At 35.9% G+C, this 72,089-nt stretch overlaps 2 protein-coding genes across 2 annotated transcripts; both read left to right on the forward strand.

Moving 5' to 3' along the window:
* The first annotated feature begins 33,104 nt into the window (after window positions 1-33,104).
* MMP12 (matrix metallopeptidase 12) lies at window positions 33,105-41,450 on the forward strand. The gene is made up of 10 exons (XM_016134026.2): window positions 33,105-33,251; window positions 34,203-34,420; window positions 34,736-34,884; window positions 34,973-35,098; window positions 37,560-37,721; window positions 38,230-38,353; window positions 38,782-38,915; window positions 39,273-39,432; window positions 40,178-40,281; window positions 40,869-41,450. The coding sequence occupies exons 1-10, from the start codon at window positions 33,147-33,149 to the stop codon at window positions 40,982-40,984; spliced, it is 1,398 nt and encodes a 465-aa protein (XP_015989512.2). The 5' UTR covers window positions 33,105-33,146; the 3' UTR covers window positions 40,985-41,450.
* Window positions 41,451-56,337: 14,887 nt separating this feature from the next.
* On the forward strand, window positions 56,338-64,245 carry LOC107504635 (stromelysin-1-like). The gene is made up of 10 exons (XM_016133988.2): window positions 56,338-56,496; window positions 57,275-57,519; window positions 57,614-57,762; window positions 57,899-58,024; window positions 59,510-59,674; window positions 59,861-59,999; window positions 60,891-61,024; window positions 61,426-61,585; window positions 62,694-62,797; window positions 63,835-64,245. Exons 1-10 carry the CDS (start codon window positions 56,398-56,400, stop codon window positions 63,933-63,935), a joined length of 1,422 nt encoding a protein of 473 aa, XP_015989474.2. The 5' UTR covers window positions 56,338-56,397; the 3' UTR covers window positions 63,936-64,245.
* Window positions 64,246-72,089: the final 7,844 nt, after the last annotated feature.

Genomic DNA, 72,089 nt, shown 5'->3' on the forward strand with positions numbered 1-72,089 from the left:
CCTATTACTGAACATGATATCATGATCATCAGAATTGAGTCAAGCTTGGTATATGCCCTTGAGACTAATTGTCATAGTTGAGTCTCTCAAAGAGACTAGCAAATTACCATTAATAAGATTGTCTTCCACATTTCTTAGAAAAAAATTTAACTCTGTCTGGGTTAAATTTACTAAATTTAACTTCCTCCTTTACTAAACATAGTAATTCAGTGTTTATAGCAGACTAATTCTGTTTACTGCGGTTGTTGGTATATTTCTCAAGGAGGAACTGAAATTAGCTTTAAGTGGAAAACTGGGCCAAGCCATCCAAGCAAAAAGTTTAAACAAAAAGTACCAGGACATATTTGGTTAATCTGCAGCTTAGAGTTACAAAATATCAGTTATTTGGTCTATGTAATCTTTCGAATAGGGAATAAACAACCTCGCATGGGAGAGTAGGTAAATACTTATAGTCCCTGGCCACTGGGATTATAATTCGTGGGTGAGGGCAGAGTAGGTTGGGAAATAATGGATCCCTGAAATCAATTTACCTCCCTTCTCACCCTCAATGAAAATGCAAAAGTTCCAGTGATTTTTTTAAGTAGCTGCTCTTTGGGGTGGTAGAGTTCTATTGTAATGTCCAGACAATCACTGAATTAAGAAAAGAAAGATGGGTGCTCATTTTGTCTCTGTGGCACTGAGAAGTCTCAACCTTTACCTGAAATAAGGGACAGAACTTCAGTGTTTCCTTTCATGGGTGGCAGTTCCTGTAGTCCTGCCTCTGGTGAGGAGGTGACTGAGTGACATCACTTTCAGGCCAGGAGTAGTTGTATGACCTTGAATAAATCTGGCAGTCATTCTGCTTCAGAGATGGTCATGTTGACTACAAAGCTTTTGAGGTTTATGATCTTGTTCTGGCTTAGAAACGCCCTGTGTATGAAGTACTACTTACCGACTGACCTAGAAGAGAGTTTGCCCAGCAGGATCTGGGAATTACAAAGGGCAAGGAGAATGAGAAGGGGAAATGGGAGGAAGTGAGGGTCCTTGGACAACAGAAAGACTATTTGCAGATATTTATCTTGCTATAAATTACTGTGCCCAAAGGACACTTGAGAAACATGTCTGCCCAAAACAGGGCACAATTTAAAAAGTATAGAAGTAGAATATGTTGTCTGGGTGTGTATATGTGTGTGCACTTGGCAGGGGAGATTCTGTAATCATCTAGTCCAATTTTCCTGCAGCATGGGCCAACAGGAAGAGTACAAACATTCCTACAATTTTCTGCAACCTTCAAGGGCTCAGCTCTGTGCAGAGGGGGTTCCTTTTCTATTACTGGGAATTGTTTGCATTATCTCACTCTGAACAGATACCTTATACTTCCCCACATTTAAACCCAAGGAGTCATCAAATAACAGACATCAATCAGTAAGAAAGAATGGATGTATGTACACCATGCATTTAGAGCTGATTTACCATATGGAAAAGTATCTTTCATATTTTTTATAGTGAGAAATATTTTGTCCACTTCTTTAATTTTCAGTTATCCTTCAACAGATAAAATTTTAAAGCCTATTGACTTTTTGGTTGGTATCCCTTAGGTAGAAAACTGGGCCAAACCATCCCAGAAATTTATTTTACCAATAAATTTAGAAGAGTTCTGTTATTACATGACAGCTAAACCAATACAAACTTGACAGAGAAAATATAGCCCTGAAACAAGATAGATCTTACAGTTCATACTATGGAGATTGTACTTTTCAGATGTCTAGACAGCTGTGATTTCTTAGCTCCCAAGCCCAAGAATCTTTATCCCTCATGTCTTTGATCTTTCTTTGAGAGGTAGCAGCATTCAACAACATTGACATGATCCCCAGTTTTGAAGGTCACGGCATCCGTGGCTTCTGTGAGATTGCACTTAACTGGCGTTTCTTTTAGCTCTATTAGTTCTATGAATTTTTGGCTTTTTTCTATAAGTGTTCCCTAAGTTTCTTTGATCATTCCTTTTCCTTTCTCCTTGCTCTCTTGCCTTTGGTTGCCTGATGCACTTCCCAGTTTCAAAAGGCTTTTCCCTAAGAAGATTAGCCTCTAAGACCTCTATCTCTGACCTGATCTTGATCCAAATTTCCAGTGTCGTTTGGACCTCTTCATTCAAACATCTTGCTGTCACACCAAATTTCACAAAGCAAGAGGGTGCATGATCGGCCCCAGTTTGCTTTTCTGACATTAGTCACCTTATATTATTTATCTCTTCATTTAGTCACGCTGGTACCTTTCTGTTCTTTAAATATATCAAGCTCACTTATGGCTCAGGGTCTTTGCAATTGCTATTCCTGAATCATACTTCCCCTGGTTCTTCACACAACTGGCTTCTGCTTACTTTTATCCCTAGCCAACTCTAGTCTAGCTACCCTCTCTCACAGCAGTCTGTTCTGTTGCCTCTGTAGAACTCATCACTCGGAATGTATCTCTTGTATGTTTAGAACATAGGTTCTGTAAAGACAGACTGACTCTATCTCTTTCACATTTTATCCTTAGCACCTAGCACCAGGCCAGGCTCACATTAAACATTCCATTGACTAATTGTGCACTAGGAAATCGGGGTTTTCATTCTAAATCTGTTTTTGACCAGTTGTGTGCCCTTGGGCAATTCATTTTGCCTCTTTGGAAAGAAATTTTCTCATTTGTAAAAGGAGCATTTTTTTTTCCAACCATTTTCCATGCACCATCTAAGAGGTCCCGTTAGGCATAAGTGTGAGGGACATTATAACAGGAAGCCTGAGTGGGAAGGCTCTGGGACCCTCCTACCCAATTCTCAACAAAAATAGTTTTATTTTTATTTGCTAGACGTTTTGGACTTTCACTTAATATTTCAAGTGAAGAAAGATATCTGTATTAAAACTAAAAACATAAAGTCTTGAAATCACTGTTTCTGATTATTGAAGGGCCCCTTCCATCTTGAATTGTGACTATGTCCAAAGCAGAATTTTCCCCTTCTGTCCTTCCACAGTTTGAATCTCCAATGACTATTTTTGATATTGTTAAACAAGTTCAAAACTTCAGAGTTATTTTTGACATTTCCTTCTTCTTCCCCTCCTGTACCCAACCAGTTGCCTAACTGTTCTAAATGTCTTCCTCGTCAATTTATTATTTCTGTTTCCCATGGATAGAAATAAGGTCTTGCCTAAGCCCTAGGTCAGGACCTGATAACTTCATACCTGGACACTTACACTAGCCTCCACATTTTCTCTCTATATCCTGTGCTTTCCCCACACAATTGCTAACTGATCTTTCCAAACAACACTGGTAGTTAGTCTTTGTTCAAAATCTTCAATGGCTTTTTGTTGCCTATGAAGTGAATCTAAATGACTTACCCTGGAGCCTATCTTTGACACTGCATTCTTTGTGTCTACTATGTCCATTGTCCTCTCCTAACCATTCCACATACAAGGGTCACCATGCTCTGTGACATAAGATCCCACTTTCCTGGCCAAAGCAACTTGCCAGACATCCTCAGTATGCCTCTAAGTTAATCTGGAAAAAAAATTTTTTGTCTAACAGGATTTCTATACTAGATGGCAGTTGATTGATCGATCAGATATTTTCTTCTGGGGAATTTAAATGCAAGATTTGGGGTAATCTGTCAACATTCAGGTAGAAAAGACTGAAGAGAAATATAGAAAAGAGGCACATGGCAGAAGCCATGAGGTAAGAAGAGTTGTGAGTGGCAGATACCATCTCTCAGAGAGCAGAGCTAAGGGAGTACTTTGATAGTAAGAGTAGAAGTGGGAATGGAGATAGAGAGTGACTGAATGGATGCCTATTGGATATACCATCTTCTCCACGAAGCTTCTGCTTATCACACTAGACAAACGTCATCTTCTGCCTTCTGAACCCAGTACTTAGTCCCTCTATTTTAGCTTTTATTCTACTTTATGTCTCTAGAGCTCTTTGAATACAAACAATGTAGAACTTGATTTTGCTAACGATTCTGGGTAGTTCACAGAAGTGAAAGAAAAGCTAAACTACTACGTATCAAAAAAGACAAATTTCAACATAGTTTTGATATCTCAGCAAGAGGAATTCAGAATTTTTCTGAGCAGTGCCCTTGAGATGCTTCTACTCAACTCTTTCCATCTTGTGTTACTTCATTCAAGAGTCATACTCTAAGAAGAGAGAGTTGAGTTCTCTCAGCTTAAGACCCTTGGCCACCCATGATGGTAGGAATGGCTGGCACTTGGCTTGAATTGAGCTGATTTTCACAGCACAATGATCCCAAGAGATATGGAAGAGAGAATTCCTTAAAGTAAAGGAAGAGTGCTTTTACTAAGAGAAAGAGGAGAGGACATTGTGCAGGCAAACAAACAGAGCAAAACAAAAATTTTCTCCTCTATTTAACAATTTGCAATGCCGACTTTGTCTCCAATTTAAAGGAGGCGAGTAATACATTTCCCCCTGGAAGGCAGAGTCTATTCATTAATTTTATTTGATCCTTTAATATTATTATTATTATTAAATATCATTATTCAGGCCTAACATATATTGAGCACACTATGCTAAGTGTCCTATGTCCATTATCTCACTTGATTTTCTCAGCAAGCATATGTAGTAGATCTATCTTTAAGCTCATTTTACAGATGAGAAAACCATGGTTTGAAAGGGTAAAAACTTTCCTAAAAACACAACCAGAAAGAAATAGAACCAGGACTTGAATCTTGTGTAACCCAATAGCTCAGGCTCTTAATCATTCTGATATGCTGACTCCGCAGTATATGAGATGATCGATGAATATTTTTAATAAAAGTATTTTTCTTTGTTGTACAAAATATATTTTAATAATTCATACAGTCTTGGACTCAACTAAGACTTGAAAGAGCTGGAAAAGACTTACAGAAAAATACTAAGAGGTGGCAAGATAGTAGAGAAATGGCCAAAAAAAGAAAGTTTGAAAAAAATGATAACCTTCATGTGAAAAAGCCCAAAGTACTTGGTCAGATGAACCCCAGTGTCACTGGACTAAGGGGCATCCTGGATTCTGAAAAATAAATGAGACTTTCTAAGGACTGTGTGTGGAATGTAAAGTTCTATGTAAAGGGAAAACATGGTTATTTTTACTCTGTCATGTAGAAAAGGTTGAAATGTAAGTAAAATCAACAAGTTTTAAATAAATTTATAGTTCACACAAAAGTTAAGGCACTCTGGGGCTGCCCCTACTCTTACAGCTTGAAGGTGATGGAACTCTCTACCACCCACACTTGATATGGCTGCTAGCACTAAAGGCAATTTGAACTTGCCTCACTTTGGCAATCCTCATATTTTTAAAATGTGACTTCTCCTTAGAGAAATGAAGCTATCAGGCTTTTTACGCTACGGCTGAACACGTCCACTGTAGGAACAAGTCTGCTTCAAGGAGATCTCGAGTGAGTCATTCATATTCCTAGAATGCAGGCCTGGGGAGGAGTAAGAATACATCATGTGCAAAACCGATCTTAAATGAATGGAATCCAAATACTTTTGGGGATCCAGGTAGCCACATCCTGTGACCTGGCCTTCATGACAGTCATGGTCTTACCCCTTTCTGTGTTGCATGGAAGGAATCTGAGCTGAGAGCATCCCCTGTGGCAGGGTTACCCACATCTAGAAAAGATGACAATCTGAGAGAAAGGAGATGTTTCCATGGAAGTCTGTGGTTTCCTCCACAGTGTGACTCATCCAGCTCACATCCTGACTGAACTTCCATGAGGTCTTCAGGCTCTTCTTTGAACAAAAGGAAAATAAAATCTTTATTCTTTCTCTTCATTCCCTGTGACAATTAGTGGCTTTCAAATTTTAGCATATGTCTTACATGGTATCCTTATTGAATATGCAGAATCTAGGTCACACTCCTGGAGATCCTGATTCAGTAGATGCCAGAGGACCACGCACTGAGACACATTAATTTCCATTCTCGGTTTGTTTGAGATGTTGTTTCTTACCTGCTGGAGTGTTGTTTTCATGGCATGAGCTTCTCTCCCATTTCATCTTGCACCTAATTAGATCTTAACCTGTGAGATCAGGAGATGCATCTTTTTTTTCTCCAGCACCACTAACGGTATACCTCACATGTTTACAATACAGATGGGAGTTGCTGATTGGCCAAAAGTTTACAGAAACTGTTCTTTTCCATGCCCGTCGAGTGTGTAAATGTCAGGGCTGGGTTCGAATGAGAAAGAATTATCTTCTAGGTTAAAAGAACCTATCAGATAAGATAGGTTTTCCAGTACAAGTTTATATAGGTGACTCAAAACACACTGAAATGAAAAACCAGAATGTGAAATTTTAAATCTTTTTGTTTTCTTGGAGGTATGTTTAATATGTTAACCTTACTTAGAATGTTATCTAAAGAGATTAAACTATTGCTTCTTTCTACTCTATACCTAGGATACATCTGTTATTTTCTTTTAGTAATAATTCATAGAAAAGCAATATTCCAAATTAGTCAAGAGTGCAAACATATACCGGAAACCAAAGTCATCTAGTAGTCATAGGCATTAGTTCAGGGAGGAAAGAAGGCTCTGGTCGCTTCCTCCTTATTTAGCAATGTGTCACTCCTTTGTTTAAAACCCATCGATGGTTCCAGTTAGCTACTAGGATATAATTCAAACTCTTCATTGTGGCTTACAAACATCACTTGATCTGTCCTTATGTCACCAGCTGCCACTCTAGCCTAGTTTCTCACTCTGTGGCCCTCCATTCCCACACCCTCTCCCCTTTCTATTGCACTCAATGCTTCAATCATCCTTCTTTTAGTTCCTCGAAGATGCCATTCTCTTTCTCTTTTCTGATCTTAGTATATGCCTTTCTTCCCATGTCAGGTAACTCTTTCTTGGACAGATCTCTCTTTAAATGTCACTTTATCTGGGAAGCCTTCCTTGACCCCAGGTCCGGATTAGGAGCATGACCCTCAGTTTTGCATTATAATTTCCTGTTTTCTATTCTGTATTCCCCTCTAAGACTGTAAGCTCAGTGTCTGGCAGGGAAATGAAAGCCTTATTCCTATGTATATGCATATATATATATATACATATATATGTATATATACATATACACATGCTTATACACACATATATTATATGTTGACAAACAGAAAAGGAAAGAGGTAAAGTGAACTGTCTCATTTTTCATGCTCTTATGCCCTATAGTTAGATTTTCGAGTACCGAGTGCAGGAAAACCCAAGGTTACCCCACAGTGGAAGTTCACAGTGATGATGACTGTAGACATGAGGAAGACAGGCTCTACAGGCACATAGCCAGTGCCACCCATTAAGCCGGGCAAAAAGGGCCCCTACTGGGCTTTATACTTCTGAGCTTCTTGCATATGCACAATACTGAAATATAAAACCTTTTTTTCCTATCTAATAAACTAAGTAGGTGTTTTGAACATTTGCTACCCCATTAAGTTAACAGTGCTATGAGAGAAGAATACACAAATTAAATTATCCAACTCAGCACAGTCAAGGCTGAGGGTGTAGCAGACCTATATGTGAGTGGTGGGGGTTGGGTGAGAAGGGGATATACCCCCAAATCACATGAAGTGGGCATCTTTGCTGACTAGACTCCGCAGATATCTTTTCTCCTTTGTTCTTCTGTATTGGTGTCATGTAGCTTGGGGAGTTGTTTAGAACTACCTGGAAATCTTGAGTGAGAAGTGAGGCACTGGGGAAGGTCTCCTATGCACAATAAGGCTCTTAGCCTGATTAGTCCTGATCCTAGGTTTGGGCAGAGCCTGTCATGCCAAGTAGTCCTGACCAGAGCCCAGCTTCCACCTACACAGCAGACCCACATACTATTCAGGCTTACAAGCTGCTGAGGATGGGATGGGGTGGAGGTGAGAGAAAGTGAGGGGAGAGGCAGGAGTCCACAGCTTCTTTAGCCTCCAGTCTGTAAAGGCCAGATCAGCTGCAGGTTGTAAGGTGGATATAAGAGCTAAGCCATGGGCATGAGTTGATTTATAACTTCTAAATATGTAGACATATATTATGTGGGTCTTCATTTGGATCCTTCCTCTTTACTCCTCCACCAATGTTCGGGGTAGTTCTGCACATAGTTTTGCTTCATAGTCAGAGACATCTGTGCTAACCGACTCCTTGGAAATGGGCATCATTACTCCTTACTTTAACTTTCTGTTCAAAAAGTGGCTCAACTTTTATTGTGTGCTTGTATTGATTCTACTTCTGCCTCTACTGACTAACCAAACTGCTCACATTCAAATTCCCTCTGAAAGATGATCCAGTTGGTTGGTCAGTCTACTCAGGATAGAACCCCTCTCTTGGGCAGAACTTTTATGTCCATGTCTAAGTAACCTTCTAACAGCCCATGAGGGCCTTGGGTGAGGCAATTCTCTCTGAGCTAATCATCTATGGCCACAATGGCAGGTCACATTCTCCACATAAGGATGGTGACTTTTGGCTGAGAAAACCACTATGGACATTGGCTCTGAAAAGGCCATGAACAGAGCAAGCATTCAGAGCTCCATGCCAGAACATATTCTTTCCCCTATGCCATACTGCTGCCCAGAATGTTGAATGCTACTTCTGTATAATTTTTTAAAAGTCATTTATGCAATTATTCTCATCCCCACCTAAACTATGCCAGCCAAGAAAAATGTGTGAGAATCTAAATTGAATCATTCTGACTCTTCTTCAAAGGAAGAAGAGAAAATAAGAACTCATCAAATTTCAATGCACGATTCAGAGCTTTTCAAATGATTTAGGAAGCTGTGTTCAGCAATTTCACTGTAAATTTATTCTGATTTCAGCAATGCCTCATGTTTCTGGGAACAGCCTCATCTCTTCCACTATGGTAGGTAATAGTCACCATAAAGTTAAGACAGTGGGAATAAAAAGCCACATTTACATGCAAACAACAAATCAATTCCTTTTTATTATACAATACTCTGAGGGCAATTTCAGTGATGAGTTCTGTATAATTTATGTATAAGGTGAGTTATAGAGGTTATACCATGTACTTAGTAAGCTAACCCAAACACTAGGCTGATCATTTTTTGGTCCAGCAATTTGCTCATATAGACCTTACCATCCCTCATAATAATATGTGAGTGTTGTATGACTTAAAAGTAAGCCAATAAGTTGCCCTCAGTTTTTCTTTGTGACTGACATTGGCTTCTTACTGGTCTTCCCTCTCATTGAATGCAATAGGGTTGAATAATGGGCTCCTAAGAACCCTTTAGAGTTGTGGTTCTTGGCTCTCTGCGCCCAGTCCTACAAAATGTGAATGTGGATACCACAGACTTCTCCACAGTTGACCTGTCTCAAAATCTTTGTCTTATCTTGGAAAAAGAGGAAGAAATAGATGAGAAAATGGGAAGTCTCTTCTACATTAGAGAATTCAAGTTCTGAGAATTAAGGAGAGCTTCGAACATGGGATTCTCAACTCTGGTTATCCACTGGAACCAATCGCCATGTTTTAAACGCTCACACTATAGCATCAACCTGAAGATTCTAAGGTCAAAGTCAGGGGTGGGGATTGGCATGCGACTTTGGATATTTACTTCAGTCCCAAACTGCTTGTGATTCAATACAGCTTCTATTTCTCAGGTGTTAAGTTTACTTTTGGGAAGTAGCAATATCAGATCCTTTTGGTAAACTATTGCAAGTGAGATTGCAATCAAATTCTTGAAAAAGTCAAAATAAATTGGAATACTACTCAGCAATTAAAAACCCACTGTTGATACATGTGACAAAATGGATAAATCTTTAAAACATACTAAGTGAAATAAGGCAGACATGAAAGGTTACATACTGCATAATTCATTTTATAACATTTTATAAAGGCAAAAGCAAAAAGACAAAAATCAGATCAATGGTTGCCAGGGATTGAGATTGGGACAAGGGATTGATGCAAAAGGGTAAAGGAATATTTCGAGGTAATAGAAATGATTTGTATCTTTTTTTTTTCTAGTATATATTTATTAGAGGACAAATATAGTCCAGACTTTTGAAGTGATGCTTGGCTGTCACATGAAGTTTCAATACTGGGGTTTGGGTTGTATTTTATACCAGGAGAGAGGGGTTGAAATACTCTGGATGGAATGGATAGATTTGTTCCCTAGGAAAATACAAAAAGTATTACATGGCAATTAATGTTTCTAAAGAAAAAAATGTGAGAGAAATTTCTCTTCCCCATTTTTATTACTCTAAAAAGCTATAACATTATTCTTATTAATGATAATTTATTACATATTTATGTATAATGTGTATTAAACATATTTGATATATATTACAATAATTTGTTATATTTAATATTTTAAAAATAATGGTGTTTATTTCTATAAGAAATATTTATTATAAAAAGAAAATATTACAGACATCTCTGAAGCTTCCCATTTTTTATGAATGTAAGTTTGTTTGTTTTTTTAAAGCTAAAATTGGCATATTGCTCCAGGGTACTGCATACTTGAATGAAAATTACTTGGTAAAATTTAAGTAGCTTCTAAAGAGTATGGTTTCTAGATCAACCTAGGAGTCCTACTCTTCTCTCTTCCTTTGAGGCAGATTTAGCAGAAGGCTTACCCTTTTGCTCCTTACTCACTCAATTCTGGAAGGCATTATGAAACTCAAATTTTACATAAATAAAGCTTCAGAATGCATTTCTGTTGCTATCCAACAAGACCTGAAGACTGATACCCACTTTTACATTATAAAAGCTGGCAGGTGATCTAAGGCTATTAAACCATAAACCTTTGGGACAGGAATGATTTCCTTCTTCTTTATTCTTTCCCCTTTGGGGAAGGCACCTTTTTTGTTTGTTTCATGGCATAGTATTATGTTGGTTCTGCCTTGAGATAAAGTCATTAGAAGGATCTGACATTTCATTTCCAGTAGAGTGGAAGAACTGTGTAGGAAATGATGGAGTAAGAAGGAGGGGAAGAGGAGAAAAATACCTAAGAATTGGAAGGGATCTGCTGTCTTCTCTTCTGAAGTAGATCTCATTCAGACAGAAAGTGACTGGATAAGAAAATGAAGACTATTTTGCTCCAATTAGTGGTTCTTAAACTTTACCCTGTATCAGAAGAACCCAGGGATTTGTTAAAACATAGATTTCTGGGCTCCGCCCCTAAAGTTTCTGAAGACTTAGGTCTAGGGTCACTAGAGTATTGTTAATATTCTTTTTTAAATTAAATTTATTGGAGTGACATTCATTAGTAAAATTATATAGTTTTCGACTGTACAATTTTATATTATATCATCTATATATTACATTGTGTGTTTATTACCAAAAGTCGGATCTCTTTCTGCCACCATAAATTTGACCCCCTTTACTCTTATTTACCTCTCCCCAGCCCCATTTCCCTCTGGTAACCGCTAAACTGTTGCCTGTGTCTATGAGTCAGTTTTTCTTGTTTGCTTGTTGCTTTTAGTTCTATATCCCATGTATGAAATTCTAACAAATTGTCATATGATGCTAGTGTTGGAAATCACTCTTTGAGAACACTGTTTTTCATTAATTGCAACACTCCAGGTCTATGCATAAGTGACCAGTATAAGACTTTCTTTTGAGTAATGAACTTAATCTCTGTGAGCTCCCAAATATTACTGCCGTAACTAAGAGGTTACACATTGTGGTCAGATCATTGTAATTCTCTTGAAATATTTTAATCTGTGCTCAAACACAAAATTCTTGGGATCTAATTTAAGCTGTCTGAGCCTGAGCTCCTTTTTATCACTAACCTTGGCTTGGATCACTTTCCAGACATTTTTAGACAGCAATAAAAAAAGGATAAAGATGAACAAGACTGAAATCTCATGAGTCGACTGATAGAGAATCAAACAGAAACTGAATACAGAAAACAAAATGGATTTCTTATTGATAGCATCTTGATCTTGCTGCATACTTCCTGCTTTTGTGTTCCCATTTTTAACTCAGAATTTCTGTCACCTTTTAAAATTATCCCATATGCTTGTAGACCAAATTTTATAAAGTTGAATTTAAATAAGGGACACTTCGTGTAACCTGGGCAGACATTTGTCCCCACAGTAGTAATAATGCCTTTCTATGTGTCAAGTACTGTGTGCTCCACAGATGTTAACTCATGTTCTCCTCACAACTCAGTGAAGAACAACCTACATTCTACGGAGGAGGAAACAGGCACTGAGAGGTTGAGGGATGTATTCAAGTTTACATAGCTGGTAAGTGGCAGAGTCAGGATTTGAACCCAGGCAGAGTCAGGATTGGAACCCAAGCAATCAGTATCCAATCTTTTAACCACTAAGATATATCATCCCTCATAGTTCCATGGGCTCAGATACTTTGTCTCTGGCTTTCTATCTTTAGTTTACTTTTCAAAGCTCTGCCCACTCCTTTGGGTGCTCCACTGCTCAATTTCAGCATTGAGATGGTACTGACATAGTCAGAATTTTCCAATTGTTCATAATGTGACTTTTCATAACATGAACCTAGTAGAAATTATAACTTTCATTCTACAATACTACAATTAGTTGGTCACATGGCCATATTCTCTTGTGAACTCTTTAAGGGCAGATATCTCAATATATACCCAAATACTTATGTGAGACCTAGCACACAGCAAATGCTGAAAAACTGAATATATTAAAATATATTTGAAAACTTCTCCCCATCCTCTTTATTCATCTTCACTTGCTTTATTTTTCTTCACAGTTTTTAGACCTCTAAAATACTATATTTTTTAAATTTAAAAAAAAATGTGTTTATTGCTCTGCTATAAGATGTGATTATATTTAGTTTAATAGATATGATCTATTTTCCAAAATAATTGTACCAATTTACACCACTACTAGCAATGTATGAGATTCCAAACTATTCCAAATCATTGCCAATCTTTGAAACTGTACACACACTTTAATATTTGTTATCCTGGAGCCTGGTGTAGTGGTATTTTACTGTGATTTTAATGTGCATTTCCTGATTGGTATCTTTTCATGTGCTTATTGACCTTTTGAATAGTCTCTATTTTGTATTGACTCAACAAATTCATTCCCGAGTTCAGAGAAATTAAATGAGTAATGTGAGCACCCATATGCATGTATAAGAATGTTCATGTTAACTTTATTCCCAATGTCTAAAAACTGGAAATAATGAAATATCTAGAAGAATGAATAAAAAATGGTGACATGTTTTATAGTACGTGATACCATACAACATCAAGAATAAATTTTAGTTACATGCCACAAACTGGTGAATCTCATAGATAAAATTTTGAGTGAAAGAAGTCAGACATGAGCTAGTATATACTGTGATTCTATTTAAATAAAGTTCAAACGCTGGCAAAACTCATATTTATTGATAGTAACTTTTACCTTCGAAGGGTTACTACCTTTGGAGGGAAGGACAACAAGGACGTCTGGGAAGCTGGAAATATTCTATCTTGACCTGGTGGCAGTTACACAGTATATACATGTGTAAAATCTTAAGCTGTATCCTTGAGATTTGTATGGTTTGCTATATGTGTTATGTCCCAATTAAAAACAAGTATTTAAGAAAAAAATTTAATTGTACATTACGCATCTACTCCAACTTGCCCCTTCAGGGTAAGGATTTTTGTCTGTTTTGTTAACTGTTTTATATGCAGTGTCTGGAATGTACCTGTCACATAGTAGGTGTTCAATGGTGAACCATATTGGCACTATCCTGAGAGGCAGCTGCACACCTGTGTAGCAGTTCCCAGAGCTTCAGGGAACACCACAGATTGTTTCCAGCAAACACGTCTAGACAGCTGTGAGTAGCTGAATCATATACACAGTTACAGGAACTGGAACAAACTTTGGCCTATAATCAAAGAGGAATATTTTTAAAAGAGTTTAGAAATTAATCTACAAAAAAAGAATGAAAGTTAAGAAGAAGAGCCAAATACATAAGGAAACTTGAAATATGACAAAAGTGGCATTTTAATTTCTGATGCAGAACAGAGCAAATACCCCTGAGTGGAGATTCAAGTCCTGCACTAAGAGACATGGGATGGGAAGGAGGGAGAGAAGGAGAGAGGGAGGGAGAGAGAGAGAGATAGGGAGAGAGAGATAGGGAGAGAGAGAATCTGTTATGGTACTAATGCAGGAAAGAATTCGAGTGCATCCCAGAGTTAGTCTAAAGTTTATTAGAGAAGGAATAACACTCCATAGACAGAGCATGGTCTCCTCTCAGAAGCAGGGAATGAAAAAGAACCCAAGCATCTAAGGATTTCAGTTTAAGTCTGTTTTCCTTCCTGGGAATGGGTTTGCAGTTTTAAGGGCATGGGGAAATAGTCATTAGTAATCTCAGCAAGAATTTTCCTGGAGGTTCCCTGTTGTCTGGCTGTATGAAGATCAGCAAGGTTTCATGTCTAGAGACACATAGCAGGCTCTGAATAGGACTTAGTTTATTATTTAGTTCTCATGCCTCTTTATTTTATTTTCACTGGGGACTTGATGGTTAATTTGAAAAATAGTACTGAGATGATTGACTATGAGAAGAAAAGTGTTAGCTTCTTTTTCACATTATTTATAATTAAATTCTGGATCAATTAATATAAGAAGGAAATATAAGAAGGAAAATATTAAAGATGTTAGAAGAAAATTTAAGAGAATATATATACCTATAACTTCAGGAGTAGGGGTGACATGCTTAAGCAACATAGAAAATCTAAAAGCCAAAAGAGAAAATATAAACAGATATTATTACATAACTTTTTTTGCAATGGTAGAGTAGTAAAAGTCACCAGAAACAAAGTTAAAATGACACCAGGGAGAAAATATGTGCAGTGAATATAATAGCAAAGGGTCAATTTCCTTTTTAAATATAAAAGAACTGTTCTAGATTGATAAGATAGAAAATAACTCAATAGAAAAATTGAAATAAAAAATAAAGATATGAACAGGAAACTCAAAGAAAAGCATGTATGTAAAGATGTTGCATCTCTCTAGTTGTCAAGAAAGTGTAAATCAAAGCAATAGCAAGATTATTTTTTTTATTGATAAGATCGGCAAAAATGAATTCACTTCCATTTCTTTGGTACTTTAGGGTTTTTGTTTTGTTATGTTTTGTTTTGAAACATCTCAAATTAAACATCTTTCAAATTATAAACTAAAACTTAATATTTCTATTGGAAACTGAAGAAATGCTCATTGAGTACTTCCAATAAATAATGTAGGTTACAAACCTGACAAAGAAGGGCAACTGCTTAAAAATACGAATGCCTCACTCTCCCCTCCACTCCTAGCTTGTAGGACAGAATGCAGGTATCTTTGGCTGATGCTTTTCAATGCTCTGTCTCCAAAACAGAACCATCAACCTATACATATTCTTGCTTCTGAGGGGGAGCAGAGTTTTGCCACCCTCAAAATGCCTTTTTTAGGTTACTTATTATTTCAAGCTGATTATTTTTGGAAACAAAAGACGCAGAAGAGGCTTTTAACTCTCTCTTACCTGCCTGAAGGAACTCAGATTTAAAAAAAAAAAATCTGCTCTAGGAAGGGAGATCACCTTAGCATAGTATGAACTAAGTATGGCATACAGGAAGGAACCTAACAAAATATGTTAGATTCTTCTCTGTGTTCCATTGTTGCTGGGTGGCCTGACAAGAATTTGTTTACCAAATGTTTTCTCTTTCTCATTTACCTTTCCTTTGAAGTCCAAATTACTATCTCTCCCCACCCCTCTCCTTAGCTCAAGATGGCTTATAAATCTCAACTGTGCAATTTGTCTTAGGACCCCATATTCTTAAGGAATCCTCATACGTACATACATAATAAATTTGGTTATTTTCTCTTGTTATTCTGTCTCATGTCAATTTGATTGTTGACCAGCAAAAAGAACTACAAGGGAAAAGAGGAGAAATTTTCTCCTCCCCCACACCTCTCAACATTTTTGGGGAATAAAATCTTAAAAGGGATACTCTCCTTTACTTCTTGTTAAGAAAGTAGACAAAACTTGTAATTAAGGCAAAGAGGGGACAGCATGTCTTTTCAATGCCCTAGCAGAGCATTGTTTAACTGGTCCACGCAAGGATTTAATCATATAGGAAAATGTATTTTTATTTGACTAGTTATTCACTATTGATTACAAGTCTAGAGTTAGTGAAGCTACAAGTTAATTTATAATTTTTTGCCTATCAGCAATATCAATGATTTCTGTCCAATAGAAAAGATAACTCCAATGGTTATGATTTCATTACTTTATAGGATATTATCCAGTTTTGTACCTAACCTAAACTCATTCTAACTTTTTTTCTTCTTCGAATGCCTATACACTTTCAGTTTCTCAAATATTCTTTGAACTAGCTTTACTATCTTTCTGATTCTCTTATTAATGAATTGAATAAATCCTTCTATGAGTCATATTTTTAATGTTTTGAAAACTTTACTTTGATATTCTCCTTTCTTAATTTTACCCAATTTTCACAGCCCATCTCAATGCTCATTTTTTCCAAGAAAACCCCCTTAACTGCCTAGAAGATCTCTACATGCTCTCAACTACTATAGTAATGTTTTGCAACTTGGAGCCTAGAGTTTCTTAAAGGTAACTAGAAAGCTTGGAAAGGGAGAAAGATGAAAAGTCAGGGGAGAATGGGGGTGATGATTGACCAAATAGGGTCTACTTTTCTGTTTTATGTATTGTTTTTCTTGTAAACTAATTCAGAAATTCCTGTCCTACAGCACAGGTCAGAAAACTTTATCTGTAAAGGACTGAATAATAAATTTGTTAGACTTTGTTAACTGTATGGTCTTTGTCACAACCACGTACTTAATTGTACCATTTTAGCAAGAACTCAGCTGTAGACAAAATATAATTGAATGAATATTATTGTGTTCCAATAAAACTTTATTTATAAACACTGAAATTTAAATTTCATGTAATTTTCACGTGTCTTGATGTATTATTTTCCTTTTGATTTATTTGATCATTTTAAAATGGAAAAACATTCTTAACTTGTAGTCTGTACAATAACAGGCAGCAGGCTGAATTCGACTTAGCCCACAGCTTATTGATCCCTGTCCTCCTACAGCTTTTATGGATTATACAGTTCTTTGATAAGTCATTGGCAGACTATATTGTTATTTTTTCAAAGTTTTATGTCCTTAGCTAGGCTGTAAGTTATCTGAAGGCAGATGTCTCGTACACCTGTGGAAAACTCTTAATGACTAATTCAGTGGAGAAAAGCAAGCACAGTTAATGCTGACTTGGAGAAACAGTTTTGCCTAAGATTAGCTTGGCCTGAGAAAACTGTGAGTGGTGGAGGAATCAGTCCTTTAAGTGAGTAAGAGATTCAGGAAGACCCAGAGGAAACAGCAGCTTCTGGGAAATCCTTAAAAGACAGCCAGAGAATGAAGCTGAATGTAGTGTTGCACTTGGATTAAAATAAAGAGCAACTAGGAGTCAGGTGTCCTTTTTTCATCAAAGTTGTGAAATCAAAGTGAAGTAAAGCAAAAAAAAAAAAAAAAAAGAGGCAAAGTCCTCCCCAGGCTGACTCCTGCAATGTTCTACTGCTTCTTTAAGGATCAAGCTATTGATAAGGAAATCTTTGTGCCTTTCTGCAAGCTGATCCTTCTCGCTTTTTGACGTAGCCTCCGAACTGACTCATCATTTCCAAAAAGGTTTGATCACTTTGCACTACACTCACATTTCCCGCTGAAGGGAACAAAAGTTTTGCCACTCTGAACCTACCATTTGGGATATTGATTTTTAAGCTCTTTATTAAGGAACAAGACTCAGAGGGAAACTTCGACCCTTCCCCATTTTTTGCCCAAGAAATTCAGATTAAAAAACCTACTTCAGTAAGGAAGTCTTAGGATGTAAGCCTTTGCCTAATTTAAATTTAGCATGGTAAATAGGAGGGTTTCAGGCAGGAGCCTGTTAGCTAGATAACTTTTGTGACCCATAGTTTCTGAGTTACCTAACAAGAATTTGCCTGTCATGTGTTTTCAGCTGTTTCTCAACTACCTGTAAATCATCTATTCTCACTTCTGAAATCTAAGACCCTATTTTCCCATTGTCTTCTTTGTCTAAAATGTCACATATACCCAATGTTGTCTCCCTGTTTTTGGAATTTTCATGCTTATGTGAATTCCTGATGTGCACCTATTAAAATTATATTTTTCTCCTTTTAATCTATATCTGTTGATTTATTAGCCTAGCTAGAATTTAGAAGGTGAGAGCAAAAGTATTAATTTTTCAGCCTACACTCAATACAGACAGACACACACACACAGAGGCACACACAAAGACATAGATACACTGTCATGTACAGGTCTCCTCCAGGGCAGGAATAGTCACTCATCTTTGTATTTACTATGCCTTACACAGTGGCTGAGAACCATAGATATCCAATAACATATTTTTTGACTGGGGGTTTTAAATAAAATCTTCTTTAATCAAGCCATTTAAATGTCTCGGAAATGTCTGTTTTTTATCTGTTTTTATCTTTGTTGCCAGGGAGCACAGAAAGGGGGAACTAAACTCAGATTTTACTGTAAACTCTTTGTAGATCCTCCCTTTAAACTTTAGAGCAGTAGTCCTCAAATATTGTTGCTGTACCCCATCCTAGAGTGTCTGAATTGAGTAGATCTGAGGGAGGAGCCAAAATTCTACATGTCTAACAAATTGTCAAGAGAGCCTGCTGTGGCTGGTCTGTGACCATACTGTGACAACCAGTGCTCTAGAAGATTCACTCTACTACTGCCTTCTACCACCAAGAAGTTTTGGAAGATTGTCTTCTGACTTGGTGGCTTCCATTCTTATTATCAACCTTCCCCCTTCAATCCAAGACCTTTGATTTTTCTTTGCAGCCCCACATCATCATGGTCTTCTAGCTAAGACAAAAAGAATCAAATCACTAAAAAAGGTCAGAGATCATTTCAAATTGAAATAAAAATAAATGATAAAAGCTTTGTGTTACATTAAGGAATTAGCCTTTAAGACAGAGTACAATTATGTAAGCTAATAGATTGACATCCTAGAAAGAATTTTGGGATTTATCTAGGTGGAAAAGAAGCTTCTCCCACAGAAAAGTACACAATCCCTGACACACCCAACACTTCTGGATACATCCATCTCAGGGAGGGTATTAAGGTATTAAAACCTGTCGAGGTCATATATTTAAATTACCATCAATTGAAATAAACACATCTTGAGTTCTGATTTGTGTGTACAGCTCTGTGGTGGTATCTGAGACTACAAGAGGACACAAAGCAAAGTCACAATATCCAGGAGTGGTGTACAAGGGGAGGAAGGGAGATGAAACAATAGCTCATCCTATCCATCCAGAGAAGGAAGGTTAATATTTGAAGAAATCAAGGGAGAAGTGAAAGAGGATGTTCTCTATAGGGAAAAACTAACTGCAGCAATGTTAGAGGGCTAGGAATAGAAAGAACGGGAGTTTGGGTTGAAGTAGAAAGGTCCTTTAAGAGAACTATTGGAGAGAGGTTGGGAAAGGAGATGTGGGGGTGGGCATGTCAGATTGTAGAGTTTAAATTTGACTTTAATTAACTAGACTACAGCTTTGCCCTTCTCTCATACATTCTTTACATAGCTACCACAATGTATTTCTAAAGAAAAATTGCCCATATTTTGTCCCTGCTTAAATCTTTAGTGCCTCCTAGACCCCTCAAGATTGAATTGGAATTCCTTAGCTTTCAGACCTCTCTTTTGCTCTCCTTTGGAGTTTCATCTCCCCAAAACACACACACACACACACACACACACACACACACACACACACACACCCTCTACTCCAGCTGTTTTTATTACTTTGGGCTTTGCGCCTTCTCTGCTACTTAACCTTCCTCACTCACCGCTTCTGCTCCATACTCTCACCTGGTCTAAGACTTCACTGAGACTTCCTCTGGGAAGCTTTTCCTGACATAGGAAAGGATGTGTGTTTTTCTTGTGTGCTTAACCATCCAGGATCTAAGACTGCGGTGTCAGTGCTTGATCTTTGTAAGTCCCCCAGAGACAGCTAACCCAGGACATACCTTTCTCGGTTGATTGCAATTATCTGTTTACATCTCTTTCTCCTCTTATTACACACTGAGAACTCCTTGAGAACAAGAACTGTATCACTAGAACCTAAAACCATGCCTGGTACATTCAGTAAATATTTGTGGGATTAATAGTGGAGAAGATTTTATCTTTTATAAAAAATAATATGTATTGGAATTTTGAATTAAGAAATTTGGAAAACAAATGTACAAAGAAGGAAGTAAAAAATCATTTGTAATCTCCTATTCTGAGATAACCCTTTTTAACTTAGGAGTGTGCTTTTCAGAAAGGGGATACTATAAAAAAAGTAAAATATAGGAAAATAATTCTAACAACGATGTGTCTTGCTTAGAGAATGGAATTTTAAAAAACTAATTAGAAGGGGGTTTAGAATCTAGGTGTAAAATGATAAATATACAGACCAGATGGGACTGGAAAAAGAACTAAATGTGATAAGAAATACATGAGATGACAGGACTTGGAAAATGATTGAAAGTGGTGGTGAGTGGGGAATAGAGTTATCAGATGACCTAAAGTTTAATAAAATGTTTCTTAAATAAATACAAATTTTGAAATTGGATAAATAAAGGTATTCTTTACTCATTTATTCCTTCGCTAGGTATTTATTGGTTACCTATACTATGCCAGGCACTGGTCTTATTTACTAGGGCGTATCAGTGAACAAAAAAGCAAAATCCCTGGCTCTCCAGTAACTTCAGTTCTGGTGGTAGGAATTGTGGTGCCATTGAGAGAAATAGGCAGATTTAGACTGAGAGATCAATCAAATAAAGTTAAAAAACCATTTAGAGGGTTTTTAAAGAGTACATGTATTCTTTCGATTCCCTGAGCATATGTATGCAATGATGAGAATAAAGCATATTCAGGGCTTTCACACGTAGTGAGCTGGGGTCTTTTTGGTCAATGAAGAAAGAAATCGATTGCTTCAGAGAGAGGTAAACCCCGTAATTATGCAATGGCTGGGTTTTGGTTCGTACCAGATGTGGATGAGCCGAATACCTTCTTGATGAAAACTATGAATTAGTTTCTCTCTGAGGAGTCATTCCCTAATAAAAAATTCCATTTAGAGTCAATCACTAGAAAAACCATAGAAAATTTAAGAATCTTTTAAAGAAAAAAACACTAAATCAGTAAAATGGTCCAATATGGTTATACAAGTATATTCACTTTGTGGCAATACTTTGAGATCGACATTTATAATTTGTACACTTTTCTGTATTAATAAAAATTTTATTATAAAAATAAAATTATTGCAGATACAGCTTCTTCTGAAAAACAAGAACAAAATAAAATCAAACAAGAAAAGCCTTCCCTGTTTCTGTCTGATGAGAAGGATTGCTGCCTTAGGCTATGATGTTAGGGTAGGCTGTGAGGAGCCCTCCCAAAGACTGAGGAGTCAGCGAATATGAACACATCACACTCAATTCCATCTCCTTAACTTAATTGGTTGATTACAGACAAATTATTAAAAATCTCTGAGCTTTATGTTCCTCATCTGAAAATAATACCAACATCTTGGAGTCATTATGAGATTGAAGGAGATATTGTATACAAAATGTCTGGCCTAATGCTTGCCATACAGAATGCCTCCATCAATGTTAGGGTCTCCTTTTCTCCAACAAGTTCTCTCTTTTACAGCTTCATGAGTTTTTGGGTCTGAGCTCCCAAACTATCAAAGGGAGATACTACAGGGTCAAACATGCTAAAGCATGAAGAGTAGAAGAAGCTCTAGAAAGACCCAAAGCCAGCCACCCTGGTACTCTTAAGTAACAGGAAAATGTGAAGGGATCCCCGTCATAACGGAAACCCAGCCAAACACTGCTGCTGAGGTGCCAATGATAATAAGGGAACATGCAGCTGGAATTATAGCATTTGCTCACCGCGCAGATTTTCCCCACAGAAAAATAAAAGAGTAAGTCAGACAGCAATATGAAATATCAAAACAGTGGATTTTCCCATCGGATGATTATAGCAGGGAATTTGGGTTTATTTTTTGGTACCAGTCTTACAGGAATGCTTGGTTGACTCATTAAAATCCAATTAATGGTTATTTTCATGTGTGCCATCTTCTGACACAGGGTTTGTGGGGGTTAAAATATTCTGCTGCTCACAGCAGAATGTAGCATTAACTTGCTTTTCTTAAAAATGGTTTTCCCCAAGTTTTCCATTCTCCTTAGTTTGGTGCCTAAGGGAACCTGGTCAAGGTTCATTAGCTCTAAGGTTTCCCTTGGTTCCTCCCTCCCTGCCTCAAGGCTGACCCTGGCCTTAATTATCTCCACTCCTTGGTGCCGTCCTCATTTCACATAAGCCCTGGCCATGCAGCTGCAGTTTCATGGTCTTATTTAATGACCTTAGGGACCCCCTCCTCATCACACTTAACTGATTCAGCAGTTCCCATTAACATCTCATCTCTTTGGGATGATGAGGTTGTGGTTTCCATGAATGATTGTGCCACCTTAGACCCATGCAGGTTTCATCTTCTTTTTCATGCATTTCTTAAATCTAAAGTAATGATCCCATCAACCTGTCACTTAAACAAAAGAAAATTTTTTATTTAAAACTACATATTGCTTAAATACAAAAGATACTCTAAATGTAATGCCATATGTGTCATTGGGTGGTATTGGTTCCGGCCTTAGCTCAGTGGAACATCTGACCCTGTCTGTCTTTGCTGTCTTACAGCCTTGGGCTAGCCTCTAAACTTTAAGGGACAGATGGAAAAGGAAAGGAGACATATGGAGTTCAAATTTCCTAACCCAGTATCTCCCACTCATTTCTTTATTGTTACCACAAAAACAGAAACATCAATCTGACCATATGATATAATTGTTCTTCCTAACTCTTGTGGGTGGGAATAGAGAAGTGAAGACACCTCTTGGCTGGAGTTTGGGTTTATTTTTTGGTACCAGTCTTACAGGAATGTATAGTTGACTTATTAAAATCCAATAAATGGTTATTTTCATATGTGCCATGTTCCAACACATGACTTCTATCATTGAAACACTGGCCTAACAAGCAAGCACAGAAGGTGTAGGGAATTTAGACTCCATGCGTCATTGAAGGATCTGGGGTTGAAGGAATCCCTGAACCCACTATTTCTGTAAGACTGAGAACCAAGATGTTAACAGTGACAAATTGCAAACTTCTGAGAATAAAGAGATATGTGAATGATAAGTAATTAATAATTAGGTTGCACAAAAGACAGTAACATCAGACTCACAAGTCAGGATATAAAGGAACATTTGTCCAGTGGCCTGCGAAGTACCTTGTACTTCTACAGAGAAGAATGTAAACATTGCCTTCGCAGCTGCCTGCCTTCACCATGCTACCAGTCTGTATTACAGGCCATCAGCAAAAGGAAGAGGTCCAGAGATTTGGGGAATAATTGTGACCATAACAGAATCTTCTTCACTGTACAGATTTTTCCTTTAAAATTCAAGAATTTTTCACCCAGGTCCAAGGCAATTTTTAAAAATGTAAGCATCCTTTTCTGAAGAGGTTTTTTATCACTTTCATGGGATTTTTGAAGAGACCCACAATCTCCAAAAGGTTCTGAACCACTGCTCCATTCAAATAAGTAGACAATAGTACAGAGAAAAAATTACTTTAACAAGTCTACAAAGATGAGGGAAGAAAGGTGCTATAGTAGACTTAGAATTCCTTTTCTTCTGTTGCAGAGGTTTGAAAAAAAATGGAAATGAAGTCTATCCCCATCAATAAAGAAAACCTTGAAAATTGTGGTATGCATAAACTATGTAATATAATAAAAGGATTTTTGAAAAACAAGTCAGATCTCTATTAGATGATTTGGACGTTTTCTTTGATGTGATCATTAAGTGAGAATTGGGGAAATGCATACAATGTAATTTTATTTTATAGAACAAATCATGACAAACTTTCTTCCTTATATATGTGTATGCATGTGTTTGTGTGTGTATACATACAATATGAGCAAGAAGAAAAAATATAAAAGACTATATACCAATTATTCATGAAGAGGAGCCACAGGGCAGGATAGGTTGAGTTATTCAGTGGAGTGGAAAAAAAGAGAAGGGATGTATGCAAAACAAACGAACGAACTAACCAACAACAATAATGACAAAAATACCCACTGTGTTGAAAAAGGAAGATGTCCATAATAAAAATTACATGCATGATATGAACTCATTTATATAAAATTAGCTATATGTGCATAAACATAAAGAAATAAATAGAAGAATGGTGACTATAGTGGTGGTTAGTTCATGACTGGAATATTAATTGATATTTTATTCTATTATATATATGTAAGTTGATTCCTTACTCTTATTCTTCTATTTTCTTCAGTTCAAAAATTTATGACTGGCATGCATTATTTATATAATTTAAGAAAAAAAATAATTTCATTATGATAAAAAGAAAATACTTATTTTTATTTCAGTAGCAGTTCTCATTCTCAATGTATAATTCAAATAGCCATTAAGTCAATTACCCTCAGGAATTAGACATAGAAAGCACACTAATTGTGATCTCTATATCATGCACCTTATGTGGACGGATTCCACAAGGATATGGTGTGTGGGCAGGTGTCAATGTGGGTGGCACCAACGGAGTGTCTTAGAAGTTGGGAGGAAAAAAACACACTAAGTTCACTTCAGTTGGGTATGAGTGGCAAACCCTACCAGTTTTTCTGCTGGAACTCTTTACCAAAAAGACAGATAACAAGAGAAACAGTTTATTGAGTGCAAGCAATGCACATCACTCTGGAGAAACCTGTATGAAAAAGTACTCAGAATGGCAGCTTGGAACTCTAGCTTATACACAATCTTCAACGAAAAACCAACAAACTTGTAGAGAAATGGCAGGACAAAGGAAAGCAGTTTTAGGCTTCTAAAGAGAACAAACTGTGGAAAATTAGATATATGGAAGAAGCTGATGGTATAAGGTTTGTTTGCAGATTCCTCTGCTGCCTTCTCAGGCACGTCTGTATCCAGCAAACTGAGAAATTATATTTTGCCTTTAGGCAAAAGGAGAGCTTTCTCTGCATTCGCTACTTCTTAATTGTCTTCAGCTCAAAATAATTTTTACGTCAAACAGGCATATTTTAGGGTGGAAATATTCTGGCTTCCTTCAGTAGATTTAAGTTCTGGGAAAGAAATCAGAAGGAAAAATCTACTCAGGGTCACAAATGCTGACGCAAAAAAAACACGGCCTTCTAGCTATTTGAATAAAGTTTGAAGCAAAAGAGTGAGCTTCGTGCAAGTTGTGTTACCAGAACCGGGCCCTGGAAGACAGTCTGCTTTTGGATTACTGAAAAGCAGCATCAGTCTTTCCCGAAGCAGACAAGAATGTGACTAAAGACATGTTTTCCTTGAATTATCTCTAAAACATGGTTGTTTAGACACTGTTGTCACTCACTGTGAGATATTTTGCCTTTATAAATTCTAAGCATGATTCACTTTTCTCCGTGGTGCTTATTAATCATCTGATGGACTAGGTAATTAGAAAGGAGGCAGTATCTTGCTGTCTCCACAGAATGTATCTTCTTAGGGCTGACTTGAATTGGAAAATCCCAAGAGATTTTATTATTCATAATGAAACTAGATGCAAAACTTAAGCTCATGAATTTCCTTGGTGTTAAGAAAGGGCTTCTGTTCCTTATCTATATTCGAGGTAAGTTAGGTAATCTTCCTGCAGCAGAGAGAATTCCACTTCCAATTTTATAAAGCAATGAATGCTTAAGTGTTTTCATTCAGTTTCCGTGTGTGTGTGTGTGTGTGTGTGTGTGTGTGTGTGTGTGTCCATTTCACCTTCCGTTCCCTGAATTGTCTTCCTCTTCTTTCTCCTCATGGACCCATATGATGTTCTAGCAGGATCCCACATGCTTTACTTTTGGTCAAGACCTTGGCATATCCCAACTTTGGATAATAGGAGGATTTAGTGGAAGAGCCCTCACTCAAAACTGCTTCCCTTGCGAGCGAGCCATGTTTCAGAATCTTCCAGTAGAGACTAGACACTGCTCTCCACATTTTTCCGGTAAAGAACCTTACCTCACTATTTTGTAGTTCTTGACATTCTCAGAGTTCTTTGTGGCAATGAAAATATCCATGATATAGGTATCTCTTTAAAGAGCCATCAGATAATACCTTGTGGGAAGATTTGTTGAAAGACAGCTAAGATCAAGAGAGGCTTCTAGGGGCTCTAATTTGTTTAAATGGAAATGGCTCAAGAATTGGGGTGAGAGGCATTTAAATATTTCAGAAATTCGCCTTAGATAACACCTGAATTGAGTACAGAAGTAGAAAAAAAGACTATTTATTCATTGCAGTAATGTGAGCACATGTCTGTGTTAGGGCCAGTGGTGTCACCTCCATGTTTCAATTCATTTAAAGTCAAATATCCATTTATTGACACTAGTAATAATATTCCTTTGTGTTCTTCAAAGGCCAAAAAAGGGTCTACAATGATTGCTAATTCATAAAACTTATACACTTTGTAGAAAAGCGAGACAAAAATTTAAAAATATACTTAAAATATATTAATAATAGTAATAACAATAATGATAATATAGCACGGCCACTATGTAGAAAGGACCATGTTGGGTAGTATGGGTATAAAGCATGTGTCAGTCTCAGTCCTATTGTGCCAGAAAGAATGCACATACTAAAATTTAATGTCAATTCTGAGCTCCTGTCTCGCTGGGTGATAGGAAATTCAATTTTAATCATTCTGGCATTCTATCTCCTCTACATTGATTAACCTAGCCTGCATATCCTTTCCAGTTCTGCCAATAGTTGCTTCTATGCTATGCATGCTTCAGGGAACCTGGAGGCATGAGACCAGGATCTCACTTCCCTGCTGTGTCTTGGGATGATTCATCTTTGGGTTCCGCCACATCCTTGCAGTACTGCCATGGAGTGGGGCCCAGTTCTTCATGGCACCCAGAACACCCCCATAATTTTCAGCACTAGCTCAGTTTAGGGAAAATCCCTCTCTTCTCAAACCACATCCACTTCAGAGGATTTAGGCTCTTGGAAAGAAATCAGAATGTGAATAACGCGGTCAGGGTCACAATGTCAAGGCAAGGAACAGAGTCAACCAACTGCTTGAGTGGAGCTCAAAGGAGAGAAATATAATGGAAGATATGTAGTATTTAAAAAATTATCTTGAAGAAAACTGCACACTTTCTCTTCAATTTGATTCCCTCTTTCTAGCCATTAATTTGTTTTTTCTCTGAGTTGACCTAACCCACAAATACAGCTAGTCGATCCTTTGAGAGAATGCCACTACTTCTTACTGACACAAAGTTCAACAGAACTGTGATAGAAATAGTGTCTCTACAATCCAGATCTCTTGGCTTTATGGACATCTTCCAGAAGTTGTGTGCCTTTCATCAACCTCCTGATGTGATGCCATGTTAGACCAGACAGAACAGGTGTCATGGGTCATTTGCTGACCCAACAGTGTACAGTATATGATATTATATGACATACATTCTCAGTGGGGGCGATAATATCCTGAAGTGGGTGAAAATTGGTCACTGGGGGACAAAAAATTATTTTTTATGTATAAAGGACAGATATGCATATAATACATAAACCAATTAGTGTATCTATGGTATTAAAATTTTATAGGGAGAATGTCTAAAATCCCTCTTTAGGGGGCACAATAACGAAAGGAATGTTGAAAAACACTACTCTAGATATTATAAAAGAAAAATAACTGATATTTATGCATAGGTTGTGAAAGTGCCTGGAATAGTACTGAGGAGCAGTTTCTTCACCTTGGTTAATCCTGAAAATAGCCATTTATGAATAAGGAAACCAAACTTAAATAACTTGCCCAAAGCCACACAGTTCATAGGTGGTACAGCTAAGGTTTAAGGTCAAGACTGTTTCCAAAGCATTGCTTCCCATTAAATTGGGATGCAAAGTCCAAATCAGTTCAAAGTTATATGAGTCATTCTCTACCCTTAGATAGTTACCTTGTTGTTGAGAGCAAAAACAAGAAAATAAACAAATGACTAATACTCATATGAGTATATCATCACGATATCTCTACCTTGCAATGTACACATAGGATACCTGATTCCTGCTGCATTTCATGTTTGAGTATATAACTTTGGAAGGGGAGTCATTTGCTGGGAGAAGAAGAAGGGTGAGAAAAATAAATTGTGGCAACCTTTACCTTGCCTACCTATTCTTCCTACTTTCCTTCTCTGGGCTTCACCCAGTATAATCATTCTCACTCCAAACTCCTACACATTCCAGATTTTTCAACAGTATTCTCTTGGGAAGAATGCATTGGAATTAGGAAACTCATAGATACCGTTTTGGGCTGAGCACTGGTTTGACAGGCAGTAGATTTCTAACCAGTTACTCTGACATTCTCTGCCTTATGAATAGCCAAGTAGTAGCTCCATGTAGGGCCAAGTTTCCGTTCATTCTGGAAGAGGATGGAGGAGACTCTATGAGCCATCTCTACCATCATCATCAGCTCTTCTTCAGATTGTGTTTCTCGGCTGAGTGTAGATCCACGTGTGATTGAAAACAGTTATTTAGGTTAACTTTTTTTCTATGTGGAAAAAGTTAGCTGGTTTAACCAAAATATAAGGACAGAGGTAAAGTGAGGAGGCAAAGAATGAACAGTTATTAAGGCCCTATCATATGAAGCTAGGTGTTTTTAATGAATTATGTTATTCATTCTTTATAAAATTGTAATAGTATCACCACTTTACACGTGAAGAATTGCTAGGGTGACTCTAAACATTGTGTTCATCAAGATGCTGCAGGCCAATTTCTGGGGAGCCTTCACAAGAAAAGTACCTTAGCAGCAAGACACAGCCCCAAACAAGGCAGAGAGGTGGCGCATAGGAAGCAATTCTCTAGAGAGCAGACTAGTGATGCCACCTCCCTAGAGATCCACACTCACCTACGTAGGGGCAGAAAACTTTTCTTCCCTTCTAGGTTCTTTGGCTGGTCTAATAATTGATTCGGTGTAAGACAGATCAACAGGAGAAAGACAGATTTTGTATGCACAGGAGCCCTATAAAAAATACGAGATTTCCCAGAGTACTAGACTTATCGGTGATCACTTTTGTAAGGTATATAAATGTCTAATCATTACATTGCACACTCGAAACTAATATAATATTGTATGTCAACTATAATTGAAAATTAATTTTTTAAAAATTTAAAAGATGTATGAGTCTCCCCAGTAGACAGGTAGTTGATGCTTATATGCCATCTTGAACCAAATTGAAGCATTAGGGGTCTGGGGCTTCAATTGGGAGGAAGACAATTCACAAAAAAAAAAAGAGAACAAACGTTTGGTAAACAGATGTTTGCCATGCTATGTAAATAAGTTTTTCTGACATAAAAGTTATCTCTGGTAATAGTTCTTTTCCTGGTAGAGGCACTCAATCTAAATTCTTTTAGGCAATTAGGAGAGAGATAAAAAGCTCTTTCTGAGTTTGCTAGGCACTGATTGTCTTCAGCTTGATACAACATATGTGCCAAAGTGGCACATTCTGGGGTGGCATATTCTGCATCACCTCACCTACAGCATTCCCAGTGCTGTTAGGTTACTCCTGAACCTCACGACAGCAACGAAGACAGCCTGGCTTTAACTAAAAAGCTTAGGATATCATAGCATCACTTCTGTATTGTTTGCATTTAGTGAGATACCCACAGGGAGACATAAATCTGAAGAAAAATCAAAATGAAGCATGTTGTAACCAGTCAGCACAGAATCAGGAAGCCTCCTATAGGCAATTCACTTCCGTGACTCTCACTTCTTTATCCATTAAAGGAGAGGATTAACCAGCTGAAGTTTTCTTCCTGCATAAACAGACTATTGTTGAACGGGTCAGCCATGGGATTTCTTTGTGTCTTTTGGAAGCATTTAATCTTTTGGTCCTTGCCAAAAATCATGTTTTCATTTACCTCTGGATCCTCACGGATGATACCTCAACTACCTGAAGGTGACCATATCAGGGATATGCTTTAGAATGTCCTGGTGTTTGACTCAGAAAGGAAACAATGCAATAATAGAGAAGATTTGTGTTATAAAATCTACTTTTTAATAAGGAAACTTATCAGGAAAAGTTGCCCCTCTTAAGAGGAACTCCGATCTCAGCTACTTTCCACACTCTCACGGACATGCTCTTCTTCACACAAAGCATTGCCAATGACCCTTGATTCTCACATCCTTCAGTGTGTCTCTGGAAGCGCACGTCTGCTGGGACCTCCAGCTTCCAGTCTTAGCCAAGATTGTTACCAAGACCCCAGTGTTTTTGAGTCTAGCTGTTTGTGTACACTGTCCCAAAGAAATGCAAAAGCAGAAGTTTGCAGTATATAAAGAAAAATAGCTTAATATCGAATTGGCCATTCCACAGATGGAGAGCTAATGCTAAAGACCTAACTCCCCACAGCACATAGGTTATAGATTATACTGGGCAAAATTCCAAGACACCATGGGTTAGGAGGTTTGAGTAGTGCTAGGAGCTGATTGGTCAGAGGTAAGGTAAGGGTAATAAATCTTTTCTTCAGGTCTTGAGGACAGTTCTGAGGTCTACTGCAGGTCCCTCTGTCTGGTCTCATGGGAAAGTAGCCAGGGGGTTGTTCTACCTTAAGGCTCAGGAACTGAAACATAATTTAGGTCAAGGTGTTATTTTTAGCCTCCCAGAGGTCCAGACCGTGTGACCATTAGTCAGGTCCAGGCTACTGTCTTCTCTTTCCTCAGGGGCTTTTGATTATTGGGAAAAGGCTAGGTTTGGGAGAGAGGGTTGGGGGGGGAGGGGGCAGAGAAAGAGAGAGAGGGAGAGAAATGTGATTTCTAGAGCTAAGATTTAAAGCTAAATTTAGTCAAGGTCATAAGGACCCTTGGTTTCAAGATCGTAATCTTTTTGTAGTTCCTTCTACCGCAGAAGAGAGGTGCGAACGTGTAGTTGACCTCTTTTCTCATCCCTATTATCAATCTCTTTTAAATGTCATTGAATCCTAAAGGTATGTCCAGATTGAGGCCAAATATTTTTCTCTATATTTTAATTTAATCCTTATAAAAACTCTCGAGGTAGCTACTATTATTCCAATTTTCCAAGTCAAGAAATTAAGTCTTAAAAAGATTACAGTGATTGCCCAAGGTCATAAAATGATGGAGCTAAGATTCTAAAGCAGGTGGACTTGGCTCTAGAACCTAAGCTTACAACCACTGCAGCATCCTATGGCTGCCCATATGACCCGCATCTCCTTAACTGACTTGGGACATTTAGTGAGTCAGACTCAAAGACCATTAAAATTGAAATGTAGTTTTCTATTTTCAGAAACCTTCCAGTGAGAACATTCTTTCACTTCCTTTGTCTCGCGGGCAGCTTTTACCATGCATCTTACTGCCTACACTTTCTAGACTTCCGAAAAGTCTTCCAAGAACCAGATTGTTTCTTATTGATAAGACAAGTTCTTGTGTGCTTTTATTGAGGGTTAGAAACATTCCCTCTGTGTAATGATTGTTCCCACAAAAGAAGTTTATTACTGATGTCCTTTTGGCCCTATTCCCCAACTAGATTCATTCACACAAATTTATTGAACACCTACTAACTTCAAGGTAGCTTTAGGCACCAGGAATACAGTGGTGGAGAACACAGATGCTGTCCCCACGGAGCAATTTCTGCTGGTAGAAAAAGAGCACTGTCCATATTTTCTGATAAATCCCACTTTTTCTTGCTTTCTAGATAAACTGTCATGTTCCTCATGATTTTTGAGTTGAAAAGATTACCTTATAATTCTTCTTTGTGATCTTCCTCTTCATGAATCCTAGAGCCACACCTGGCTGCAAACTTAAGATGCAAGATGTTTTCCTTTCAGGCCAAGAGGAAGGGAGTAACTATTAGTGAGTACCTATAGCATGTGCTGATATTCATAGTTCACTCTCTCATTTAATTATCACAAAAGCAGAAGAAAGCAAAGGTTATTATCTTCATTTTCAAGTGAAATACCTGAAGGTCCTAGAGGTCAAATTACGGAGCTGAAAAAAGGCAGAAGTGGATACAATGAAGAGGGCCTCCTTTCCTTTATTTATCAAGGGAATCATTCTCCTGGAACCCCAACCTCAAGGAAATGCTGAGGAGCAGCCAGCATTCCCCACACCTGGACAATGGGTCAGAGCAATGACTGAATCATAACACAATACTTGTGTCTCTCCCCACCCTCACCCCATAGTATTCATGTGAAACTGGGAGGTAGCCCTACTGCTTTCACTTCTACCTTTGTAGTTTTTTCCTTGATTCTTTAATGTTTTCAGTCTTTAAACATTCTCTATTGACTGAAAGGCAGATTCTGTATTAAGGGGACAATTAGATCATGGGGGAAGGAAGCTAATAGGAAGGTAGAGAGATTTTAAAGGCAGACTTTTTCTATCTGCCAAAGCTGAAGTGTTTGACCTTCATGCTGCCAACTCCAGACAATTTGGGAGGTGGGGAAATTTTCCTCTGGAATCTCTCCATCCAGCTATGGAGTTGGGACTGGGCCTCAGCTCAGACGGCTGGAGATCTGAAGCTTTAGAAACAGAATCTAAGCTTATACAACATATAGAACAAACATCAAAGCATCATGATGTTATGAAATTTTCCTTGATAAATGAGAAATCTCTATATCACAGTTCTCTAGGAAGATAGATTCAACTTAGAAAGGATTCCTCTATTCTAGTAAAAGGTTTTTATTTATCTTACTTTTTAAATTTAGTCTTTTATAAAATTCTATTACACCTATTATGAATATAAAGGAAGTATTACAATGAAAATTCAGGTGCTAAACTTTCTAAAAATTAATTTTTAAGCTATTTTTATATTTTTAAGTGTTCAGTATAATGGCTTATTTTGTAGGGTGGGTAGAAGTAGGGGCTTATTTCTTTTGAAAAAATATAACTCTGAGTTGTCTGAGTAATGACTTCATTGTTAATCGACCTGTTGATGGGTTAGATGCTAAATGACCCATTGTTGGTCCTAGAATAAGGTCACGCTTGTGTTTGGGGTTTTTGAGACCAAAAGATGATATCAACTGTGAGTCATTCAAAGGATTTCAAATTCACAGAGCCTGGTCTAAAGGTATATAAAGAGAGACATTAAAGGAACTTGGACTGAACAGGAACGGGATGATTTCGGTTCAGTCATTCAGGAAAACTTTAGAATGAAGTTTCTTCTGTTGATACTTGTCCTGCAGGTCACTACTTCTGGAGCTGTTTCCCTGACTAAGCATATAAGCCTTAAGGAAAATGATGAGGAGGTTGCTCTAGTAAGTATGAACATGATAGAATTTATCCAGCTTGATTTTTGTCTTTAAGATTTATTACATTGACCAGTTTTATCTTGAAAATCACTATTTGAAAACTGGTTTAGGAGGCTATTTGCTTTCAGCCCTGAATTTTTCTTTGCTAAAGAGAAATGTAAGAGAGAGAGGTATTGATTTGAAAAGGGTATGGTTATTGAATTGGTAGATGAATTTGTCCCTTCTACTTAAAAGCTTTGGCCAAGATGTTTTACTTCAAAATAATTGACGTTTTACTTTTGTTATGATGTTTTACATTAGCCATTCAAAGCCAATTAATAATGTAAGATTTGAACAATGGCTTGATTAATTTAACCACTTCAGTTTGCCATGGTGATTCAAGAATACTGTATACCTTCACAATCTCAGATATTTTTCATGAGCATTTTTTTAAAATAAAATGTTTTCAATTCATTTCTTTTCCCTAATTGTATGATTTCAGATGATCTCCCCATTTTCTAGGACTGTTTTAACTTTAAAATAGTCATAGTGGTCCGTTGTGTTGAGCTTTGATTTTTAAGCAAGAAAATTTTATCCCAACTTAAATTAATAATTTGTACATTCTGAAAATAAAGATTTTGTTGCTTACTGAATTTTGCCATGATGTGCTAGATGCTGAAATAGGTTTTAAAAAGTAGAAACAAATTGTAAGAGGTAGAGACATAAAGATGTTTTCAGTGAGTTACCAGAAATCAATCTTGCTAATAATTTGTGATACGTCTTGGACAGCACAAAAAAATTTAAATTTTTAATCATTACTATTAATTGTTTAATACCTGGTTCAAAAGCCTAAGTGTAAAGTTGAGTCATATATGCAGAGCTCCAACAGAAACTTTTATTTATAGCAATATATTATACTAGTGTATTACTAAATGTATTTTTTTCCAAACGTACTTGAAAAACTTTTATTACTTTGAGATGGAGAAAATTCCAGTGACAAAAATGAAAACCAATGAAAACTTTATGGAGAATAAAATTCAGGAAATGCAGCAGTTCTTGGGGCTAAAAGTAACTGGAAAACTGGACACATCTACTCTAAACATGATGCACACGCCTCGATGTGGAGTGACTGATGTTCATCATTTCAAGACAATGCAAGGAAGACCAGTATGGAAGAAACGTCTTATCACCTACAGGTAACCTTATAGCCATGTATTTTTCTACTTTTTCAGATGTCTAACAGCAAAAGGCATAAACTTCTATGAATGTAAATCTTTCTTGATGGTGACCTATAAATCATAAATGAGAATAAAATTATATTCTGCTTAAGGAGGATGCTGTCAGAGGATAAATGTTTCTGTAATATAAAAAGCATGTTTTTTTTAATCTGGATAATTAATTTATGAAATAATTCATTCTTCAATGATGATAGCAGAAATAAAGTATAATAATATGACAAAATTAACACATGGTTTTCATATATTTTCCTCTCTTTTGTTTTTCTGGTAAAGAATCAATAATTACACTCCTGACATGAAACGTGTGGATGTTGACTATGCCATCCAGAAAGCTTTTCAAGTATGGAGTGACGTGACACCCCTGAAATTCAGAAAGATTGACATAGGAGAGGCTGACATTATGATACGTTTTGCATTTGGAGGTAGAGAACTTAGATGTATTTCATCTGTATTATATGACATGACCAATAGCATGTATAGAAGGACTAATTTTCTTTCCTTTTTAAAAAGACCATGGAGACTTATATCCTTTTAATGACAAAGATGGAGTCATAGCTCATGCTTTTGGACCTGGATCTGGTATTGGAGGGGACACACATTTCAATGAGGCTAAAATGTGGACTGCAAACTCTAAAGGTAGGCAAATAAATAAACAAAACTGCAAAAGAAAACCCTAACAAATTCTAAATTACTTCATCAGTTGAATGGCCACACTCTGAGAAAGACTACCTTGGATGGGAAAACTCGTTCTGATTATAATTTTACCACTAAATAAAATATAACATTTTGTCTCAATTTCACTCTCTGTAAATTGAGGATATTGGACTAGATTATTCCAAAGATCAGTTCTAAGAATCCGAGGATAAGCTAGTTCATTAGTATGAACTCAAGAACCTTAAGAACCATAGTATGGAAAGGTAAAAGCTGTTATTCAATGATCACTTCTAACAAAGCAATCCATAAACTCAAGCAAACACAGATACTAATTCTGTGTACACCAACTATCTTTATGATCCATTGTATGTTGACTATTTCTTAGATTCATAGTGACACAAAAAGATGATGCTATAGAGAATTTAGAGATCCTTGTTGAAAAACACAAGGTTATATGGTCATGTAGTCACTTGTAATTCTGGGATAAAAATTTCAGAATGCCCAACTGATCATTTATTAATATTTGTATGTATTTACAGAGGAGCTGTAACTCACCATTCCTCTCAGAGAGTTGAAAGGTGGAGATAAATAGTCTCCCCTGTTTGGAGGAATCACTGTATTGAAAAGTTCAAACCATCATACCAGAAGCCTTCTTAATCTTTCTATTGGAAATCCTAGATTATATGACTGACTCAAGTGGAAAATAATTAGAGAGAAAGTCATTAAAAATAGACTCTATTTAGCATCTCCCCCTCTCTGGTTGATATTGCACAGGTTAGGTGGCAATACTTTATAGAGCAGAAAGGCTATTTGTTTTAGACTGGCTAGCTCGTGGAAGAGCTGGAATCACGGCATGCATTTCTTAGCTCTTATTTTATCTCAATGCATACTTTCTACTTGTCCATGTTGCCTTATTTTTAATTGGATTCTATGTTTTCCAAAAGCTAAATTATTTATGGAAATTCTAACTTAAAGTGCTCATTCTCAGCCTAGTTTTTTGACATAGTAAACTGAACAAAGAATTAGCTTAATGGTCACTGTTTCTATTATGGTGTTAGGTGATGGGATGGGGGTGTTTGGATACAGACATGAAAAGGACACATCCTTGCCCTGGAAGAGCACACAATCTAGTGAGAAGCAGACTATAAACAGGAATCCATTACTCTGAGATGAGCATCAGTAGTGGTTTTTTATACAAAGTGTTATAGGAATCGGGAATAAGATAAATTCAGGTTTAGTTCCAATTATAAAAATCTTTGTCTACTCTTCTCCAACTGATGCAGAGTGGAGTGAATGACAGAGTCTTTGCTTCTTTGTCATTATTTGAGAGAAGTGAAAGCATATCTGAGTTAGTCACTGAACCCATATGTTAGAGAGAATGTTTCTAGATACCCCACAAGAGAGAGGTGTAGACTCTATGTTCCCACTTGGGTACTGGAGCATATTTCAAGGCCAGACTCTGCAACTAAGAAGAGTGTGATTCTGGGCAAGTCAGTTTTAAGCTTCAGTTTTGACATGGAAAAAGAAAGACAGAAATGAAGGCATTTAGACTAGAAAACAGGTGAAAAATAAGTCAGGAGCTATTCAAATCTTCTGGAAATTGAGAAACTTGAGCGAAAGGACAAAACTCTCTCTCTTACCTACAAAAGTGCGCTCTCTAGGACATACAGAATAAATGAATAGGCATGACTATAACTTGGCAGTGTAAATGCATCTAAATTGTAAGTGCAGTCTCTTTGATTTCATTTAGAATCAAATATAGTAAAAGAATGAGCTTTAGACCAAGAAATTTGTATTTAAATCTTGGGTCAGCACTTAATTTGGCCAATTAATCTTGCTGATACTGTGTACACATCTGTAAATAGGAAGCTTGGTAACGTCCTTTTCATCATATAAGGATTAGACATAACGTGGTATATTTCTCAGTGACTCATAGAATCTGGAACTTAATATAACTTTATACTGGGTTAATAAAGGATGATTACTAAAGACTTTTTTATATCCATTCAAGTCTGATCAAGGGTAAAAGCATAATGTAGTAGGAATGATTTAGAGGCAGTGAGAACTATTGAACACAGCTATGAGTTATTCCAGAATTTTTCACAATATATTTCATTCGTGTGACTGTGCAGTGATCCTTAACCAAAGACAATTTTGCCCGCCAAGGGGGCATTGAACAATGTGTGGAGACATTTTTAGTTGTAAAACTTAAGAAGGGTTTGTTTCTTGAATTTAATGGTAAACCAGAGATTTCTAAACATCTATAACAAAGAATTATCTGGCATATAATGTTAATAGTGCCAAAGCATATAATGTTAATAGAACCAAGTAAAGGATTCCCAAATGTTTCCCTTTTCATGTGTCATATTTCAGCTGGGTTATTGTCTTCTAAATGTCAATATAGTTCACTGCTCTTTTCCCCTTCTGATTGATTTCCTCTCAGGCACCAACTTGTTCTTAGTTGCTGTTCATGAGTTTGGCCATTCCTTGGGTCTTCAACATTCCAATGATCCAAAGTCCATAATGTTCCCCAACTACAGTTATGTTAACCCCAACACATTTCACCTCTCTGCTGATGACAAACGTGGTATTCAGTCTCTCTATGGTGAGTTGAATTTCTTTACCGTTTTGCCTTATAACAATACTCACTCTTCTGAGTATCATGTTTTCATGATAACTGCATTTAAACCAGACTTTAACATCTACCTTCTCTTTTGAACCCAATGAAAGAAAACTCTGTGAGGTAGGTAGCACAGATATCATCTTAATTTTTACAAATGAGCATAAAAGACCTACTATGTTAACCTGAGTCTTCTGGCCTCAAATCTCCTTTTTTTCTATACAACATACCGTTGTCTATTGAAGAAGATACAGAGAAATAATCTAACTGGGACCAGAAAACCAGAGTGAACAGATTCTTTTCCTCCATGGTGTCAGAACCACATGAGGGAAAAAAAATGTTTATTGTATGCTTTCTATAAATGTTATAGAGATCTTAAGTTTCTTTTTATGTATTTTTCATCAAGAAAATTAAATGTTTTTTTAAAGAACAATTCTTCTTCTTATGAACTAAAATGCATATTTTTATAATGCTTCTTGAAATGTATTTTCAGGAGGTCCAGAAAAGTATCAACCCCCATCAAATCCTAACAGTACAGAATCGGCTGCCTGTGACCCCAATTTGAGCTTTGATGCTGTCACTACAGTGGGAGATAAAATCTTTTTATTTAAAGACAGGTAGGATCATTTTCATATCAGACAAATTTTAAAGGCTCTGTTCCAAGGTGTTTTTTAGAAGGTTAGTATTTGGTAGGGAGGACAAACATCCTTCATTTTTGAGATTCAAATCTGAGACCCTTAAGGATAAGTGACTTCCTTTAGATTACAAAACTGGTGAATGGGCTGTGGGACCAGACTAGAACCTAGATCCCTTAATTCCAAGCTCCATGGTATTTCCATGTACTAGTTTGCTTATGGGATCATTGCTATTATCGAAGAGTCAATTAAGATTGTTTCCTTGTGGTGCTCCTACACATACATCTATGGAATAAAATGTGAAGATAATGGAAAGAAACATTGTCATTTCTCAAGTCCTTCCCGCTCACACTTCATGATTCTTGAGTCCATAATAATTTTTAACATGTGTTAAATATTTTATATCCCAGGTTCTTCTGGTGGATGCTTCCTGAGAGTCCAAGAAGAGGTATTGGTTTAATTTCCTCTTTATGGCCAACATTACCATCTGGCATTCAAGCTGCTTATGAAATTGGAGCCAGAAAACAAGTTTTTCTTTTTAAAGGTAATTCCAAGGTTTAGTTTTGCTATTGAGCTATTTTTCTACTTCAAGGAAGAAAATAAATTAAGGAAATACTACTTTTTATAAATTTAAACAGCACTCCAAGTTTTATTAATCTTACTTCAAGCTATAACCTAAAATAGCTTAAATACTTAACTAATATATAAAAGTTTGTAAAATATAGATTGTAATACTTATGGAAAAAATATAGAACCATCAGAGACAGGTAATGTTTAAGAACAAGGAGCAATACATTTTGAAACTATGGGAAATGAATGACGTTGTTTGTAGTGAGTTAGTACATATTTCAATGATTTTTTCTGTGTGATTCCAATGCACCCTTTTTCTTTGTCTTCACAGATGATCAGTACTGGTTAATCAGCAATTTAAGGCTACAACAAAACTATCCCAAGTGCATACATTCTTTGGGCTTTCCTGACTATGTGAAAAAAATTGATGCAGCTGTTTTTAACCCACTTCTTCAAAAGACTTACTTCTTTGTAGATCATCAATTTTGGAGGTGAATTTTGATGGCTGGTAATTTGACCCCTGAGATTTGTGAAATAGGCAGGGAATGGAGTTTTCCAAAAGGAAGGCTTCTATGCAAATTCCCAAAGATCTTTGACCTTCCTGGAAGGGAAATCCAGAGAATATAGGACTGGAAGAGTTACTGTCAACCAAGTTCTTTTCTCTGGAATTTTGAATTCTAATTTATGAGATAACACATCATGTGTTTTTAAAGGAACACTTTAAATAAAACATCATGTTTTTAATCACAGTGGAAACACATTGGAAAATAGTGGTAGAAATGAAACCTAGTTTTTACAGTCAATTTGGAGGATGAATGTACTTTTAGATTCCTTTCTATAAGTCCTCCGAAGACAAAATGAGAAAAAGAAGACAGAATGAGGAAACTATCCTCTGAGTGACAGCTGATCCTGCAAGGTCTTCTTTGCTAACAAAAATTGGACAATCAAGCTCTAGAAAGCAAGACCAGATACTGGTGGAAGCACTGTGGAGGAATAGGGGAAGTGCTTGACTAGAACTCAGAAAGCCTAGGGTTAGAGTCCTATAGAGACTTGGAGTAAATCAGTGAATTTTTTAGGTTTTTGATTTTCTTGTAAGTACAGTTTAAAGCCTTTCAAGAACAGACTTTCAGGAGAGAATAAGGTAGATTTTGTTGTTCATGTCATGAAATGTCAAGTTTTATGTCATGAAATTCACTACTGATGGAGTTACTGCTGGTTATTTTTTTTTTTGCTCAGGTATGATGAGAGGAGACAGTTAATGGACATTGGTTATCCCAAATGGATTACTAAGTACTTCCCGAGAATTGGGCCTAAAATTGATGGAGTCTTCTATTATAACAGTGAGTAGATTGATAAACTATAAAAATATTGGAATCCCTTTTTAAAATACTGAGTCTCTTATGCCTTTTATATCTTGCACTTTTTACCTTCCACTCTTCATAAGTTCTCATGGACTGGGGCTGTCAGTGGGATGAGAGAAACTTTAGTTTGTGTTTGTGAATGTCTTTATGAAAGATCAGCCTAAGCAAAATTGTTGAGCAGGCCAAGATATTTTGTTGTTTCTTCCCATCTCCATGTTTCTTACTTTCTCCATCTTACTTTCTCTATATGCCCTACCTGGGCCCAATCTCCTTTCTCCCACTGAGTTCTCCACCTGGAGTGTGAATTTTCAAAAATATTTGCATCTTAATAGTTATCCTTTAAGACTAAATAATCTTCTTAATAAAATTACTGAAGATGTTTAATGGTGAAATGATTGGTAATAGGCAGGTATCTGGGGGCAAGATACCAGCCAAGAGAACCAACATTTATATTCTCTAATCAGAACTTATCTAATCTAGATAATCTAAAAACACAGATTTATATTATATTTTCTTTAAAGAAATAAGTAGACATTAAACTATTCCATTTTTTTTTTCATTTTTAGAACACTACTATTTTTATAAAGGATCTAACATACTTGTATATGATGTCCGATCTCTTCGTGTCACCAAAACGCTGAAAAACAATGTCAAGTTTGAATGTCAGAAACAGTATTATTAAGGGTGTTTGTCAATTCATTATTGTTTAATAAGTATTTATTGGATGCTTGTTATGTGCCCAGAATACCATTAAAGAATGATATGTAGCATAAAATAAGGTAAACTCTATAGACCATAGAGAAATTAGTGATTATACAAAATACATAAAGTTTTTTTATTTTGAAAACCCTCATTGTCAATTTTTACTTGGCTCTGCTCTTAAGTTTGAAAATAGACACCTTCAAAGGCCCAGAGAATATCTTGGTATCTAATGTCCTTGAACTGAAAAGTTGTAATTATTTCTCTGTCTTAACTAAAATTAAGAGATGATTAGTTTCTTTGATCATTAAATGTTTCAGCAAGGATATCATTTTAATTCTTTTGGAGTAAAAAAATAGACTATACCTAGAACTTTGAAAACAACAATCAGTGTCAGAATTATGTAAGTAAATTATATAATTATGATGATAATATAATTTTATTCTGTTGTCAGTGTCGACTTTGCTAATAATTTATATTATATATATACATTGTTCAAATAAAAACTTTGAAAGAAAGTATTTGATTTTTAAGAATTTTTCTTAAAAAATAGAATGTGTATTTTAAAAATAATTCTAGACCTACTTCTAAATAAATAAAACAAGTACCTACATGATTATACCAAGGGGAGACTAGAAATATGGCAACTGGGGAAAGAAAAGGTTATATTTGTTTTGGCCACTTGTCTAAAGCCACCTACATCCTTGGTCTCAAGTCAAGAAAACATTCTCCAGACTATGTATGACCCCCAAAAGCACCTACGGAGCCTAGAGAGAAGCCTAGAGAGAAGAGATGAAATACCACTTCACATTTTGGTAAAATTTTTGTTGTGCCTCCAGTCTCACAATATGGGTCATGTAATTGCTGTGTGAATTTGATAAGAAATTAAATCTAAGCTTCCCTAAATTTCAGAGGAAATATTAGTGGTGCCCAAGACAAAGATTTATTGTGTAAAAAAAAAATGATACGTGATGTAGGGCGAGCACATCATGCTGATAGCTTTCTCTGCCTCGTATCAATTTTTTCTCCATTACCACAACACATGTTCTCCCTAATTTCTGAATTGCATACATATTAAAGCCCCCACTAATATCTTACAGGTTTATGTAATGCTTGTAATTTTCAATTTACTTGCAGCCCATTGCTGATCGATGTAGTCAATATCCAAGAAATGATCAAGCTCATTGCAGCTCAGATGATTCTTTTTGACTAGCAGAACAAACAGAGATAGGGAAATATGAAGACCAGAAAGAATCTAGATAGGGAGCAAGCTCTCTGTGCTTCATAGCTTAGATTCATTCTCAGGTATGTGCTCCTTCAGTATAATAACCCTACAGTTGTCTTTGCAAGCAATAGGAGCAAGTCATTCTTAGAGGAAATGCTATTTCCCCACAGGAAACTAGATGCTGGACTTCCTTCAAAAGAAGAAACTTCCCCATAAGGTTAGCATCGAAAGAAAACTTAATGGTATCTGGGTTGAGTTATATTTGGTCTTGGGTAATTCAGGAATAAGCAATTTATTCAGAAATAAACAATGGCTGCATTAGAATAAAAGCCCAGAGTATACCCCTCTTAGTTTCATGAGTGTTTATGAGAAATGCCTTTAAATATTTAAAAGTGAGCCTTTTCTCCTTCTGCCTCCATTTGTGTTTCATTTTCAAATTTCATTTAACAAATTCTTAAAATGTTAATGATGTGCCAGGCATTGTTCTAAATGCTGTACACACACAAAAAGAATCCTCTATAATAATATAAATAAATTTATTATAATTAATAAATAATTACCTGATCCTTATTACAAATATGAGGTAAATACTATCACTCACATTTTTCAAATGAGGAAACTGAAGCACTGAAAGGTGAACTAAGTTGCCCACGGTCACATAACCTTGAAGCTGCAATTCAAAGTCAGGCAGTTTGACTCCAGAATCTGTGTTAATAACCACCACAAAATTCTACCTTTCGAATTTATAAAGTGAAAACAAAATTAAAATAAAAACTATTGGCATGACATCCCTTTTTTGTCTCACCCTTCAATTAAAAAGTCTTTAAAATATTAGAAGAATTATTCGTGTGTCTAGACAGGAATATCATTTCACTTTGGAAAAGATAGTAGTGATATCTTGCTAATGTCAGTGGAAAACCAAGACTTGGAAACTACAGGTGTCTTTATAATGGAGTGCTGGACACTGTCTAATGGGTCTTCTGAAAAAAAGCTGATTTTATGATGGTGTGTAGCTTTGACTTTCCATCAACCTGGATATTTTATAACTCTGTAAAGATACAAATAATAGAAAACAATAATTCAAACAGTTTTTTTATAGCAATGCAAATAAAGGTTATCTATTAGAGATACAATTGTTTTCCATCTGATAGACAACTCAAACATTACATATTATTGCTAAAAAATATTAATGCATTTATGACATTAGAAAATTTATTTTAGCATTTTTTACTGCATAGATATCTGTTCTACATACCCTGATATGAACTAATTTCCTCATTAGTTACAGAATTGAATAACATTTTTACCATGTTTATTTTATATTTGTATGAAAGTAATTTTTAACTTTTCAAAAAATCATACTTTAGTGCAAGTTAGCCAACAAGAAAGAACAGAGTCCTTCCAATCTTTTAGATTACTAGGTGCAGAAGATCACAGATTAATAGTTAATTCCTCAAGCTTGACACAGCTAGAGTCTAGCCTTCCTGATCTTGTCTGCCTCTTTACCTTCTAACAATGCAGTGATGAACACTGTCCCTGTACAGATATGCCACATCTAGGTGACATACAATTTCTGAGGTTCACTTTTTTTACTTTGTTCATTCATTCAAAAATATTTATTTCTAGATACTGTGATAGGCATGAAGGATCCAAAGATGACTAAGAAACTTTCTGCCTTCAAAGGCACAAACTATGGCAAACTAAAAGAGAGACATGAAAACAACACATTATTAAGCAACAAAGTAGGTACACTGATAGAAGCATGTGCAAAATAGAAGAGTGAGTCAATCTCTGCAGGATTCAGGGAACACAGAATAGTGTGGAAAACAGTATTTGATATCTGTTTTAAAATATGAGTGGAATTTTTAGGTGGAAAAGTGGGCTAAATGTATTCCTGGCAGAAGAAGAAGCCTCTTCAAAGACCCATTATTTACAAAAACTAATTTTTATTAAGTTGGAGCATAAAAAAATGAAAGAAGAAACAGCAAGAGATAAGAAACAAGATCACGAAGGACATTTACTGTCATGAGTTTGATTTTTATTTTATAAGTGACATGACTTTTTAAATTTAAGATGGGGAGAAATGACTAAATTGCATTTTAGAAGATTTTTTGTTGGAACTGTGGAATATAAATCATAAGGAATTAAGACTAGATACAGAGGAGAACAACTATTATACTATTCTACTACTCTATGCAAAAAAATACCGAAAACCTGAATTATAGCCATGGGGAGGACAGAGATGATATTACAACAGCTAGAAAGGAAAATTAATAGAACGTGTTTAGTGTTTTGCATGTAGGGTATGACTGAAAAGTAATAATGTGGAATGATATTTAAAGATCTGGTTCGAGAACTGACCTTCAGTAGGGACTAGAGAAGGAAAAGCAGATTATTGAGGAGGTGGTAGTCTGCTAGATGGAATCAAAATAATTGAATTTGTTTAGTCTGGTAGCCTATTTTTCTTGAAGTATAATTGACTTAAAATATTATATTAGTTTTAGAAGTATAACATAGTGATTCAATATTTATATATGTTATGAGGTGATTACCTTCTGTCACCATAAAAAGGTATTACAGTATATTCTCTATGCTGCTTGTTACATCCCTGTGATTTATTTATTTTAAAGCTAAAAGTTTTTACCCCTTAATTCTCTTTACTTATTTTGTCCATCCTCCCATTTTGAGTCTGGGGAGCCTTGAGAAATTCAGGCAGGGATGTCCAGTAGGTAATGAAATGGAATCAAGGTCCAGTAAAGTGGTTTGGCCCAGAAATTTAAATGTTGGATTCTTCAGTGGATAGATGGAAAATACCAACTTAGAAGTTAATGGGATATCCCAGCAGGAGCATAAGTAATAGTCTTTATAGTATACATCATTCCTAGGAGTGACTTTCTAGAGCCTAGTTTTGTCACTCAAATATCAAAATATTTTAAGAAGGTTATAATGCATCAAATAAAAAAGGATTGTGCTTACTTCTGCAAGAAAATTCCCAGATCATGGAGATTAAAATCTAAGACTTTTGTCCTATTTTATTTTAGTATGTAAATACAACTTCCGAGGATTGCTTTTGCTTCTGGTCATATTGAAATAACTAATACTGAATTTTCCTTCCTGCTATGATTAACTAGAGAACTGGACAAAAATGTATGAAACAGTTGATTCTATTCACTGGACACTACACGGTCTAGAGAAACAAATGACACAGGCTCCCAAAGCGTCCCTGCTTTCTGTTGTTAGGTGTTTTCCAAGACACAGCACAGAGGAAGTGAACCCAGCAGAACACAGTGGTCTCACTGAATTGAGGAGACTGATATTAAAGTTCAGGGAGGTGGAAGTGGCTATAATTTGCAGAGAAGAATATAGAAGAGGAGGGACCCATACAAGAAAGCCCCTTGAATTGGGAGAGGTGTCCACTTCAATATGCTGATAAGCTGCATATGCACCATCAAGAAGCAGTAGATTGAACAATCCCCAGAGATTACACAGGCCTGGAAGAGACTTGAGTTCCATCCAGCCAAAGTGGCAAGATACTGAGCACTTGGGGCATTCAGTGAACTTCTCTTAATTGAAGGGCTAGATCCACACTAAAAAAGCTTGAAATAAAATTCGGAAAAGAATGAGGGGATTTGCAAATTACATAGCTGCCTGCCGAAACTAAGTAACATCTTTAAAAAAATAAAAAGCTAAACACCTAGCAGTATAACATTCACGATGTCTAGCATCCCAAACAAATTTATTGAACTTACAAAGAAGTAGAAAAATGTGACCCGGAATAAGAACAATCAACTAACAAAAATAGACACAGAAGTGACAAAGTGATGAAATTAGCAAAAAAAAAACACGAACTTTATTTATTTATTTATTTATTTATTTATTTATTTATTTATGTTTATTGGGGGATAACATTGGTTAACACGATTATATAATTTTCATGTTTAAATTATCATTTGACATCTGTTTATTCTATTGTGTGTTTACTACTGAATGTCCAGTTTCCTTCAGCTACAATATATTTGATCCCCTTTACCAACTTCATCCTCCTCTAAACCCTATATTTGACCCCCTTTACCCCATCTATCTCCCACCTCCCTTCCCATTCCACTTAGTAACCACTAGTCTATAGTCCTCTGGTAACCACTAGCCTATAGTCCATGTCCATGAGTCTCTGTTTGTTTGTCCTGTTCATTTGTTGCTTTTAGGTTTATATCCCATATATAAGTGATATCATGTGGTTTTCAACTTTTTCTGTCTGGCTTATTTCACTTAGCATGATTATCTCAAAGTCCATCCATGTCGTTGCAAATGGCAGTATTTCATCTCTTCTTATGGCTGAATAATATTCCATTGTATATATGTACCACAGCTTCTTTAGCCAATCATCTATCATAGGACACTTCAGTTGCTTCCATGTCCTGGCCACTGCGAATAATGCTGCTATGAATATTGGTGTGCAAATATTTTTTTGGACATGAGTATTCAAGTCTTTGGGTAAATACCCAGTAGAGGGATTGCTGGATCGTATGGTAGATCAATTCTTAGTTTTTCGAGGAATCTCTATACTGTTTTCCATAGTGGCTGTACCAATTTGCAGTCCCACCAGCAGTGTATAAGGGTTCTGAAAAAGGGGTTTAAAAACAGTTATAAGTATTTTCAATGATTTAATGGAAAACAGACATAATATAGAGATGAAAAATATTTAAAAGTAGCAAATGAAAATGTGAATTTCCATTTGATTCATTTTCAGATTTGGTCATTTTTTTAGTCCCTTGTTGCTTGTTTGTTTTCGTGATTCCATTATTTACTTTTCTGTACCTTAAATTCTTTATTGTTATATAGTCTGGATTTGATCATCTAAATATCCAAATACCTTGTGGGTCTAAGTCTGCTATTTGCTGACTTCCACTAATTGTTATTGACTTTCAGTCCTAGAGTTAGCATCTTTGTGTGTTAGATTAACTTTGACTGTGAGCTCAATTTTAAAAAATCTTAATTTGCAGCAATCTAGAGTCTAAAGAAGGTGTGCTTTTATCTTACGAATATTGATTATTGCTTCTAATAGAAAGCAAGGGGATTTTTTCCTCTAGCACTATTTTGGTCTCTTTCTAGGATCTGTGGCAGGAGCTTTAGATACAGATTCTTCACCTCACAGATTGTTCAAGATTTAATATCTTCATGGAAGTCCTTCTACCATAGTCATTTGTTTGAACATTGGAGAATTTACTCTTTGTTCCCATTTGTTCTTTGCTACCCGCTCACTCATCCTTAATCTAGCTTCAGCTCAGCTCAGCTCAGTGTGTGTGTGTGTGTGTGTGTGTGTGTGTGTGTGTGTGTGAGTCTGTGTGTGTCTAGGTCTATGTGTGTCTGTGCATAGGGGCACTAGGGAAACCCCGGAGATTTCCATTATCTCCTACAAGTCCAGGAAAGCATTAAAAGTGGGTTTTATTAAGCCTGAAGTTGTTTTACAGTGAAAGAAACCTTCAGAATGCATCATGTGCTGTACTGCAGGAAGTGAAGGTATGGCTTATATCTTGACCTGTTCCAAATATCGTGGAAGGCGGAGTTGTGGGCAATGACTGATTGTACAAAGCCCAATGTTAAGTCAGAAAATTTGCACTGTGACTCACTGTGTGATTTTAGGAAAGTTAGTTTACCATTTTAAATCTCAGGATTTTCTCTGAGGATTAACACAGGTGAAGCCTTGGCACTTACTGGCTACTCAACCGAATCTTTTTTCTTCCTATCTCAACTTCCCTTTAACTCAGAGATCCTCAGTTTTGCTACTTTCCTCCCTAACAGGTATAGTCACACCCCAATAACCGCTCTGACCTACAAGGCAAGTACAGAGCCCATGTAGACCCTCTTCCATTTTCTCCATATTTCCCTTTTTTCCCAACCGCTAAAGATCATCCAAAGTTAGAAATACAATTACCTAATTTTTTGGCCATCACTCTAGATATCAAATTGTTATGAATAATAATGTTTATTCTGTGGCAAAGAAATTTATATATTTTTCCTGTTGTATATATCAAATTTGTAGAATGGACATTTTTAATGCCATTTTAAGAATGAAGAAAAAAAGCATAGAGAAGATACGCAATTTTGTAATCACAGAACTAGTAAGTGCAGACTAAGATTCTCAGGGCTGTTTAGCCCCAAACTCATGCTCTTTCTATTATGCCACTTTGATTCTCTTGGCTAATAATCTTAATTAACAAGGGGCAATATCTGATACTGTGTGGTCCAATTATTAGGGACAAAATAAAATGATGAATAAATTATCAATGACAACAAAGATCTATTATGTACTTTTTTGAAGCAATCAAGTCAATAATAAAATATCTTAAGGGAGATGTGAATATAAGTGAGGTTTAAGGAGAGGTTTTTCTACTCGTGCTCCAAACTCATGACCTGGAACAGCATGTTCTCATATTGTAATTGAATAAAATATGACTTTCAAAAGAAAAAAGGGTTGTGAAATATGTTTCAGGCCACAAAGGTACCAAACTGTGTGTTTATGCTCTGATCCTTAGTTTTGGCCTTTTTTTTACAAACACTTAGGAATTTATGATTGCAAGATTTTGCTGATTTTTTTTCTGGAATTGAAACAGTGACCAACCTTGATGAATGAGGAGGCTTTGTGGATTTTTGAATCTTAGTGACACATAGTAACTGCTCATAGACATGTATCCTAACTGGGTCACATCTGGGAAGCACGAGGAAAGGATAATGGGCAGGAAAGACTGGGCTTAAAAAAGGGAGAGGAAAGTCAAAAGATCAGAAATCAATGAGACCCTCAAAACTGAAGACTAATTATCAGACAGATATTGGGTTAAGAGACATGTCCAGGATTCAGCTTTCAAGAATTTGAAAATTTGAGAGAGAAAATTTGTGGGAAGGGTTAAGTCCAGGCTAAGCGGGTGTCATAAATAGATGAGATACAGAGATTGGAGTTAATTTGCAGACACTACAAACTCTTGTTTCTGTTTTGGTTTTGATGGAAAACACTCACAACATCTCTGCTACTCACTGTGTATGTGGACTTAAACAAATGTTTTAACTTTTCTGAGCTCCAATTTTTATCTGCAAAATGAGAACACTGATCTTTACCTTGCAATATAAGTGTAAGGATTAGTCATAATACATGTAACATGTTTGGCACATACTAGATGATCAGTATATAGTGGTTTTCTCCTTTCTTAAAGGATAGTTCTGAATATATATCTGACCACATTACACACTCTGAGAAGACTCAGAGACATTAATTGCCCAAAACATTACAAAATAATGAAAGTTCAGAATAAAAGTTCAGAACCCCAATTTTATTCTTCTCACGGTATAGTTTTAATGGAGAGTAAACTGGCAACCAATTCCAGCTCCGTGGATTTGTGAGTTAGCTCTGCCTGGTATACATCCAACCTTGATTTTGCTATTGCTACAACATGAAATTTCATTCCATCATTCTTGCATAGTGTGACCCATCCAAAAACGTGTCAACATTAACAAATCATGACTTAAAAGAAGATGAGGTGTCAGAGCCATGGCAAAGCAGTACCTAAGACCATTACCACAGATTCACCAGGGCAATAAGCATTACTGCTTACAGGTATTTGACCTAACCCCAAGAATAAAGCATTTATTAATTTCAGAATTTAAGCAAAGAACATTTGGGTAGCAAAAGAAGAGGTCATTCAGCCAAGGGTAAATACCCAAAAGTTTGATCAATTATAGAAGTGCATAAGCCATAGATTAGAGACAGCTTTTCTAGTGAAATACTGAATATACAAATGAATAATGGCCAGAACACATAAAAAGAGAACTTTAACTCCTAGCCTGTAGTAAACTTCTTAGGAAACCAATCCCCTTATCTACAATAAACAACCCAGGAAGTTAGCTGTTGTAAGTCAGGCTTTCAGGAAGCCAGATTGCTATCTTTAGTGACAATCCAGGAAGCTAAATAATAATCTCTGTGACAACCAGTCCAAAATGGCCAAGACTTGATTAATAGCTGACAGTTTCTCTAATTTTTGTCTTTGTTTCCAATAGAGAATCAATCAAAAAGAGTCAAATATGTACCCTTAACCAATAGCATAGAATGCACCACTTCTAGTTATCCTACCTACAGCTTTCCCATGCTGACTGCCTCCAATCAGGATATACATGAGGTCTTCCTTTTTTTTCCACTGTAAAGTTTCCCACTCCTCTGCCTGATGTTGAGTTTCTGCCAAAACACAAGTGATGCTATAGCAAGCTCTGAATAAATTACAGTTACTTGTTCCCATTTGGTTGGTCTTTGTTTATTTCCATACTAGACGAAGATCTGCCAAGTCACAATGAAAGGAACTCAACCTTAACTTCAGACTAGCTAGTTTCAATTCTTCAGTTTACAATACTCAATGCCATGCCACACCTTTTTTTTTTTTTGTCCTATCTATCCTTTTTCTGTCTGTATCATCTCCTTTCTTTCTCAGTTCTTTTCACTTATATCTGCTGCCCTTCAAGTTCCCCTTACACTCATTTGGATAATTTTAATAACCCCTAAATTAATCTACTTCACTTTCTTTGCATTTTAATCCATCTCAATCACTTAAACCAGATAAATCTCATAGAAACATAGTCCTGATGTTGTCACTTATAAGACCAAAAACATTAAGAAGATAAATGACCTTCATCAAAATCTTAGCAAGTTATTTTGTGAATATCAACAACCTGATTCTGAAGTTTATATGGAGAGGCAAAAGATTCAGAATAGCCAACACAATATTGAAGAAGAACAAAGCTGGAGGATTGACACTACCCAACTTCAAAACTTACTCTACAGCTACAGTAATCAAGTCAGTGTGCTATTAGCAAAAAAAAAGAAAAAAGAAAAAAGAAAAAGAAAAAGAAAGAAAGAAAGAAAAAAGAAAAATAGATTAGTGGAACAGAATAGAAAGCCCAGAAGTAGCCCCACATAAATATAGTCAACTGACATTTGACAAGGAAGCAAACATAATACAATGGAACAAAGACAGTATTTTCAACAAATGGTGCTAGAACACCTGGACATCCACATGCAAAAAAAAATTAATTGATTTATGTGAAATCTAAAAAAAAAAAACAAAATAAATGAACAAATAAAACAGAATAGACTCATAGATACAGAGAACAAATTGATGATTGCTAGAGTGGAGGAGGATTGGGGGAGCTGGGTAAAAAAAAAAGTGAAGGGATTAAGAAATTCAAATTGGCAGTTACAAAATAGTCACAGGAATGTATAATACAGCATAGGGAATATAATCAATAATAGTGTAATAACATTGTAGGGAGCCAGGTGGATACTAGACTTACCAGGGGGATCACTTCTTAAGTTATATAAATGTCTAACTACTATACTATACATCCGAAACTAAGACAATAGTGAATAGTGACAGTAATTGAAAATTTTAAAAATTTAAAAAATGAATTGAGATAAACTTTCTATGATTCACAAAATTAACTTAAAATGTATCTCAGATCTAAATATAAAACACAAAACTATATATAACTTTTTTTTAAAAACAAAAGACACTGGCTAGAGTCACTGAAGAAACCTTTCTTGAACTTTCCCTACAGAACTTAAAATGAAAAGAAAAAGATGCTATAACATTGGAAACAAAGTTGCTTATTTTAGAATGAGTTTTTTTTCTGCTTGTAAGAACAGTAAAACTATAGTGGTAAAAAAAAAAAAAAAGATTTAGGGGCCTATCTGTTTGTCTTATAAAACCTGAAGAATTTCTGGTCATCTGAAAAAACTAGGAAAACATTTTGCTCCTCACATATTTTCTCAGGAACCAGGACATTTATTTTTCTATGAACTAGAAAAACACTGAAGCTGTATCTCTATTGGATGGGTGTTGATTTTGAAAGAGAAAAGAGAAATCATGACCCTAGAATTTTATACCCATCAAAGATCTCTCCCCTAAAAGTGGATTTAAAAAATGATACTCAGACATGCCAGAATCAGTACATTTCTTCTGAACCACGCTGGAAAAAAATTACATAAAGACATACAAGTGCCAACTGACTCAAAATGAACAATTTCAGAATGCATAGGTCAGACTATAAAAAGCCTTAATAAGAGCTGCCTTTCCTCAGATTGTTTGATAAAGTCAGTTTTTTAATTAAAAGATAGCTCATCTGATAGATTAGGCAGTCTGGGGTTATGCTTGGTCCACACTATTTCTCACATCCATTCCCCTTCAGCTTCTACTCTCATCCTCATGTGAGAAGTGTTTCTCCTGCAACAGTTTCAACCCTAGAATCAAACGGGAATGCACTTGCCTGTTGGAGCACCACTAACAATTTCAATTAGTGTTATTCTGTTTGCACAATTGGAATACTTATGCCAAGAATATTACAAAATGCTCTCCTTCGTTAGATAAAATTAAAGTTGCCTAGAGCCATATACAGGCCATTGTCATTGCTAAGGAATTTGAATGAAGGATTTCAACATTTTTTACCATTTATGTTGAGTGATATGAGTCATTAAGCATTTATAAATGAAAAAGGCTGAGCTATCCACATGCAGGTGTTATCTGTTCCTATTTCTCTTTTCTATTCTAGTTCACCCTCCAACTAAAAACAGTTTAAAAGTTTCTGTGGCAAACAGGCATTATATTAGCATATATGGTCTGATTTAAAATTCTGAGATTCTGAATAGATAAAATGTCATAAATTTCCCATGACAATCATGATGTACAAAAGAATACACAGGTATTTAAAAATTAAAATAAAGTACAGTAAAATGTTAGTAGTGTTTTTTTTTCTTATGGCATAACTACAAATAATTTATTTTCTTCTTTCTACTTTTTTTCCATATTCTGAATTTTCTATAGTAAAAATATAAAATTCTACTGTAACATAAAAAACTTTCATTGAAATGTTCTATAGAAACATTTTAAAAACATTTTAATTAAAATGTTTTGTAGAAACATAATTCCTGTATAACTTCTTTCTTTATTCCTTACAGAATTAATTATGCAGGGATCATCTCCTCTACTAGATTATATCCTTTCTTCCTTTGTTCCTTCATTTCATCTTTCCTTCTCTTCTATTTTTAAATAGCTAATTTGGTCACTTTTTCTCTACATTTCCTTTTTAAATATTATCTTCACGTTTACAATCTTAGTTTGGGTATTCCAAAGAATTTAAGATTCAAACTTTTGATAAATGAATGTATAGCTCAAAGAATAATATCAACTGGAGGTAGCAAGGATCATGTATTACCTGATTAGTCATGGAGAAGCATGATAAATAGGGTGACAAATGTGAACAGTTATCAGATAAAACATTACTTGGACTTACCACCAGCTTTTCATCCAAGTTTTGATTACATTGACTACGTTTACTCCCAGGTCTCTGATTCCCAGAAGTTAGATCTATGACACTAGTTACGTAACAAATGATTGTTCTGTGGAAGTCATTTTCTTTTCTGTGTTGAAAAGCCCTTTTTTTTCTGCTGTTAACAGGTGCCATCTACATTTAGTGTCCGTATTCTCTCTTCTTTATTTCTTTCTTTTCCCCTTCCCTCTCTACCTCTCCAGTACTTCCCTCTCTTCCTTCTCTTCTTTCTTCCACTCATTCACTCCTTTTAATTAACCTGTTCCTTCTCATTAATGCATTTTAGAAAGACTTGACAACTTTAATCATTTTCTGAGAAAGTGAAACTTCTTTAAAATTCAGTTATTGGAGTATTTGGTAAATATGACATGTAAAACCTGAGAATTTAGAGACATATGCATGATTTGAAATTTTTTAGCTTTTCATTCAACTGTATGAATGTGCTGTGAGCCTTTCATTCATAATTAATACATTAATTAATTCTCTAAGCAATTTTGGGGTACCTGACATATGCGAGTCACCATGCTAAGTATCAGGAGTACAGAAATAAATGAGACACAGTCCCTACTGCCAAGAACACAGACTAATATAAGGGAGGCATATAAATAAACCAATATACAACAGTTCAGTGTGAAAAATTGGCAACAGAGGCAGGTCCATGATACCATCAAGAAAGAAGTAATGAACTCTTCCTGGGGCTCGAAGACACTCTCAGAGAAGTCTCTGAAGCTGCTTGAGAAGATGACAAAGTTCTGCATTTGTCAAACTTCTGTATTTATTTCAGTAATAACATGGCCCATTTTGCCAATTACATTGAAGCAGTTGAAAAAAATAAACAAAATAACTGTTATGCTTCCCTCTAAATTTAAATTTTTTTTAAGTTATGATACTAGAGAAATTTTATTTTTTTAAGAAAGAAACCTTAATGTAGAAGGAAATGACTATTGTGGCTGCCACAACTCTTCTGCTTTTAATCTCTTACTTCCTTTTCTATCTGACTTTATTATTCCTTCCTTGAATTCATTTTCAGTACAGGCCCTGCTACCACTCCACTGCCCTTAGCTATCCTGACATAAGTGTGAACAAATATTTTTTCTTTATTTCAATCAAGAAAGGACATAGACTTTTCCCCCAAAAGAAATGTAGAACACTAGTCCTTAAGTGCCTTTAGACAGAATCTAGTCTAAAAATGGATGCTTAAATTTGATGTGTAGCTCCTGCCAAGTGGTCATCAGGCATCTGGGCACCTCCTGCTACAGGGATGTTATTATCATATGAAATCCTATTCCATTATTTACACATATTGGATGAAATCTCTCTAGTGTTTATTAAGAAACATTCAAAAATAAAGCAAAAAAAGAAAATGCAGAAAGGACACAAGTAGGAAGGAGCAAAACTTATTAAATGTCTACTAAGTGCACATTCTTATTCATTATTTTACTTAATTCGCATTCACAGAATGTTTTTCTTTTTAGTGAACAAAAGGCAAACAAGCAAAGAAAAAAGGTGTGGTGATGAACAAAAGGGTTGCATATTTATTGAATGTTTAGTAAGTGTAAATTTCGCTGCTCCCTCCAATTTGCATTCTTTTTACATTTCCTTTTTTTTTTTTTGCAAGGGTAAGGAAAGTGAGATTGATGGGAGAGATAAGTATGTAGCAGGTGGTGAGAGAACTGTAAATAAAGTGTAACAAAATTTCTTCTGAGAATGTTTAGGGTCTTTTCTACAGACATTTATTATACACACAATTGCTATGAACAGTACTCTATTTGACAGAGAAAAGGAAAGAAAGGGAAGGGACAAAAAAGAAAAGGAAAAAAGAGGAGAGAAGAAGAGAAGACAGAAAAAATATGAACAGCAGGAGGATAGAATTCAGAATTTTTTTTTTAATTCAAAATATCTACTAATTTGAATTTAGGGAGGAGAAAAAGAGATTAAAAGAATTTTTTTAACTGTAGCAATAAAAACAAAGGAGTATTTTGGTCCAGTGAGCAATATAATTTATTTCAACTTTACTAGCATTTATGGAGCAGATATTACAAATTTGTTGCCCATTAATATACTGGGTACAGAATTAAGATCAACCAAAAGAGAATAGATACACTGTCTTCTTCACAATCTTTTTTTATATCCTGCCTATGGGTTTTACTCTTCAAGGACTAACAAACCTAGTCAGAAAGCAGTAGTAGGTATTTCAAATCAAAGACACAAAAAATGAACGCTGCCATCCAATTTTATTCTAGATGTTATATCTTTTGTTTTGAGAGACTCTAATAGATTATGCTGTAGATATAGATAGATAGATGATAGAGAGAGAGATATATACAGCTTTTCATTAACTTATGTCTTATAACATTTGATTTTAAATGTTCTTAAAGCCACATTTAAAAGTTTTGCACAATTCTGACTGTTTGCCAAGTCAGCCTGCTTCTCTCAAACACACAAACATAAATTGTCTAGTAAATTCCAGTCACTCTTTTTCCAGAGTGGAAAAAAAAAAAAAAGCCCAGTTTTCTCCTTACCAATACAGGAAGCATTTCCTGGAGATTAATCACTATTTTGACTTGCAAAATTGGAAAGGTTGAGAGAAATTAGTAAAGTAGTTTGTATCATACTTCTTTGGTATTGGAATTTTTGGAAATGGTCCTGCTGCTATTCGGGATGACAGCAATCATGAGTCAGTCAAGCTGCGGGTGATCTAAACAAACACTGTCACTCTATAAAAGTTGGGCTCCAGAGGGTGGACCTAGAAGAAGGTAGGCAAAAAGCACGGCATTAAGACAACACAGAGCTGAGAAAAGCCAGTGGAAATGAAGAATCTTCCAATGCTACTATTGCTGTGTGTGGTGGTTTGCTCAGCTTATCCACTGAAAGGAGCTGCAAGGGACGACAGCATGGACCTTGCTCAGGTAATTAAGAAAGACAACCCTCACACTCCTTCATAGGGCCAAGTGGGGCAACCATCTCTGCTTTTAATTTATAAAACTTACACAAGTGGTTTGAATTACTGTGCAGGAATGTTTAAAATACAGAGTTATAAAGTATGGGGTGTGAAAAGGGTCTCAGTATCATACTATTTGGGCTCCTCTTTTCTTATACAGAGAAACAAAAGTGAGATGTATTAGGTGTTTTCCTAAGACCATTAACACCATAACAGCAGAAGCCCTGGGGCCTGAGACAGCAGGAATCACAAGGGGAGGCTGTGTGACATTTAGCATGCTTTGGAACTTTTAGGTATTTCGATACAATGCAAGATTAGCTAGATTTTTATATTATCAGTGTCATGTTTAACACAGGGTTTTGTCCACTTTTTTCTTAAGCCAGATCCTCATGAGACACATAAAGTGGAAAATTGAGGAAATTGAATAAATGTACCTTAAATATACAATTATGCCCAAAGAAGTCTATGCGTTTTGTTTTTCTCCATTAAGTTCGCTATACGTGTATATAAATTTTCCATTTTATTTTCATTGTTCTGGTAATAAACTGAGTTGTGGGAATTATTTAGTTACAAAGATAAAACAAAAGTGAAGAGGAGTCTATAATTGAAGAATTGATCAGAATATGACACTTATTGTAATTTCAGCAAACAGAAAGAACACTTTAAATAGATTGAGTAACTGCACAAAAGGACTATACAGGATAAAAAACATGAAAATGACTTAAAAACTATACTTATTCCATTAGCACTACCTGGAAAAATACTACCACCTTGCAAAAGACGTGAAACAGTTTGTTAGAAGAAAGGACAGTGGTCCTGTTGTTAAAAAAATCCGAGAAATGCAGAAGTTCCTGGGGTTAGAGGTGACGGGGAAGCTGGACTCAGAAACGCTGGCGGTGATGCGCATGCCCAGGTGCGGAGTTCCCGACGTTGCCGACTTCAGTACCTTTCCTGGAATGCCAAAGTGGACGGAAACTGGCCTTACTTACAGGTGATGGGTCCCAAGAGGCTTTCACATGACACTGAGATTTCACAATTGATTCTCTCCTGAGAAAATATGTAATTCTTCAAATGTTCTCATACAGGATTGTGAATTATACACTGGATTTGCCAAGAGATGCTGTTGATTCTGCCATCAAAAAAGCTCTGAAAGTCTGGGAAGAGGTGACTCCACTTACATTCTCCAGGATTTATAAAGGAGAGGCTGACATAATGATCACTTTTGCAGCTAGAGGTAAAAAACAAACACAAACATTAACAACAAAATTATTTTGAGATGCATTCATTTACCTGGTATTGTTTTATCGGAAAAATTTCCAAAGAGATCCTCATTACTTATCTTTCCAAAAAAAACCCTTTTTCTCTATTAGAACATGGAGACTTAGTCCCTTTTGATGGACCCGGAATGGTTTTGGCTCATGCCTTTGCACCAGGGCCAGGGATTAATGGAGATGCTCACTTTGATGATGATGAAAAATGGACAAAGGATACATCAGGTTAGTTATACATTTCTCAGAATGATTTTGGTTTGTTTAATAGTTGGGAAAGGACCAGCAGAATATATTGCTGTTTTAATGGTCTTTGAAAACATGTTCAATGTCTAAGAATTTTGTTCTCTTAGTATAAGCACAATATAGGAAGCATCATTATTTCTTTGATGACCATGGTTACTGTGTGATCTTAGTACTGTCTTTAAGGACAATTTCTCATCATATCAAATTGCAGATATTCAAGGGATAATGTATTCTATGGAATCTACACTAACATGTGCTCTAGATACTACTTATATCGAAGTGGGGAAAATTTCCCCCAGTTACTTATTTATTCTTAAAGGAGAATTAACTTCCTTCCAGAAACTTAGTTTCTAGTTCAGGTTTTCCTGGTTAGAATATCATTTTACTCTCTCTAGGGTAAAATGGGTTTTCATAGACTCCTTCTGAAGGAAAAAACCTACCCCCAAATAAAATGTCTGAACTTTTTAGGTAGAAGAAGCTTCCTCAGTTCATAGCTGTATACTTTGAGGAATGGCTTCCAAAGTTCTCTATTAGCTAAAACAAATAACACTACTTCTGAAACTTAATTGTGATTTATAATCAAAATGCAAACATTATCTCTGTAGGGAGTGTAGATATGAGGTTAGTGCTGAATAAAATGCCTTGTTTCAATTAAATTAACAACTTCTTTCTGTCAAAGAAACATTTCCTCAAAGTCTGAGATGAGAACTTTAAAAGTGAAGTTGACTTTCTTAGTATGTCAATCATAATTACCCAATGCCTTCCAATTTCAGCATTCTGATTTTGTTTTATATAATATGAAGAAAAAATCTGATACAACAAGTGTCTGTGTGGCCAAAATCTCTTTTGGGACAAAAGCTAGACATGATTTGGCATGTTATGTTTCAAGTCAATCTTACAAATCCTATGACATTTATCTTTATTAATATTTTTAACCCAATATTGTACCGAATAAACATCATGAGGCTGAAAAATTATGCAGGCAATATTCCAATGGCAAATGGCAGCACGAAGATTGTTTAAGGATTTCAGAATTCACGTGAATAAACTATGATTCATTCAACTGAGACTGTAACCAGCCAATGTCAATGCATTGAAACTGTGTTTAGCTTTTCATTGACAAATGAAGAGAAACATTTATTGATGTGTTAAACCAGTAGGTTCATTCCACTCCAGAATACAAGAAATGGGACTTGCTTCTCTTGAAGTTAATAGGTTTCTGAGGCTGGAGAGGGGAGTAGTTGGATATGGCTGGATACTTTGTCTCAAAGATCGATGTCGATAATGAGCTTTGAAATACACTTGGCTTTCCATTAAGTGTGTAATCAATCAGTTGATCAATTAACCAAATTCAAGGCCACAAAAGCCCTGCGTGCTTCCAGGAAGTAAACAAATATAACACACAGCTGACATCTGCAATGCACATATGTTTAAGGAATCAACTCTTATTTACAATTTCTTAAATAGGGACCAATTTGTTCCTTGTTGCTGCTCATGAACTTGGCCATTCCCTGGGTCTCTTTCACTCGGCCAACTCTGAAGCTTTGATGTACCCAGTCTACAACCCACTCACAGACCTGGCCCGGTTCCGCCTTTCTCAAGATGATGTCAATGGCATTCAGTCCCTGTATGGTGAGTGATGCTGGAAAAATTAGGCCTTGTAGCTTTGCAGTGGTGATCTTCAGAAAAGCTTTCAAATGCTGCAGAAAACATTTGCGAGTCGACTCAGAGCATTCTGAGAATGTTTGGAAAGCATGTGCATTGGCAGAAGCATCGTGTGTCTCCTAACGTCTGCATCCTCGTATCTGTTCCCTTTAGGACCTCCCCCTGCTTCCCCTGATGACCCTGTGGTGCCCACAGAATCTGTGCCTCCTGAGATGCCAGACATGTGTGATCCTACTTTGTCCTTTGATGCAGTCAGCACTCTGAGGGGAGAAATCCTATTCTTTAAAGACAGGTCAGACAGAAAATTATTTTTTTCTATCTATTCTTTTTGATATATAATGTTTAGAAAGGAAAACAAACAGAAACTTGACAGAGGCTTTTAAATATTTAAAATAAAAATTATTCTTCTGAACTGAATATATTCAGACCTAATTTTTACCTTTTCCTAAAATTGTCAAGTTCATTTTTGAATACTTAGAATGATTTGATACTCACCCTTTAATTATTCCTAAATATTATAAGTCATGGTTGCTCTTTACAAGGCACAAATAGAACTTTAGATTAGAATTTTTTCTTTATCTTCTTTAACACTGATACCAGAATAGCATTATATTTAATAAATTAATTTACTCACTCCTGGATAAATATGCACATGATAAAATATTTAAACTTCATTAATAGGAAAAAAGTTAAAAGCAAATTTCTCTCACTTTCTGGACTCTTAGTTCCCCAGTTCTCCCCATATTCATCTACAGTCCCAGACCCATGTATATCCTTCCAGAATTGTCCCAAGCACATATAAAACTAGGCTTACATAGTCCATGTACATATACACACATTTGCCTATCTTTTGAAAAGTGTGAAAGATGATATAACATATATACAGTTTTGCATGAATTGTAGGTATTTAAAGCTTACATTCAAGCATTTAACTTTCATTGTAGGATAACTTATATTTTTTAAAAGTCGTTACTCTGGAATCTTATGGCAGAAAGTCCAATGCAGTCTCCTGAAGAAAACAGAAAAATACTTTTCCAGCGGTATTATACCTAATTTCTGTCTCTCACCAAGCCTGGAGGATAAGGGAATGGCAGGAAGATGAGTGAGGCAGGGCAATGAAGAAAATAATGCTAAAGATGAAAGACCGTTTCTCAATTTTCATTTCTTTTTACATATGTTTCAGACATTTTTGGCGCAGATCTTTAAGTATTCCTGAACCCGGATTTTATTTGATTTCTTCATTTTGGCCATCTCTTCCTTCAGGAGTGGATGCTGCATATGAAGTTACTATCAGGGATATTGTTTTCATTTTTAAAGGTAATTATTATATAATCATTTTTTAATTTGTTGAAATAAATCCTCTCGCAGGAAAATTGAATAGGACTTTAATTTTCTCTACTGTGACAAAAATTGTCTACTTTATACTCTAAGATAATGAAAAAAATACCTGGAACTGGTATTGTTTTATTTAATTTTACAGATGATAAAAACGAACACAGGAATATAAATTTCCCTGCTTTATATCCCCTCATTTGATCTCTGTTCATTCACTCAATAGGCAAATTTTTGTTAAATGCTCACTATGAGCTGGTAACTAAACCTAAAATTCTGGCTTCATTTTTACTATAAAATCAAAAGTGCTAAAAGATATTTCTAAAGCCGTAAAGCTTAATGGTTATAAATTCAATGTGATTCTGAATTATTTTTTTTTAAAACAGGAAAGCAGTTCTGGGCCATCAGAGGAAATGAGGAAGAAGCAGGTTACCCTAGAGGCATCCAAACACTGGGTTTTCCTCCAACAATAAAGAAAATAGATGCAGCTGTTTTTGATAAAGGAAAGAAGAAAACATATTTCTTTGTAGAGGACAAATACTGGAGGTAATATGAGATTGGAATGACGTTGTATGAACCTAACTAGAGAATTTATTTTCTTTTTCTAAGGAAATTCCTTGCCTTACTCTTACCTCTGCTTCCCGCTCAGTAGGAAGGATAGAGCTTTAGACAACTGTGGAGGAAGTGATTACTTGAAACTACAGCGGTGCCTGGCAGCAGACATTTCTTAAGCTCTTCTGTTTTGAGTGCTGTGTACCCCTGGAGGAAGCTTTCCTTTGTGCTGTTGCCACACCTACTAGGAGGGCCCTCTTCTCCCTTCTACCTACCCAAACTTTACCCGCCCCCAAGTCCTGGCTTAAATCCCACAACCTCCATGAAGCTTTTCCCACTGCACTCCAAACCCAGCTGGACTTTTCTTTTATGAAAGAAGCCCTGAGAATCCAGGTCACAATTTCGCATCTTTTCCCATGTTCTTGTTGGGTGTTTGTCTCATCTTCTCAGTTTTAGTCTGTGATTCTCAAGGGCTTCCTTTAACCTCACTCACTCATTACCTTGCTTGTTTAAGAGGACAATGAGCAGGAGCAGTCCAGTTTCATGGATAGAACCAAAGACTCATATAGAAGCTAATTCCTGGCCATCTGCACACACTGAGACATCGACCCACCAAGGTCCAGCCAATAGGACCAAAATACATTTACCGTGCTTTGCTTCTCATTCTAATCCCTTTTTCTAGGAGACTGCCATAGGAAATCTAGATGTGCAAGGTAGAGAGGGCACACATGAGCCAAGCATGGTGAACTTGAAATTTGAATTTGTGAAAAATGATTCAATGCACTTTGTGTATTTGTTCATATCTTCATGACTTTGTGATAGAAAGATGACTAAGATTTTTTCTGCCCAGGCTTATAAACTGTAATAACAAGCAGCATCTTCTAGATCAGAATGTTTGCATCTATTACTGGTGAAGATATAGTTTGAGTTAAGTTTGAAGTACCACTAAAATCACACATTTTTGTAGTGCTAGACAGGTTTGACATTTATTTGCAGTGCTAGGAAAGTTTATTAGAATTCCACATTAGACCTAACATGATTTATGAATTTTGGTAACATGACCTCTATGCAATGCTGAGCTGTATTCTTTTATTTGGTGCAGATTTGATGAGAAGAAACAGTCCATGGATCCAGGCTTTCCCAGGAAAATAGTGGAAGACTTTCCAGGAGTTGAACCAAAGGTTAATGCTGTTTTCGAAGCATTTGGTAAGAGGATACTTATTTTGTTGGCAATAGGGCAATCGAAACATTCTATGGCATCAGAGAAAGGGAAGAGTTGAAATAATTTTTAATAACAGGTTTTCTTTACCCAGTTCTCTCCTCGCTCCCCTAAATTTTGGCTGGCCAATTTCGTACCAGTTTTGTACCAACTACTTCATATAATAAGTTGTTTTGAATCATAAAGATAATTAACACAAATCTCTCTGCTTTATACATCCAGATAAAACCAAAGTTCTCAGGTGTCACCCCCTTACATCTAGAGCTATTACTTTTCACATTATCATATCAGTATAAAAATCCCCTCAAGTGGTTTGGCCAAGTTTAATACTGGTTGGCCGGCTTTCTCTTCATTCCATGCTCTTGCTACTACTAATTACCAGGGAGATTTTTTTCTACCTTCTCTGAGTAGTCAGTCATCACCTACCTTGGCCCATAATTGCAGATACTTACCTGTCTGTGTATCCAAAGTTTAAAAAAGACTTTTTTCCCTACTCGAGTATAAATAGGTGGAGGCTGATGATCTTTATTGAAAGGTAACCAGAATACCATGACAGCAGAGCTATAGCAGGTCCTGTGTGTTCCTCTAAGGCCAGAAATGCCCCTCAAGCTATAAAGTGGGAAAATGGGAGGAGGAGTATTAGGAAAGAAAAAAAAAGTAGTTTCCCAAGAAGCAGAGGAGTTTATCTGTTTGGAAGCAGAATAACCTAATAACCCAAAGCCTGGTTTTGCTATCAGATAGAGCGGGAATTGAGTGCTGTCTCCATCCTTTCCTTAGCTGAGTGACTTTGGACAAGCATCTAAATCTGTCTGAACCTCAACTTGCTCATATGTAAGATGGAGTTAGATATACTTACTTCACAGGATTGTTACAGAAATAAATGAAAAATTATGTAAAATAACACAGTTCTTGGCACAGTTCTATAAACACTTTCTATTTCTAGTAATCTATTATTCTGAGTTTTGTATATTCCTAAATTTATTTATTTGAAAAAAACATCTATTTTCCTTGTCTATATTTGCAGGGTTTTTCTATTTCATCAGTGGATCTTCGCAGTTGCAGTTTGACCCAAATGCAAAGAAAGTGACACATATTTTGAAGAGTAACAGCTGGTTTAATTGTTAGGAGAGATACTTAGAAGGCACAAGATGGGCATTCTAAATGAAGCTAGCAATTCTTCACCTACGTCTTTGTCAATTGAAATGGTACATTTTCTCCTGCATGTGCAATGACTGAGAATGCGAGTGTGAACTGTGTGTCTTGTCAGGCAGCGTCACATATTGCAGCGCATTCACACCAGCTGCTGTGCTTGCACTTTGGTCACATGGAGTAACCTTCCACAGGAGAAGGGTGAAGAACTCACGTGCAAGAGACAAGGGATTGTATATAGATCTTTTTCTTGTTATTTAATAAAGAAGTTTTGTTAGTTATTCTATTTTATTGTCTCCTTTGTTTCAAGAACAATCTTGAACACATTGTGGACTGAGCAGTAGACAGCCTGAGATACTCGGACACTAGAGGTGACGGAATGGAATTGCCATGGTTGTGGCTTCACAGTGGGCTTATCCAGAACTGAAGACAATTTACTACTTGCCCTCCCAGGGTGCCCTACAAACAGGATGCTTGTATCCACCACCCACATGTCACATGTGTTCCCGACATACTCTAGGAGAAAGATCTAGGGCAGTTTTCACCTTGTAGGGAAGAATCTGGGGAAAATTTGTGAAGCAGAATCCTATAATTACAGCAAATCACCTAATTCATACACCTCATTTTTCAGGTGGCAAAATTAAACCTGATCTTTATTTTTCCATTTATTGCTATATTACCTCAATGGAGCCTCTTTCCTGCCCTAGCAAACAAATTTGCTCATATCTACCCTATTTACACATAAAAATATCCTCTTGTACTCATTTTTTATCTGTCCATGCTAGAAAATGCTTATCCTGACCAGTTTATCGCCCCTTCGTACCATGTCTAGTACATCTGCTATATGGTTAGAGCTCATTCACTCTTTATCTTATTCATTCATTTGAGAGCAATTTATTAATCATATTCCACATGTCAGTTATTGTGCTAGGTTGTAAGCATAGGGGCCTGAGAAAATGGACACAGCCCCTCCTCATTGAATATATAATCCAGCAAGAAAGTATATATAAATAATATCAAACATATACATGCAATTGTAAATTTAATGAGTTATGACCAAGAAAATGACTTTTGGTAGAATAATAGAAGGGTCTACTTTGTAGTAGGTGGTTTTAAAAGAACTTTTGAGGGCATGGCATTGGAGGTTTTGAGAGGTAGAGGGAAACTAGGTGAAGAGATGATGGCTTGGACTAAAGTGGTCACACTAGAGAGTCGGGCACAAGAATAGGAAAAATACATATGATATAGACCACAGGAATCTGCGATAGATTAGAAGTGGAGTTTAAGAGAGAGGGAAGTACACAGAATAATTCTCAGATAGCTTTCTTGAGAGTGAGGGTTGATGGTGACGGCATTTACTGAGATAGGGGAAGATTTGGAGAGAAACAGTTTTGTGAAGAGAGGACAAGAGTTAAGAAGAATTGCTTAGTTTTGCCAATTTTTGAAGTACCTATGAAATATCCAAGTAGGCCATGAAGTAAGAGTCTGAAATTCAAAAGAGAAGAGACTTACAACCTAGCACAGTAACTAAGTGTGCTGATGGATGTTAACTAAACTTACTATGGTAATCACTTTGCAATATATACATATATCAATCATTGTATTGTACAACTAATACAATGTTATATGTCAATTATATCCCTATTTAAAAAAGAAGATATAAATATGTGAGATTTCTCAGGACTTATATTGTTCAAAAACCATGAGTATAAAAGAGACCATATGGGAGATTTTAAGATGAAACTCTAGTAAATAGCAATATTTTGGCAGGAATTGAACAATTCTCTGTTTTTAAAATTATCCAAATTTGTTTGTTTGTTTGTTTGTTTGTTTGTTTATGATAACTGCTATGTAACCACGACACGAATTTAGAAGGTGAAAAACATTAAGCAATAAAAGTAATTTAAATCACACCCCTGTCACCACCATCTAGTTCTTTTTCTCAGAGGCAATCTTTCAGAGCTATTTTATACATACACAAAAATTAATATCATCTCTTTAAATTAAAATGGTAGCATGCAATTTCACACTGCTTTGCTCTTTGCTATTTTACTTAATATATCTTGTCAATCATATAGAATTGTTTCGCTTTTTCATTGGCTGCAATCTATGAAAAATACACGTAATTTATTCAGTCCCTCATTGGTGACTAAATTAATAATTAAACAAATACATACATCAGATAAATACAATTTAAAAATTAAAATCAAGTTACAAAATAAATATATTTGAAATAAATACAAATGTCATATAAAGAAAATAATTTAATAATAAAGTATTTGTATTTGAAAAATACATAAGATACTAAAATAAAAATAATAAAAATAAATAAAATGCAATTGTGTTCATCATTAGATTATTTTCAGTATTCAGTATATTAGTATATTAGTAGGTTATTTTCAACATCTCACTATTATTCCCAATGATCTAATAAGTATCCTTGAGCACATTTGTATATATGAAGAAAAATTTAACTTTCAAAAGCTGAGTAAGATGGAAAAGCAAGAAAACAATCTGCAGGATTCTCTACCATGTGGGCCATTCGATACTCTTTATAACGGTATTGGTGGAGTGAAAGTTGAATTCTGATTAAAGCTGGTAAAAATATTGGTAAGTTAAATTCTTTTGGTTACAGGTAGCAGAAAAAAAATGCCAGGTGGTTTAAAAATAAAAATGTTTATCAAAAAGACAAAAGGTAAGTGTTGGTGGGAATATAAATTTGTGCAGCCATTATGAAAAATAGTATAGAATTTCCTCAAAAAATTTACAAGCTACTATATGATCCAGAAATACCACTTCTGGGTATATATCTAAAGGAATAAAATCAGTATCTCAAAGAGATATGTGTACTCCCATGTTCATTACAGCATTATTCACAGTAGCCAATACATACAAACAACCTAAGTGATAGCCTATAGATGTATGGATAAAGAAAATGTCATACATATACATATATATGCATATATATTCACACATATATATTTATATACACACATCAGAATATAATTAAGCCTTAAAAAATTAAGAAATCTACCACTTGTGACAACATGGATGAAACTTGGGGGCATTATACTAAGTGAAATAAGCCAGACAGAAACTTATTGCATGATCTCACTTATACTTGAAATTGAAAAAAATGTCAGACTCATAAATGCAGTTGAATGGTGGTTGCTGGACATCAGAGGGTGGAAGAAATAGGGAGGTTTGGGTTAATGAGTACAAAGTTTCAGTAATGTAGAATGAAGTTCTGGAGATCTAATTTTACAACATAGTGGCCATAATTCATATTCTGTACTGTATACTTGAAATTTGCTGAATGTGTTCTCGACACACACACAAACACACAGTAACTATATGAAGTGATGAACTTGTGAATTAGATTGATTGTGGTAATCATTGTGCATTGTAGAGGTATATTAAAACATACACCTTAAATATATACAATTTTTATTTGTAAATTATACTTCAATAAAACTGGAAAAATGTTTTCAAAAAGTAAAAAAATAAAAATAAAAAAGTTTATTTTTGAATCACAATACTTAAAAGCACAGCAATCAGGCAGGTTTCAGTTTCAATATAATCCTCCCTTCTACTCCTGTCTTGACTCTGTTTTCTGTGTCAATTTTATCTTCCGGCTGGCTTTCCTCATGGCAGCATACCACCTGGAGTAGTTCCAGGCATCATACCTGTGTCAGACCACACTTCTGAGCCTTCCTCCGTTGGATCATGTCTAATCATGTGGTCATCTTAGAACAATCGCTGAGGCAAGGAAGATAGGTTGATTTTACCCAGTCATGTTGCTATTTGTTACACAGCAGGGTCAGGAGGGAGTTATTGAGGCAGCAAACTCTGTTTGTCCACCACAAAAATAATTTGGGAGGTGACAAAGCGTAAGTAATACCTGCAGATAATTTTTAGTAAAAGTCGAGCTGGGAAGGAAGCAAAACCTATTTTCTTTGTATTGCCAGACCTGATTCATACTTCTTCTAAGCATGTCTTTGCTTGGTTGGGAAAAGGAACTAGACAACTTTTACTTACTGAATACCTGTTTCTGCCAGGCATTGTACTAAGGGCTTGATATGTACTGTTCATTTAGTCCTCATAATGACTAATGAGTAGGTGGTTTTTCTCAATAGTGCAGAAATACACGTTTAGAGTGATTCAGCAACTTTGCCGTGATCATGTAGTAAGTACCATATGTAGGATCTAATTTATACCTTCCTGGCTTCAAAGATAATATTCTTCTTTTGTCTAGGATAACAGACAATAAATCAGCCTGGATAGCTTTATCTTACTTAGCTTTGATTCTGTTCTGAACTAGACGTTCCGCTGTATCATACTGCATGACCACAAAGGATGAAGGCTGATTCTTCTCCACTCCTGCAATTTGAAATCCCCACAGACCAAGGGACAGAGTTCTATCTGCATCTGACATCTGTCTTTTCTAAATTTTCCTGTGCTATCTCAAGTTATAACAGACAATGGGGAACCTCATGCCTGCTACTGTCCACCTCTGTAAATTTCTCCAAGCTGTCTTGTTCCAAAAGGACTGGAGTGTGTTTACGTGATGATAAGCCATATATCTGTGCTTCTCAGTACCAAAAAAGAGGCCAAGATCAGAGAGACCAGACTTATGGCCCGCGTCAGGACAAGTGCAGCCCTAATGGTGATATGATACTGAATACAGAATAATGTTAAAGAATCTACTTAATTCTTCTTGCTTTGGAAATTTGGAGAACATTTGCATTTATAGAAAGTGGTTCAGTAACACTAGATTGTGAAGAGGGGAAAAAAAGCAGAAGCAAGGAATCAGGTTGGAACTTGGCAATAAACCAACAGAATGGTGTGTTTAACACAGATAAGAAAAATTTAAAACATGAAGATACAGAATCTCACCAGTTAGTGAACAGATAGGCTACGATCTCAAAAGCATTTAAGAAGCCCATTACCAAAATCAAGCAACATGGAGATTCGTTGTGATCCCATTGTGAAGAGAGACAGTGGGAAGAGCATGTTAAATCTACTCAAATTCTGCAGGAATAGTTTGTGAAAGTAATTTTCGTTAGTTTGCTAACCTGGAATTTGGGTAGAATTATCCTTGAAGCAGTGCAAAAGTCTTTTGCTTTGATTTGAAATCATTAATAATAATTATTACGTATAGTTTAGTTGCTGTAGTAGACTTGGAATAGTAATTATCATCCTCTTAGATGGGGAGTAAATTAGTCACTTCTGGAAAGAAGGTATCTAAATATATATAGACATGAGAATAATGAACATAATATTGAGACTTTTATTTATATAATGTATTTTGCTGCAATATACTTTGTAATCATCCTCCTGTTTGGGGATATGTCTTTTTTCTGTTTTTAAGGTGTTTGAAAAGTGTATAAAAATATTATTTAATGAATTCAATTTTTTGCTTTATTATATTAATAAGAAATACCTAAATACTTAGAAATACCTTGCTTATTGGATTTGAAGTCTGTATAATAGTTTTGGATTATTTGAAACATTTAGCTATATTAAATCACCAACATAATTTAAAGTGTCAATTAAAATGTTATTTGAAATGTAAATAGTGTTAAATGCTTAGGAATAATTCAATATTTTAATCATATGATTCTATTAAATATTATTTAAAGAGTCAATGAAAGTAATCATAATATTTTATACACCTTTACCACATTAATAAACATAATGACAAGATTAGAAATTTGAATTTAAAATCTTAAAAACCTAAAACATTTGTCTTTAATAAATTAAATATTAATTATAATACAAGTAAAATTGTATTAATAGGCATGCAAAAGAGCTGCCTTCAGACATTAACAAATCCAACCGAAAGACATATTTATTACTAGTCTTATTTTAATGCAAATAAGAAACATACTTTACATATGCTATCTCATTTAATTCTCATTAACGAAGTAGACATTATTAAATCCTTTTATTTTATAAATATAAGTGTTGTTGCTGCTCATAAATGTTAAGCCATATCCTCAAGGTCATGCAGAAAATAAGTAGCAGAGCCAAGGATCTAATCTATTTTGTCTGACACCACGCTTATGTTTGATACACTCTGCTGCTTCCATGTTCTTGGTCTTGGCATGAATTGATTTATAAATGTGATTAACAGCAAAAGGGATGAGTAAAGAAAAGACTAACAAAGGTGATAGAGTAAGAGTCAGAAAAGAGATAGAGGAAGTAGTTGGCTCTTTGTTAGCAGGTTGAGTCAAAAGGGATTGGCCGAAGTGACCTAGGAGTGTGTATATGATACAGACATTCAAAAGTCGATGGTTCTTAACTGGAGAAGTTCCTGTAAGGCTACTAAATATTATTTTCCCATTTAGATAAAGAATGTCAAGTCATATAATAAAATATTTCACGTACATCTAAATGTATAGGAATATGGTCTGTTATTAATTTAAAAAGTAACCATTTCATAATTTGAGAATATTTGATGATTTGTCCATTGGGGTTAACCCATAAAGAAATCACTGCAAAATCTGATACCACAGAAGAGACCATGGGTGATTCATAAGAGAACATTGTGAACACACTTCTAGGGCAACATGTGACATGTAAAACCACAACAGATTTTTTAAAGCATTAAAAATATTTTATAGATCTGTTATAGAACATCAGATCAATATCCTTCACAAGTTCTACATCAGAAAATGACAATTCAATCCTTAAATTTTTCTATATATTAACTCGTTTTGAATTTTTTTTCCTACAAAGTTCTAAAATGTTACGTTTGACTCTGAAGCAAATAAGTCTTTTTCTCAATGCTTTCAGCCCACATCAGTCTTGTGATTAATCAAATTTAAATCATATTCTTGTGAGTGAGTGATAAACTTATGAGGACAGTCTCAACCATGAGACTACGGTTTGCAGGATTAGAGTTAAAATTCTGCTCTGCTAAGAAAAGACAGAAATGCTTCCTACCCCTCTGGAGCTCATAATTTGGGGATACCACTGATATGGAGATAAACATAGTCAGACAGGAGGAGATATTTATTTGTTTCTTCATTTATTCACTCTTTGGGCAATATTTACTAAGCACTCATTATATGCCAAACACACTGCTAAGAGCTTTAATTTAATCAGAGTCAAATCACATCCTTTTTTTGCTTTCTTATAACATATTCCCAAGGAAGGCATATTTGGTACTTCTCCCCAGTTCATTTTTCTTTCTCTAGACATATTCTCCCAAAGTCCCAGTGGATATAGTGGGCCTAAGCAACTGTGTTTGTACCAGCAATTCCATAGTCGTGCCCACAGGCAATTGAATTAGAGAGGAGCACAAGAATAAAATAGAGAAAAATGGGTGTTCTTTCACTGTATTAAAAACAACAGACTCAGAACACGTGGTTAGACCTTGGTGGGGCCAGGAGTTATAAGATCACCCAGGACTGGAACCAGAGTTAGAACCAGGGTGTGTCAAAGCTCTATACAGGCTGTTCCTAGAGGGGAGCATCCACCTTGAAGTAAAGCTGGTCTACAGAAAGAGAAAAAACAGCAAACATTCAGGCTAAGGCTAAGAACATGAGGGCAGCACATTCAGAGACTGAAAAGGAGAAACAAACAGAGAGACAAGGAGAGCCTGTGATCTTGCCATTTCTCAAGAAGACAGGCTTAAGATTAGATTCCAAGAGATTCCCTACATTCATTATTATAAATCCACTGTAATTAACCTCCCAACAAAATGATTCTTGGCTTAGTTGTAAAGAGGGATTGTGGTGGCAAGCCACAGAACTTCAGGGAATATGTGGAATTGGCTGTGTGGTCCCAGCAGGGCCTTGGAAAATGCCATGTCAAGGTGATGGCAGCAGTCAGCAAGGAGAGGAGAAAAAGCAGCTGGTTCAACTGTCATCTTTGTTAAACTGTCTCCTGAAACTCAAGCCATGGACTTTCTGAGAGTAAAGTTTTAGGATCTTGGAATGAAAATTAAGATGTTTAAGGAATTTGTTAGTTACTTCTTGTCATTTCAATTCTACAAGGAAAGGGACACACAATGGTCCAGGTTTTCTTACTAAAAATAAGTAAAAACAGTAAATAACTTGGCAGAAGCCCTTGCAGCCTGTTATTCAAACTCAGGCAAAGAATATGTGCCCAGAAATTAATCAT

This window comes from Rousettus aegyptiacus, unplaced genomic scaffold (genome assembly GCF_014176215.1).
Source record: "Rousettus aegyptiacus isolate mRouAeg1 unplaced genomic scaffold, mRouAeg1.p scaffold_m13_p_5, whole genome shotgun sequence".
Taxonomy (NCBI): Eukaryota; Metazoa; Chordata; class Mammalia; order Chiroptera; family Pteropodidae; genus Rousettus; species Rousettus aegyptiacus.

Bases quoted from the DNA above. Each gene is read 5' to 3' on its own strand.
- MMP12 (XM_016134026.2), top strand. From the start codon at position 33,147: ATGAAGTTTCTTCTGTTGATACTTGTCCTGCAGGTCACTACTTCTGGA. The intron at 34,421-34,735 runs GTAACCTTATAG...TTTCTGGTAAAG, and splicing joins AAACGTCTTATCACCTACAG to AATCAATAATTACACTCCTG. The intron at 37,722-38,229 runs GTGAGTTGAATT...ATGTATTTTCAG, and splicing joins TGGTATTCAGTCTCTCTATG to GAGGTCCAGAAAAGTATCAA.
- LOC107504635 (XM_016133988.2), top strand. From the start codon at position 56,398: ATGAAGAATCTTCCAATGCTACTATTGCTGTGTGTGGTGGTTTGCTCA. The intron at 58,025-59,509 runs GTTAGTTATACA...TTTCTTAAATAG, and splicing joins ATGGACAAAGGATACATCAG to GGACCAATTTGTTCCTTGTT. The intron at 61,586-62,693 runs GTAATATGAGAT...TATTTGGTGCAG, and splicing joins GTAGAGGACAAATACTGGAG to ATTTGATGAGAAGAAACAGT.